This window comes from Aedes aegypti, unplaced genomic scaffold (assembly GCF_002204515.2).
Source record: "Aedes aegypti strain LVP_AGWG unplaced genomic scaffold, AaegL5.0 Primary Assembly AGWG_AaegL5_hic_scaff_33_PBJ_arrow, whole genome shotgun sequence".
Lineage (NCBI taxonomy): Eukaryota > Metazoa > Arthropoda > Insecta > Diptera > Culicidae > Aedes > Aedes aegypti.
In genome coordinates, this window is record NW_018736002.1 from 1 (window position 1) to 62,865 (window position 62,865).

The following is a 62,865-nucleotide window of genomic DNA, read 5'->3' on the forward strand; positions in this document are numbered from 1 at the left end:
ATTTGTTACGGAAAAATGGGCAATATGAGTTTAACAAACTCCCATTTGGATATACAAATGCGCCTTCCGTTTTTTTGTCGCTATGTAGCAAAAGTTTTGAATGAGTTCGTCAAGTCCGGTGAGTTAGTTTGTTCATGGATGATTTCATGCTATTCACGAAAACCATAGATGAGCATCTCGATCTCTTACGTCGTGTTTTCTCTGCCTTGAAAGATAACGGAATCGAATTAAATCTGGAGAAATGTCGATTTTTAGTTACACAAGTTGAATTTGTGGATAAGATATTCGATCAAATCAGATCAGTCCATGTGAACGCCATGTAACAGCTGTCCGAGATTTACCGATTCCGCAAAATATCAAATGTCTGCAATGATTCATGGGACTGTTAAGCTATTTTCGGAAGTTTATTAAGGGGTTTTCCAGTATTGCGAGTCCTCTGTACGATCTCCTTAAAAAGGATTCGGTTTATAATTTCGGTCCTGAACATCTAGAAGCGTTTGAAACTTTGAAATCCTTGCTAGTGTCGCGTCCCGTACTAAGCATTTATTCGCCAGTAGCTGAAACGCAGTTGCACACTGACGCATCAGCGCAAGGATTTGGTGGCATTCTTATGCAACGGCAATCGTATGACGGCAAGTTTCATCCTGTGATGTTCTTCAGTCGCAAAACAAATCCGGCCGAGAGTCGACTGCACTCGTTTGAGCTGGAAACCTTGGCTGTTGTGTATTCGCTTCAACGTTTCAGACATTATCTCATAGGAATACCGTTCGAAATTGTAACGGATTGTAAATCACTCAAGCATACGCTAGAGAAACGGGACACCAACAGCAAAATTGCTAGATGGGCGGATTTTATCGCTGAGTTCGATAAACAGATTGTTCACCGTTCGGGAGATCGAATGCAGCATGTTGATGCGCTCTCAAGGATGTATGTTCATGCGGTGGAGGTAGATGAATATGGAAGTCGAAGTTTGTTTGAGGATTCATTGTACGTTGCACAAATTAAAGATGAAAGGCTTTGTCGTCTTAAATCGTCTGTCGAGGAAGGAAAAATTTCTGGTTATGAGATTCGTGATAATTTGTTGTACAAAGCAGAGAACGGTCGCCTTCTTCTGTATATCCCTGAAGAAATGGAGGAGTCGGTTATATATAGGTTCCATGATTCTCTCGGTCATTTTGGTAAAGATAAGGTTCTACATTTGATAAAACGTTCTTTCTGGTTTCCTAAAATGGCCGAAAAGGTTCTTGCACACACGAAAAAATGTATTTCCTGTATCATGTTCAATCCGAAGTCTAGGAAAGCAGATGGAGAACTTCAGAGTATCGATAAAGGTAATCGCCCCTTTTGGATGGTTCATGCAGATCATTTAGGGCCGTTAGAAACTACAAAGGGGAAAAACAAATACGTTTTGGCGGTGGTGGACGGTTTTTCCAAATTTATTAAGCTTTATCCTACCAAGACGACGAACACGCATGAAGTTATGAAGCATTTGAAGTCTTATTTCATCAACTACAGTACTCCTAGGATACTTGTCACAGATCGTGGAGCATGCTTTACTTCTCAGGCGTTTAAAAGTTTTGTTGAGACGCATGGAGTTGTTCATAATCTCGCAGCAACGGCTTGTCCACAAGCCAATGGGCAAGTGGAAAGATATAATCGCACATTAGTACCCTTATTGGCAAAACTAGTTGAGTCCTCCGGTTCTTCTTGGGATAGTGCCTTGATTGACGCCGAATATCTTTTGAATAATACAACAAACCGTGGATCTGGAGCAATACCGTCGAAACTGTTGTTTGGTGTTCTGCAGCTACGCAAAATATCCAATGATGCCGTCCAGTATTTTCAGGATTTGCTAGAATCTCCAGATTGTGTTGACTTGAAGTCTTCTCGGAATGAAGCGGCTATTCATATGCGTAAAATCCAAGATTATAACAAGCGAAACCATGATAGTAAATGCTTGAAACCTGTTTATTTGGAGGGGGACCTAGTCGTGATCCGTAGCGTTCCGGTTGTTGGTGAGAATAAAAAGCTGAGGCCTCGATTCAAAGGCCCCCATCAAGTCAAGAAAGTGTTGGATAGAAACCGTTATGTTGTTACCGATATTGAGGGCTATTAGGTATCAGGGAAACGTTTTGAGGGAATATTCGACCCACAAAATATGCGGTTGTACAAGCGTGATCCCACGAGACCTTCGGATAACGGATCTGAAAGTGAATTGAGTGATAATTAACGCTTAAATTTTGCTGATTTGTACAGGCCGACTGCGATACAATTCGTATCAATCTACATTATATCAACATCACGCTGTCTACTCCATCACAAGTGCATTGATGGCGATAGACAATGGATATCACTGATGGGTTTAGTTTAGCCTTAAATTAAGCAGTTAAAATGACCATTTTCAATACGATATTTTTGACAGTATTGCAGATAGGTTGAAACTACAGTCGCCTCTCCACATCTCGATATCGAAGGGACCATCGAGATAGGGAGAGATCGAGACATAGAACAAAATTTTAACGAATACTAGATTGAAAATCACTCCGTTGCCAGGAAAATCAAAAACAAACAGATGTCATTTCGTCTTCGCAAATTGTTTTGATTCTCTAAAATCTAGTCTAGTAACCTTTGATAATGGGCATATCGACATACGGAGAGAAAATTGGGAACGAAAATCACATCCAGATAGGGAGATATCGAGATAAGGAGGATATCGAGATATGGAGAGGGAAAATGTATGCAGGGTGAAGGGACTGAAAAAATCATCGACATAGGGAGATATCGAGATGTAGAACATCGAGATGTGGAGAGTCGACTGTATTTGTTAATCACTAAAAAACAGTAAGAGCACGGATAATTACCACGTGATCACTCATTCTGCAGTGATTATGATCTAGAGTGCGATGTCGCATCACTGCTGTTGGTTGTCAAATCAAAGTGATATTGATAGCTCGCAAGTGATAGTGATAGTTCTAGACCATCAGCCATCAGCTGATATGATTGATATTAACCCTCTAATACCCAAATTTTTATTTTCGATCTAAATATCATTTTTCGTTATCTAAAATCGTTCTAAACATGTTTTGGGCAAAGATTTATTTTTATTCGCAAATCTATGAATTTTGGTTTTCGATTTTTATAATTTTTATTTTTGAACATCCCTATCCATTTTCATTTTTTCTTGAAACCTCTCCTGAGTACTGATTTTTGGCAATAATAAAAAATCACATTTTTACGGTACTTTTGAAAATATTCATTTTTTAATTTTTTTCTGAAGCATATTTTATTTTCCGTGTAACTAACGGAAAAACAGATTTGAAATTATTTCAATACCATCAGGCTCTTCTTCTGTGATAGGTTGATTGTAGAAAAATATTAGAGATACGATTTTTTATATTACACGTTAAATTAACCCCAGGCATTTGTAGGTTATATAAGAATACAATTTTTCAAACATTTGTCAAAAATACAAAAAAGTTTTAAAAGTCATAAAGAACTTCCTTAATATGCGTGTTATGAGCCAAGGTTTAAGCCAAAAATAAAATCATTTTTATTTTCGAGCTACAAAAAAATACACAAATTTGCAAAGTGTACCCCGTCTAAAGGCGGGGTTGGGTATTAGAGGGTTAAGCAACTCTGCTTGCTACTGAACTAATGAAAAAAAATATTTCATAAGGTTTTTAAAGTTTATCATTAGGGGTCATGCACAAATTACGTCACGAGGGGGGAGGGGGTCAAGCCAAGCGTGACAAGCCTTACACAAATTTCGGAGGACTCATACAAAAAACGTGACAAGGGGGGGGGGTTTCAAAAAAGTTGAAATTTAGCGTGACATAATTTGTGTACCATCCCTTACATAATAGTCGCATTTCTAACTGTAGGTCGCTTTGTTTCTATACTGTTGCGGTTGGAGGAAGTTGCCGGCGAACACCGAGTCTTTCAGCAGAAAGTGAAACATCTGCAATTGCTTCTGATCAGCTACTGTAGCTGTAACCAAGCTAGAAGTATTGCTGTTTGCATTTGAGATGCAAATCTTGACTAATCGTCCTCCAAATGCGGTAACACAAAACAATCAAAGGACACCTAGCAACGATTGTAAAAAACACCGCCGTCCTAGCAAGAAAAATCTATCTTTGACATCGCATTTCTCGTAACAAATCTTACCGCATTTGGTGTTCCCGCATTTGATATTTGCATTTCAAACGCACACAGCAATATATGAATTATATAGAGGATTAAATAAACTTACAAACTCGGTGGTTTTATATGGATAACATTTTTGTTCTTGCACTCCTCACTACAGCTGTTCATTTTTACTTCTAACCGTGTGCCTATTATTATTAGCTGTATGACTGTCGAGTGTGTCTTACATTTTCTAGGGATGCTAAATAATTTTGAATTATCTTATAAAAGGTTCAAATTTTAAAATGCGCTATAATGCGTAGCACATACTCTGGGTAGTCTATATAAGTAAAAATGGAATGGTTTTCTCTCACTGTTGTAATCATAGGGTTCCGACGTGTTCGTGAGAAGAAGAAAATCAGAAAAGTCTCTGAAAAGTCGAAAAAACGGGAGAAAAATTATATGACAATTTGTATGGGAGAGTGCATGCCATTTTTGAACAGCCCACTTGATGGCAACACGAAGTTTGCCGGGACCACTAGAAGGCCGGATCACAGAAGACCGAAACCTTAAAATCAATTTTATTGAAAACCACTCAGAGTAGTAGGTATCTACTGATGTTTGACCATGTAACAGATCTCGAGTTCCATCATTGTTTCGCTTTTATACTAGTCCCTGGAGATTACTAGAAAAAGGGTTCTGCATTCACGTGAGTCCTTGAATTACCAGTCCTAGTTTAGTTAGTACTCATGGTTTTTGTCATGACTTCAAGTGTAGTCTCGGGACCAGTGCTGGGAATGGTACCTAATAGCAGTAGGCTTGAATTTCGAGAAACTCACGTGGCTCTTCCCAGTACATTAGTTCGTAAAACGTGAATCTCATCAAGAAACCTATGTTAAGTACATGAATTTTCTAAATCATTAGTGTCATTGAAGGCTCTAAATGCGGGAAATGCAGAGGGAAACAGAACATTTTTCTATAGTCATTTTGGATTGCCCTTAGCAACGGATGTTTTGCTATTTTCAAGACTTTTTGCCTACAGCAGCGATGGGCGTCAGTTTCACTTGCTCCTTCTTCTTCTTCTTCTTCTTTCTGGCGTTACGTCCCAACTGGGACAAAGCCTGCTTCTCAGATTAGTGTTCTTATGAGCACTTCCACAGTTATTAACTGAGAGCTTTCGTTGCCGATTGACCATTTTTGCATGTGTATATCGTGTGGCAGGTACGAAGATACTCTATGCACTGGGAATCGAGAAAATTTCCTTTACGAAAAGATCCTCGACCAGCGGGATTTGAACCCACGACCCTCAGCATGGTCATGCTGAATAGCTGCGCGTTTACCGCTACGGCTATCTGGGCCCGCTGCTTGCTCCGCTGACTGTGATTTGCTTTGCTTGGCTACTGTAGAATGAATATCAAGATTTTTCCTAACCCTGCTCGGGACTGACAAACTCCGAGTCTTTAACCATCTGCTAGGAAAAAAATAGACCCAATTTCAGAAACTATGGTCAATAACGGGGACTTTTGTAGCGATTCCTTCAATTAACAGAACATATTACCCTAGCCCAAAAAACAAGATTAGACTAGGATTCAGATAGGTGGATCTTACACCATAACGCACCAAGAAAAGGTGATCTAGGTACTCGTGTTACGGTACGGGTAGCCTGTTATGGCATTATGGCACATGAAAATTATACTCACCGTTTTCAATGACATTCGCTGATATGACGGATCAACTTGTGGCAACGCCCCAAGACTAGCGATCTTTTCGGTGCACTCCTCTATTTTCTGATGTAGCAAATTTTCCTTGGCAGCCCATTTTTCCATTCGCTTTGAATCCTCCTCCATCTTATCTTGAGCTTCCTTTTCTTTCTGCATCCAGAGCTCCAGCTCTTTTTGCAAAGCTTTCTGTTGTTTAACTGCTTCACTCACTCTAAAATACAAAAAATACAATTTCCATTATAGTAAATACATACATTGTTAACAACTAGACTCACTTTTTATCGATATCATCTACATCGCTCAAAACTTTCTTGATTCGCTTTTCTGTTGACGTAAGCTCAGTGCGGCAGTTTGTTAGCTGACGTTTACGATCTTCTACTGAAATTTCCTGCAGCGCCTGCACCAACTCATCCTTACGACGAAACAGATTGTTGGTCAGCAAATTCTCCAACTTGTTCTTTGTGACCTCCAAACTCATACGAGCAGTGAAAGCTTCCTTATTTTCCTGATTTAATTTACGAATTTCATCGTTCAGCTGATCAACCTCATGCTGATCCTGAACCGAAAGCTGCGACATCAATTCCTGATGCAACTCGTTCTCCAACCCATCCTTGGTGCTGTTCATCGCTTCCAGATTGGCTTTACATTGCGCTAAGGACCGTTCCTTCGGGTTCCGGAAGCGTTCAATCCGCGTCAGCTCATCCTTCATCAAACGAATATCTGCTTGGATTTTCTCGAATGCATCTTTTGATTTCCCTTGCTTAGTTTCGGTTTTTTGCATTTCGGAAACAACGCTATTTATGCTCGATTCTGTCTGTTTGAGCTCAGTTCGGAATTCGCTCAACTCTTTTTCCAAATCTTCAATCATTTGTAAATACTCAGATCGCTTTTTCTGCATTTCCAATCTTGATCGAGAAGTATTGAAGTAACCTGAAGGTAAAAAGTTTAAAGTTTCTTATCAAATGGCACAAAGATTTCAAATTTAATTCAAGCAGTGTTTAATTAGAAAAATGATAGAAAGAGACAAGATTTGAGGTTAGAAGGTATTTTTTTATAAGCTGCCCATACTCGAGACCAAACAAGAACGTATTCCGGTGTTGGCTACGTTGTCAGAATGTATGGCAAACAAACATTGATTTTCCTTTAAACTATACCATCAGACCTCTATTCGTTGAATTTAATAAGCTGTACAATGAGCATTATGCCTGGTGATATAATGAGTAGAAAAATATGTTTATTTGTAGATAAAATTTCAGTTTTCAACCAGATAATACAATATATTTTACAACATACAATTGCCTTAAAACTGATTTAATTATCATATTGAAATCGCAGATTCAATATCAAAAATGTATTTAAATGCTATTTGATTGTTACAGGAAAATAACATGTAATTCATTGGAATTTCACGTAATATCGTCTGACAAATTGAATGGATTGATGTCTGACTGTTTTTGCGGTATGTGACTGTCACACGTGAAAAAATAGCGTTGAAAAAAATCTATTTGTCTTTACACGTAAACCTAAGCAAAAATAAAGTGAATATTTTTTTGGCTGTAGATTATACAAGAATTAGGGTTTCCTGGAAAAATCCCAAATTTTTAAAAACCCCTATATAGATTATATTAGAATAACTCCAGTGGAAATCTATAGAAGATCTTCAAGAGTAACAACTGGAGAAATTGACGGGAAAAGTTAGTAAATAAATCTTTAAAGGAGATCTTGAGAAAAAAATTAAAGTAGTCCCAGTGAAAATTACTCAACGTTGGAAGTGCTCAAGGATTTCCAAGAGCGACTTCAGAAGAAATTCCTTTAAGAATTCATTAGAAAAACGCTAAAGGTTTTTCACTGGAAGAATTGGTGAAGTCTCCGAAAAAATTTCAGGAGTGATCCGTGAAACAATTATTGTAAGTATTTCAGAAGAATCTGTAGAGAAATCACTCAAAGAATTCCTGTAGCTTTTCCTCGAGGAATCTGAGAAGAAATCCAGAAAAAAAACTGTGGATTCACTGCAAGAAAAAGAAAATAAGGGACCATTTTAATTAAAAAAAAACTTTAGAGACCATCCATTGAATATAACCACTTTTTAGTACCTTAATTCAAGCGGCCAAGTCTCTAAAACATGTCCGTAGCCTTGAGGTTACGCTTTCGCTTCATAAGCGGAAGGTCATGGATTCAATTCCCAGCCCCTCCAAAAAAAAATAACCCGTCCAGCCACCAGAAGACGCCGCACGGAGGACCGTGCTTAGAAGGGGAGCACATCCATCCTCCGTCAGTTTCAGATGGTGACTGAGACAAACTGACCCACTTCGCAGGCAGCTAGCCTCAAAACGACTCAGGAACACGGCAAAACGAACCACCGCGAGAGCAATGGACTATGGCTTATGGAAATCGATTGGACCAACAGCAGAGCACTCTCCTACCTGCTCGGTGTGAGAGCAAAAGAGCAGGAGAGAGTGAAAGCAGATGTAAATATAGATTAGTTAAAAAGAACTGTATCGGTAAGGAAGATGCAGATAAACTGATTCTGACTGAAAAAAAAAAAAAAAAAAAAAAAAAAAAAGTCTCTATAACATACTTGCTATCAGTGTCGTAAAAATTCAGCCGAATGATTCCCGATCAGTGCGAAAACGAACGAAAACCACGGTAGACACAACAAGGTAGGCTATTCCCACGTGTAAACAAACGATCTTCCATCAAAACAGGTGTCGTCATTCCTATCGTCAAGCATGAGGCCTTGAGGATAGTAAAGAGGAGCAGCCTTGCTTCTTTTGCACTCGTTCGAGTTTGCGATAGGAATGACGTCACTGCCAAATGTCATTTTTCGGAGTATAATACCTTGCTTCTTTTTACCGTGAACGAAAACAAACTCCGCTAGCACGAGGTCAATCTGACTATGAAAGCGAATGTGACGAGAAAGAGAGTGGGTGCAGCACACGCACACCCACACGTTCAGTGTCGCCCACTGTTGGTGTCATTCCAATTTTCAATTTCAACTGACATTGAGAATTGAATATAAAAAATGGAAATGAATTTTATATCATTGGTGCAAGAAAACGACAATGTGATGCCTCCAGTTGATAAATAATAACATTTGCAATTTGCGGATGTTTTTGTAGGGTATTTACTGCCGTGAATCGCAGTTCTCATCTACATTTTCGTCAGTTTTCAACATATCTTCCAATGCTCTTTCAGGAAAGTAGGAAAAAACAGCAAGTCAAAATTGTCCCCATAATGAAAAGTAACCGCATATCAGTACCACTACAGATTTCCGAACCGTGTAAAACAAAAATTAACCGTGTTTTGATCATCCTTTATGTTTTTCTCAGAAAGATACCATACACACTTAAATTATTTACGGGATTCCTGTAAAATCTCAACAGCTGAACAGTTCGGTAAAATAAATTAACGGAGTACGGTAAATTTTTACAGTATTCGGTAAAAATCACCGGGAATCCGTTAAATTCCGACGAAGGTTACGGTGTTTATTTCACCGAACTGTTCAGCTGTTGAGATTACGGTGAATTCACCGTAAGAGCTTAGTGTGTAGTGAAAAGCAAACTGTGGAAAGTTTCATTAACATTTGAAATAGAACATTGTTTTAAAAACCATTTTCGTATGGAAAACGATTGTGGAAACTTCAAACCCCATTTTCTCAATGCCTTACTTTTTACAGGTGGGGCTGACTTGCGATTCACGGCAGTTTAGATGAAATGATTTTTTTACTACCACCGAATATCAGTAGGTGGATGAGAATCAGTGTAGAAACAGTAATTGATAAACTGAATGTACGCTATATCAGATCCGTGCATATAACAACAGGCCCCTAGTCCATTAATGACATTTGACAATCTGGCGATTTTTTCGAACCTCCCCTCTCCCTAATGGGTATGATTTTTGTATGAAAATAAAAAATAATTTGTATGGCACATAAGATATCTCTATCTATTCCCCAGCCCTCAACCCATAACTCCTTACGCGATCCTTACGATTCCATATATTTTCAGTTCTTTTTTTAAGGGATGCACTTGGAATGAACTCATGAATCGAGCTTATTTTATTGTTATAAGATTGTCGACCCCGTCACAGAATGGCTTAAGAACGGGGTAATAGACTTATATGATTATTTCACTGTTGCATTGATCAAGTGTTCCGACGTGTTGAGTGAAGGAAATGATTTGGAAAATTCTCTGGAATAACTGGAAAAACAATTGAAAACTAATCTGTTGTGATAATAAATCTTCGAGCTGTTTAGTGGAATACCTATAAGTAGATGAAAAACCGAATTTATAATATACATTTAATTCCACTAGAGTTTGTATCTTTGACAGATACGCGTATTTCGACCTCAACTGTAAGGCCGTCTTCAGTGTCGTGTACTAACACTCGACTCACTAGTACACGACACTGAAGACTGCCTTACAGTTGAGTCGAAATAACGCGTATCTGTCGCGTATACTGTAAGGTACAAACTCTAGTGGATCGAAATACGCGTAATCTGTAAAGATACAAACTCTAGTGGAATTAAATGGTATAGTACTTAATTCAGTTTTTCATCTACTTAATCTGTCGTCTTGTATGGGAGATTGCCATGCCATTTTTTCAGCAGCTTACTTGATGACAAAACGAAGTTTAAACGGGACCACTAGTCATTTAACATTGTTTTTACTTAACAAAAAAATTAGAAACTTTAGCACAGACAAACAGACGTTACACTCTCACCACATTGTCCATCGACCACCTTTTAACGGTCTATTCGAATTATTGTAGGTGGTCAATCCACCACCCGCAGCGCTTTCATCGTCTTTTGTTCGCCATTTGACGTTACACACAACCGCCATCTGTTGGCGATCATTTTGATCGTGGTTTGTTTTAAGTGTTACGTCTGTTTTGTCTGTGACTGAAAGAGTAAAGTTTGAAATACAGTCCACATTTCTTTCCGTGTAAGTTTCTCTTTTGCATTACCTGAAAAATAAACAAACTTTTGTATCTTTGTTCAGTTATGAAATAAACGCTGTACCGATTAAACGCGTTCGTGTTTTGCCTTTTCGTAAAAACAATAGAGGTAATAAACTATAGAGGAAGAATGTCGCTGGCGTCGCTGCAGGAACCATCTTTTGCTGGCGGGAGATAGGCGGGGCTATAAATGTCAACGCGAAAATAAGTATGCAGTTTGACACTTATGTACCCGACATGTTTCTGAGCGAGAACAAAGGGAACAGCAGCGACATTCGTCCTCTATAGTTTTTCTATCTCTATTGTAAAACCGAAGAAATCGCTGTCCAGACCACGCAAAAGTTAATTCCCGGAAACATTTTTTGGTCCTATCGGAACCGGATGTGGACAGCTCGCGATTTCCCGGTGATTTAACCCGGATTCGTTACTGATCGGGAGTGAATTTAGTGGATTTGCACCGCGTGCAAAATGGCGTAGCCAATGATTGCAGTATACCGAGGTGGTGTGCGTGCAAAGATGCGATCGCAAATGCTCGATGCTTTGTGAATCGATTTTTGGTAGTGATGAAGTGATTGGATCTGCTTGAAATGCGGAAAGCTTGAATTGTTTAGTGAAAATCCATGATTTGGGTTTTAATTACGAAAATCAGCATCAGTGTGTGATTTATGCGCAGACAGTGCTCTGCCACCGGTGAAAAAGCTCAAAGCTAGCAGAAAGAAGAATTAGGTTATGTTTGATTGTGGGCTTGCCAGAGCGAGTCCGCAAATGCAAAAGCTTGAAAGCTTTCAGGAGTGTGTTTGTCGCGATGCTTACCGAATGAAAGGAAATGTGTTTTTGGTGGTTGTCAATACAACAACCGAAGAAAACTTGTCAACATTGGGTTGACAACTATAGTGAAGTGAAAAACGAAATGTAACCACATAACCGAAAAATGACCGGAAAAAAGAAGAATCCAAAATTGAAGAGTGCTACTCAAAATGAAAATGAAAGTGATACACCAAAAGTGAAAAAGAGTCAAATCTCGAAGAAGAGTCTTCAGTTCGATCTCTCGAAAAACAAAAGTGACGAAAATAGAACAGAACAATTTCCATCGGTCGCTCCTGCTTCGACAGTGAATCAGCAGGTTGTTTCTGTTACTGTTGACGCTGCAGTTCACAAGGAACAGGATCCAACGCTCAGTGTTGCTTACCAAAAGCAACTTGACCGCGACAAGAAAGAGAAAGCAGGAATGGATCGTGCTTTGGAAAATTTGATGGATCGTCAGGATCTGATTATCGAAAAGCTGTTTCGGATTCAACAATCGATCAAAACGGAGGCAGCAAACAACATTCATTACCTGAACCTTCAGTTGCAAACGATTCAACGAGCTTATGATGAATTTGACGTAGTCCACACGGATCTTCTGGCACTACTCCCAAGGGACAAACGAGGTGAGTCAACCCAGAAATATCTAAACTTTGAAGTCTTGCACGGTCAGCTGTACGTTGAAGTGCAGACAATGATTGCCAATAAATTGAAAGCTGATACGAACGTAGCGTTGCCGCTAAATGCCAATGCATCTTCTCTTCAAACCAGACCTCAGGTGGTAAACAATGTTCCACACCTGCAGGTACCACTCCCAACGTTCGATGGGAAGTTGGAGAACTGGTACGCTTTCAAAAGCATGTTCCGCACCGTGATGGATCGCTATCCACACGAATCACCGGCAATCAAATTGTTTCACCTCAAAAACTCGTTGATTGGAGAAGCGTCAGGTAAAATAGACCAGGATATAATCAATAATAATGATTATGAATCAGCTTGGCGAATGTTAGAAGATGCCTACGAGGATCAACGTTTGATCATCGATACGCATATCGACGCACTGTTCAACCTTCCAAGAATTACAAAGGAGAATGGAGAAGAGTTGCGGAAATTGGTAGAATCATGCACAAAGCACGTGGATGCATTGAAAAACCATGATCTTCCTGTGGAAGGATTATCAGAAATGATGCTCATCAACATCATTAGCAAGCGGCTGGATAGAGAGACTAGGAAACACTGGGAATCGTCATTGTCTCATGATGATCAACCTAGTTATGATGACTTGTTAGAATTCTTGAAGGATCGTTGTCGTATTCTTCAGAAACTGTCAAATCATGGCCAAGCAGTCAACCTCAGACAGTAACCAAGCCCAAGCAACAGAAGGTTTTCGTTCAGACCAGTAAAGAAACATGCCCATGCTGCTCAGGTTCTCGCAATATTCTACAAAGTGAAACCTTCAAGAAACTACAAATCCGAACGTTTCGAGAAGGTGAAAAGGGCAGGACTGTGCTTCAACTGTCTTCGCACCGGACATCGTACAGTGGAATGCAAGACAGATAAGCAATGCAAAACGTGTGGCAAAACGCACCACAGTTATTTGCATTATGAACGTGCTTGAAATCCTAAGAAGCCGAGCGACAACAATCAACCGAAGAACCCTGTGCCCGAAGCCCAGATTGAACCCGAACCGGAACCATCTAGCGGGAAAACGTACGATGACGTAACGTCCGTGACGAAGCAGATTTTCCTGTCAACTGCGAAGGTGATTAGTGAGTGGATCTGGTAGTGTGACTACTACATGTAAGAGCCTTGCTCGGATTGTTGCTCGGAGTCGATCTGATTTCGGAAAAATTGCTACGAAATTGAACATCAAACCATCGGTTATTGACCCGCCGATTTTGATCTGCGGTTTAAACGGAATGACGACGAGTAGCAACAAGATTATCCAGACAAGAGTTTCGTCTAGGGATGGCAAATACTTTGCTGTTCTCGACTTCCTGGTCACCCCTGCCATCACCGAACTTCCTTCAGGTAAGATAGACACCCATTTGTGGCCTCTCCCTGCCGGCGTAGAGTTGGCGGTCCCCTCGTTCAATGTTCCTGAAGAAGTCGACATGATTATTGGCGCCGAGGTGTTCTATGACGTTCTGAAACAGGGGCGTCTGAAGATAGGTGGCGATTTTTCCCACACTGGCTGAGACTACGTTTGGTTGGGGTTGTCAGTGGACCTGTCAACAACAACGGGAAGGCAAGCTCCCCGCACGAGAAAAACATTGTCATAATGAACAAGACTCAAGAGGACATCAACCAAACTCTTTTGAGATTCTGGGAGCTGGAAGCAGGATACGTTACCACCAAGATGACTGCAACTGAACGCGCTGTAGAACAACATTTCGAGGGAAACACACTCTCGAAATAGCGAAGGGAGGTACGTTGTAAGGTTACCTTTCATGATCTTCAAAATCGCTGGCGATTCGTACGAAAAATGCAGCGTCGTTGTAAATAGATTGATCAGTAGTCTCCTCCAAGAATCCGTTCGAAACAAAAGGCGTATACAGACTTTATGAATGAGTATCGTCTACTATGGACATATGCAGAGATAGGCAACGATCCCGCTGGTGGTTACTTCTCCACATCATGCGGTGTTAAGGAGAGTAGTTCAACTACCAAAACTAGAGTTGTTTTTGATGCCTCGGCGACACGACAACGGGCATATCGTTAAAACCGATACGCAATTGGTGGTCCAACTGTACAAAGTCGATTTAATCACACTCATCCTGAGTTTTGTACGCACCAAGTCGTATTGACAGCTGATGTTCCTAAAATGTAACCGTCAGTACAGGTAACATCCAGAGGACGACGATACCAGCGATCGTTTGGTTGAACGACAAAGGAGAGATGGTTACATTTGAGCTGACACCGTCACTTATGGATGCTCCAGCGCTCCCTACCTTGCCACGAGGAGTTTGATACAGCTAGCCAAGGACGAGGCAAACGAATTTCCACTGGCATCGCGAGTAGTGAAAAAGGATAGCTACATAGATGATTTTATTACCGGAGGACGAACGGCTGCTGAAGTTGTTGAGACATACGAGCAGTTGCAAGCGATGCTGAAGCGGGGTGGTTTTGGAGCACACAAGTTCTGCTCTAACAGTTCAGAGGTGCTACGGCCATACCGGCTGAGCTACAAGAGAAGCAGGTGGATTTCGAGTCATCGGAGTGAACACACCTATCAAAAACTTTAGGCTTGATCTGGAATCCTACTGATGATTATTTCGCGTTCAATGTGACGAACTTGATCAACCAAAGCAACACCTACAAAACGAATCGTTCTGTCCAGAGATAGGTCGACTTTATGATCCGCGCTAGGTTTCCTAGGACCGGTAGGAACCATTGCGAAAATTAACTATGCAGGAACTATGGCGATTGAAACTTGATTGGGACGACGAGCTCCTGAAGAGCAGATGGATACATGGACGACTTTTCGTGAGCAATTGCTGTCCATACGAAACATTCGAAAGAAAGAGATGTGTCATTCCAGCCGGTGCGCAACGTATCGAACTACATGGCTAACTGCGACGCCTCGAACGAGCTTATGGTGCCTGCCTGTATGTGCGGTGTATTCTAGCAGATGGTAAGATCAACGTTCAACTTCTCTGCAGTAATCTCGTGTTGCGCCTTTGAAACCGGTCACCATACCACGCCTTGAATTATGTGCTGGACTGGTTCTAGCACAAACTGACGCGAAAAATCAATGGAAGCGTTGGAAGTCAATTTCGACAGTGTCACACTCTGGTCAGATTCCCAAATCGTTTTGAGCTGGCTAAAGAAATCTCCGTTGGTACTGAATGAATTCGTTTGCAATAGAGTTGTTTCCATCATCGAGCTCACACCAAAACTTCCAGTGGCGCTACGTGAGATCCGAGTGTAATCCGGCAGATGCGTTGTCACGTGGAATGCTTCCAGAGCATCTAATAGAAAACCGGCTATGGTGGGGAGGTTCACCCGAACTTCGACATTCGCGATATTTGGAAGAAGAAGAGATGCCTCCCATTGACGATGAAGGCCTGCCGGAACTACGAAAACGTGTTTTGATCAACATCAATAAGGAGCCCGCTTTTATTTCGCGCGAGTCAGCAAGTTCACACGTCTGCAGCGTGCATGGGCATATGTTCGGAGGTTCATCGACAACTGCCGAGCGACGAAGAAGAACTGTGGGCATCTAACTGCATCAGAGCTATCCAGAGCAACTCAAACAATCGTGAAGCTGGTTCAGGAGGAAATGTTCCCGGATCTGCTCAAGGATCTGAAAATGGAGAAAATGAAGCGAAATAATTATTCTGGGCTAGCACCATATTTGGACCAAGCTGGCATAATAAGGGTCGGTGGACGGTTGAAATATTCGCAAATTCCGTACGAGGGTAAACACCAGATCCTCCTTCCAGAGAAACACCATGTTACCCCAGATCCTTGTTCGTCAATTGCATGAAAACAATCTTCATGTAGGGCAAAATGGATTAGTGTCCATTATCCCGCCAACAGTACTGGCCTGTTAAGGTGAAGTCCGTCGTGAAACAGATAGCTGGTCGCTGCTTATACCTGCTACAAACACAATCCGCAACAATTGAAGCAGTTCATGGGCGACCTGCTAGTTATCGTGTCACCCCATCTCCAGTGTTTTCCAAAACCGGAATCGACTTTGCAGGCCCATTCGTGCTGAAGGAAAGCCGGTCGCAAGCCAAGGTTCTTCAAGGCGTACGTCTGTGTATTTGTGTGTATGTCCGTAAAAGCCGTGCACCTGGAGCTGTGCAGCTGATCTTCGTTCCGAGACATTCCTCGCTGCACTACAACGATTTGTAAGCCGACGTGGCCTCCCTAGTGACCTTTTTTCTGACAACGGTACGACATTTGTTGGCGCCAACCACGAATTGGCTAGCTTGCGAAAGTTATTTGAAGATCAGGCTCACACTGAGAAACTGGCTGAGTTCTGCAGTGCGAAAGGAATCATCTGGCACTTCATCCCTCCAGAAGTCCACACTTTGGTGGGATCTGGGAGGCTGGAGTTAAATCAATGAAGCACCTACTCAAACGAGTTGTTGGCGAAACTAGACTGACCTATGAGGAAATGGCGACATTCCTGACAGAAGCTGAAAGCTGTTTTGAATTCGCGTCCGTTGTGTCCCCTCTCGGATGATCCGAATGATTTGGAAGCACTGGACGCCATCGCATTTCCTTATCGGACGTCCCGGTCTAGCAATTGTTGAACCGTCGTATGGTGAACAGAAGATCAACAGGCTGTCAAGGTGGCAGCACGTGCAGAGTATGAGGGAGCATTTCTGGAACCGGGTGGTCTACGGACTACCTCCACACGTTACAAACCCGGCAAAAATGGAAAGGATGGCGTACTAGATATCAAGATAGGATCTTTGGTATTACTTCGTGACGAGAACGTGCCACCACAGTTGTGGAAAATGGGTCGCATCGTGGCCTTGCACCCCGGCAAGGACGGCGTAGTCAGGGTGATTACCATCAAGTCTTCGAGTGGTGAATACCGACGAGCAGTAGCGAAGGTGTGTTTGCTACCAGATGTTGAATCGGACGATCCAAGGGGGGGTGTATGAAGAGTAAAGTTTGAAATACAGTCCACATTTCTTTCCGTGTAAGTTTCTCTTTTGCATTACCTGAAAAATAAACAAACTTTGTATCTTTGTTCAGTTATGAAATAAACGCTGTACCGATTAAACGCGTTCGTGTTTGCCTTTTTCGTAAAAACCGAAGAAATCGCTGTCCAGACCACGCAAAAGTTAATTCCCGGAACAGTGTCTTTAGGTTAGTTTATTACCAGTCTATTCGTGCTCTAACGTAAAGCTAAAAGGCTATGGTGGAGCTGTTCTAGATTGACGATAAGTGCATCCCTGTCGATATTGGTAGTAATAACTTTAGGGTCAATTCACAAATTTTATAACGCTGAAGGGGGTGGGTGGGTGTCCTCACGATGTTACGGCTCATACAAAATTTGTAGAATGTTCATACAAAAAGCGTTACGAAGGGGTGGGTGGGTGTCAAAAATGGTCGTTTTCGGCGTTATGAAATAAATGAATGAACCCTTAGAAGAAAGATCTGCTTAATCATGTAATTGATATGATTTTGGCAATTCAAAGCACAGGAAACCGTAAATATTCGTTTCAGTTTGCAAAACTTCCGTAACATAACTCCACATTTAAAGTGTTTATAAGAACACTAAGCTGACAAGAAAACTCTTTGGATGTAATGCCATAAAGAAGAAGAATAAGAAGAAGAAGAAGAAGAAGCAGAAGAATGAGGATGAACAGTAGAAAAATAAGTTGTTTCTTATTTAATCTTTCTTGTAAAAAAAAGATCAACTTTCTTGTAGTTATTTTTACAAATATGACGCATCTTGTGGTGGCAAAGGACATTTATGTGATCATCATTTTAATACTTCGTATTTCATTTATTGAAAATTTAACCAATAAATCTAAAACTATTTTGGTTTATTACAAAATCATATTGATTGATAGGAATCTGCAATCAACTTACATTACGAACCTATAAGAATGAACAATCTAAATGCTCCTCATATATGATGAAAATGGTGTATTATCCTTACAAAAACTGCAGTTTTCTTTAAAACTTGTAATATTTTGCCCAAGAAAATTATTCCGTTTTTGTCACGGTTCCGTTTTTGTCAACTGAAAAATTTCCGATCGTGTTGATAAAAACGAAACATACCTGTATATTGAAATATGCAGATACTGCCTGCTAGTAGCCATTATTGAATTATTTTATGTTTACAAGCGCCTCCTGTTTTACTAATTCAGCGCATAGCTCTTGGCGCATTAAACAATTTTACCGAAAAAGCTAGTCTTTAAACTTAGCTCCTTCTTAAGATAACACGAGATCGGAATAATTTCCTATGTTTCCGTAATTAGGGTGCAGAGCGAAACACTTTTCGTAATTAGGGTGCAGAGCTACTTGGGCACATCCATGATTCACTTTGGCATGCATGGGGAGTTTTCTCGGCCGAATTGTCTGAAACTTTGCAATAAGAAGCGCTTAAATACGACGCATGTTGTGGACAAATATGAGCCACTGCCGAAGTGAATCAAGTGCCATGAATAGGATCCGGCTCCCCTACTTCAACATGCAACCGAGATAAGCGAAAATAACAAGCGGCTGTTAATCGATTACGTAAAAGGTGGGAAAGGGTTTGAGATTTCTTACACAACAAACAATTTTACACAAAAAATGTGTCTATGCCAAGAGGCGAGTTGGAAAAATCGTCAATATTTTCGTGGGTAATTAATAGCTCAGAATTTAAAAAAAAATCTTACCTCCAGTGAGACATCCCTTCGACGAAACCTGATCTCCCTCTAATGTGACGCAATCAAGTCCGGTGCTCTTGGCCAGTTCCGTAGCACGTTCCAAAGTTACGACAGATTAGTGTCTTGCCGAAAATGTACCGCAGCGCTTTGTCGTACTGTTCTTCGTACTTCAGTTTGGAAATCATCGGAATGGAATCGGGATCTTCTGGGTAATCGTGAATACGAACTTGTAGTCGATTTAGGGGCATGAATGTTACTTCTCCTGGAAGCTTTTGCTTGTTCATCTCCTTGAGAATCTGAGTGCCGACGCGGTCTGATTCTACGATATGGTGGAATAATCTATTACCAGCTGTCACTTCTACGGCCGTGTAAATCGACTTATCGCAATTAAAGTTTTCAATTACTGGACCGTAGTACGATCTGGCAATATCCGCAAATTGTCCTCCTCTTTGACTGAAACTTTCCAAAACCTTACGAACAGAATCACGTCCGTTTAAAATTGGTTTACCTGCCATCGATCGCAAAGCTTGATCAGCTTTGGCCAGTTCTTCCTTGTTACCGGATAGGGTCTGCGTAACTTGAGTTTCCTTTTTCCAAATGTCGTTGCGAATAGTTTGGAAGTGATCTTTCTTCTTCTTCAGTTCGTAATAATGCTTATTGTGCTCGTCAATCTGAATCCGCAACTGTTCGAATGACTCCGTATGCTCTTCAATTTTCTTCTCAAGATCTTTTTGCTTCGCAGCATCCCGCTTCAAGTCCTCTTGTAACTTATTCTGATGAGCGATTTTATCCTTGATTTGTTTATTCAGTGACTTTAGTTCACCCTGGATCCATTTGTCTCGTTCCTCTCGAGATGAAAACTGCGATCCTCTACCTTGCTTGGCATATAGTTTCTTTGCGTTTTTGTTCCTTCAAATTGAGCTCTCTTGAGCACTCCTCCTCTTTTCTACGCATAGCTTCATATCGGGGTCGTACTTCTTCCAGTTCCTTCTCCTTTTCAGCAATCGTAAGTTTTAAACGATTCAATTCTTGCTCGGCCCGCTCCTTAGACTTATTATCTCCTTGCACTTCATCGGTCAAATCTGAAATCGTCAAATCCAACTTTGTTTTCTCGCGAAGCAACTGTTGGTGTTCTGTTGTTAGAACCGATTTTTCATCCTTCGTTGTGGTCACCTCTTTCTTTGCATCTTTGAGTGCCTTTTGGGCATTTTTTATCTTGTCTTGTGCGGTTTGAATTTCTTGAGCGAACATCTTCTGCTTGTCGCCCGAACTCTTTCGCTGATGCTCCAACTCATCCAGATGCTTTTTGTTTTCCTTGAGCTCTGTCTCGTGAATAATATATTCCAGGGTCCGACGTGCCTTATCCCATTTCTGGTACTCTTTCAGTTCTTCCTTTTCCTCTTCTAGAGTCTTCAATCTATCTTCAATCGTTTTCAAAAATTCTGTAATTTTTTCAACTTTGCCGTCCGTTTCTTTAAGAATATTCATAGACTCTTCCTTTCGTTCATCGTAAACACGTGTTCCGGCCACTTCTCGCAATAGCTTCAGACGATGGGGAATCAGGAGCAGTTGCCATTTGGTTAATCTTACCCTGTTTGACGATGTAGTATGGATTCGAGTTTGAAAATCCAGCTGATTCAAGTAGATTCACAACTTCTGATCGAGGAACCACCTTCTTGTTAAGGAAATACTGATCCTTTTTGGCACCAATAACTCGACGCAGGAAAATCTCCTCTTTATCAATCTGCGAAGGGATACAGAATGTCATTATAGTACTACAAATTATGAAATGAAATCTTTGAAACTATATATGCATTACCGGTACGCGATTATCTGAGTTATCAAAAATGATTTCTACATAAGCAGACATCGCTCGAGCTCCAGTTCCTTCATGGAGGAGTGCTTGCCGCTGTTCCGGCCGGAGGTGAGTAAACTCATCGCTGAGCACAAACTGGATGGCTGTAAATAGGAAGAAAAAGAAGTTAAATTAAACAAACATCTTTGAAATTATAGGTAAATGAACACGCCTGGTTTCGTTAAAAAGAGAAGTGAATAATATAGTGAATGCTCCCTTAGTGAAGGTAGTCACTTTATGTGATATTTTTCAATGATGTACGATGGGAAAATTATACAAGCAATCAAATAATATCCATAAACAACTATGTACCGAAAAACTAAACATTACATATTGACAAATTGATGTGAACTGATTCCTTGCTGTGCGCTTGAACAAGCCAGTTCAGTTTTTGGCAGTCGGTAGTTTTTTTGGTTTTTTCTTCCACCGCCCGTGTGGTTTTTACCAGTGCAGTATTGTACCGTAGTGCTTTAAACCGCGCATCGTGAAGGAAGCGAACCAGATTGACAAGGGTCAACTGGTATCGTGCCACAATAAAACATTGTCACCTTCATCCCCCGGTGATTGGTTCCCCCGTATAAATCAGCAGTAAGAACGGCGATACGTTTTTTCTGCCTACCTACAGTGTAGAAGACCAGCTGCTGTGCGGTTATCGAACGGGAACGGATAAGTATCTATTGTATACATCTATAGAATTGCTTTCGCATCTCCGAACAAATAGCGTTGAGTTCAAGGTTGTTTTTCGCTTCACTTCTGTCTCTCTCCCGGTGCAAGTTTTGCTCGTATAGGGGAGGCGTGTACAAAATAGCCCACTAATTGGTTAAGTTTTTTTTTCTCGTTTTTTTTTTTTTTTTTTTAGTATTTAGTATTTTTGTTTTTGCCCGTACAGGGGAAGTGTGTACAAAATAGTTCCACTGATAGGTTATTTTTTTTTCTGCATATATTTTTTTTTTTGTTTTTTTTTCTTATTTGGTTGCGGTTGATTTTTATCCCGCATGGACGAATCGGATGGAGGATACCCTCCTAAGATCTCGTTGCTCGAACGCGGTTTTATCAACCGTCTTCGGCTGGGCCCTTGGGTTGTCTATTTCCGGCGCAAAAACAAGATTTTGAATGTGCTCTCGATTTCTAGAGAGCTGACGCGTAAATATCCTGGGACCGTTATTCACCAAGTGAAGCAATCCAAGCTGCGTGTAACTGCACCTAGTTACAAAGCAGCGAATGAGATTGCTCAGCATGAGGCTTTTACTGTGGAATATTATGTGTATATTTTGGCCAGAGAGGTTGAGGTGGAAGGGAAAATTATCGACGCGAGTCTGACCTGTGAAGACATTAAGACAGGCAAAGGCGTTTTTGAGAACCGGTCCATTCCTGATGTGGCTATACTGGATTGTAAACAATTACAATCAGCTTCCATGGAAGGAAATAAGAAAGTGTTTTCACCGTCAGCCTCGTTTCGAGTGACTTTCCCTGGTTCCGTCCTCCCAAAATTTGTTTGCATCGATAGTGTTTTTTACCCAGTGCGTCTTTACGTGCCGAAGGTTTTCAATTGTACCAACTGCAAGCAGCTTGGTCATAGTGCTAGCTTTTGTGACAACAAGCCCCGTTGTGGCAAATGCAACCAAGCTCACTTGGAAGATGATTGCACACAGGAAGCTGAAAAATGCAGCTACTGTCGTGAGGATCTTCATGACTTGCAGAAATGCCCGGCATACAAAAGGCGCATTCGAAATGAGAGTCGCTCCATTGTGAAGCGCTCCAAGAAGACGTATGCGGAAATGGTGAAAGCTTTAAATCCGCCTGCAAAAGAGTCTTCATCAGCCATCCCAGTTGGTAACTCTTTTCAAGAGTTGTCTTCCGATGAAGCGAACGACGACGAAACCGATGGGGGAGATTCTTCGGAGGTACACGCACCCGGAAAAAGGAAGTCTCCATCTTCTCCGGGACTGCGCCGTAAGGTATTGAAATCTTCCCTTAGAAGTTTGCCTAATTCCAAAGGAGGTGGGGCAAATTTGAAAATCCCGAAGAAACAGGTCTTTGATGCTTCCGTTCCGTGTTGCAGCAAAGATCTGCCGCCCCCGCCTCCACAGATAAAATACACTTCGAAAAGAAGCTCTAGACAAGAAAGCAAAAGAAATGCTACTGAAGTCCCTCGCTCTTCCTCGAAAACCCCCCGGGCTAAGCGAGGACTGATAACTTTTACGGCCCTTGTGGATCGCATATGTAATGCTCTCGGAGTTTCAGACTCATTCAGAGGCATACTCGACCTTTTTCTCCCCGCAATAGAAGAATATCTCAGGGAATTGACTATCTCGTGGCCCCTCCTTGCTTCGATCATATCTTTCGATGGCTAATTCATCAAGTGAGGTACAAGATATGATCACTGTGCTACAGTGGAACTGTCATAGTCTAAAACCTAAATTAGACACATTTAAATTTTTGCTTCACAATTCCGATTGTGATATATTTGCACTCTGTGAAACATGGCTTTCTTCTGAAGATGATCTTAACTTCTACGATTTTAACATTATACGCCAGGATCGAGATGATAATTACGGGGGTGTGCTTTTAGGGATCAAAAAGTGCCATTCATTCTACAGAATCCCCATCCCGACTCATTCAGGCATAGAAATCGTTGCTTGCCAAATAAACGTAAAGGGTAAAGATCTTTGCGTAGCTTCTGTTTATATTCCTCCAAGAGTTTCAATAAACCGCCGTCATCTTTGGAATGCAGTCTCCATGCTTTCATCTCCAGTTTTAATACTGGGTGATATGAACTCACATGGTACTGGATGGGGCGAATCTTATGACGATTATAGAGCGGCTATTTTCTATGACTTATGCGACGATTTCAACTTGAACATTTTGAACACAGGTGAAGTGACACGTATTTCATCCGACGGCAAAGAAAGCCGTCTTGACCTGTCTTTGGGATCAAGTTCACTATCATTCGATTGCATGTGGAAGGTGATCGATGACCCCCATGGTAGTGATCACTTGCCCATAATAACTTCTATCAGAAATAATTTTGAAAGGTCAGAACAGTCAATTCAGGTTCCTTTTGACCTCACTAGGAATATCGATTGGCAAAAATTTGCATCAGCGGTAACTTTTGGTATCGAATCATTCAACACTCTCCCACCGTTGGATGAGTATCGATTCCTAACAGAATTGATTTATAAAAGTGCATTAGAATCCCAAAAGCAACGAGTTCCAAGTGCATCCTTCAAAAGACGACCAGCCACACCTGGTTGGGATGATGAATGCACTCAGTTGTATCGAGAAAAATCTAATGCCTTTAAAGCTTTTCGTAGATATGGTACCTCAGAACTTTATTTAGAGTACTCGAAGCTCGAAAAAAGACTGAAGAATCTTATTAAAGCGAAGAAGCGTAGCTATTGGCGACGTTTCATCGATGGCCTCTCACGAGAAACTTCAATGACGACGCTTTGGAGAGTGGCTCGCAACATGCGAAACCGCTCATCCTCAAATGAGAGTGACGAATACTCCAATCGTTGGATATTCAACTTCGCAAAAAAGGTCTGTCCAGATTCAGTTCCAGCTCAACCGCCAATCTGGGAAACCCAGAGAGACGATGCGTTGGACAGACCATTCACTATGCTGGAATTTTCTATGGCTCTTCTTTCATCAAACAACTCCTCTCCGGGACGCGATATGATTAAGTTCAATATTCTTAAAAATCTCCCTGATATCGCTAAAAGACGGTTGCTTGACCTGTTCAACTCATTCATGGAGCACAACATTGTTCCACCTGAATGGAGACAGGTCAAAGTAATAGCTATTCAAAAGCCTGGGAAACCAGCGTCTGATCATAATTCGTACCGCCCGATCGCTATGTTATCATGTTTAAGGAAATTGTTAGAAAAAATGATCCTATCCCGACTCGATCACTGGGTCGAATCAAACAACATGCTTTCCAGTACACAATTTGGCTTTCGCAAGGGCAAAGGAACAAACGATTGTCTAGCGTTGCTTTCATCAGATATTCAACTAGCCTTTGCTGACAAGGAGCAATTGGCTTCGGTTTTCTTGGACATTAAGGGCGCTTTTGATTCAGTTTCCATAGAAATATTGTCAGAAAGCCTGCACAATAGTGGACTACCTGGAATGTTGAATAATTTCTTGTACAATTTGTTGTCAGAAAAACACATGAGCTTCACTCTCGGTCAACTGACAACTTCCAGAATTAGCTATATGGGTCTTCCCCAAGGCTCATGTCTAAGTCCCTTGCTTTATAATTTTTATGTTAAAGATATTGACAACTGTTTGGAAGAACCATGCACGCTTAGACAACTTGCAGATGATGCTGTGGTCTCTATGAAGGGGCCCACGAGCAGAAATTCTGCAAAGACCATTGCAAAATTCCCTTGATAATCTATCCACTTGGGCTAGAAGCTTAGGGATCGAGTTTGCTCCGCAAAAAACTCAACTGGTTGTATTTTCTAGGAAGCGGAATCCTGCCCAACTAAAGCTTAAGCTTTTGGGAACAGACATCGACCAGTCTTTGACTTCAAAATACCTTGGGGTCTGGTTTGATTCAAAAGGCACTTGGCGAACTCATATTAGGCATTTAACGGAAAAATGCCAACAAAGGATCAATTTTCTACGAACAATTACCGGAACATGGTGGGGTGCTCACCCGGAAGACCTCATAAAACTCTATAAAACAACTATTTTATCTGTTCTAGAGTATGGCTCTTTCTGTTTTCTCTCAGCAGCAAACTGCCACCTGATTAAATTGGAACGAATTCAATATCGTTGTTTGCGTATCGCCTTAGGGTGTATGCACTCAACGCATAATGCGAGCCTAGAGGTTCTGGCAGGGGTTTTACCGCTACAGAACCGATTCTGGGAGCTCTCGCTAAGAATACTTATTAAGTGTGGAGTGAGCAACACACTCGTTATCGAAAATTTCGAAGAATTGCTCAAACTGAATGCTCAGTCAAAATTCATGAGAGTTTATCTCTACTACATGTCATCTGACATTAGCCTTCCATGTTATAACCCCCCACGTGTACGCTTCACCAATGACAGTTCCTCTGTTGAATATGATCTGTCCATGAAACAAGCTATTCATGGAATTCCAGATCAACTTCGATGTATTACTATCCCACGTATTTTTAACGCAAAGTACCAGAATGTCGATTCCTACAGGAGATATTTCACTGACGGGTCCCGTATAAATGGATCCACTGGCTTCGGTGTCTTCAATGAAAACTCTTCCGCCTTCCGAAAACTTCAGGAACCTTGCACGGTTTATGTTGCTGAGCTGGCAGCAATCAACTTCGCTTTGGGGATGATCTCAAACATGCCCGCAGACCACTTCTTCATCTTCTCGGATAGCCTCAGTTCTATTGAGGCACTCCGATCGATGAAACCTGTAAAGCATGCATCTTACTTTCTTACAAAAATAAGAGAGCAGATGTGTGCACTGGTCGAAAGATCATATAAGATTACCTTTGTATGGGTCCCCTCACATTGCCTAATTTATGGCAATGAGAAGGCGGACTCTCTCGCAAAGGTGGGCGCTGAGGAAGGTGAGATTTATGATAGACGAATTTCACACGATGATTTTTTTCATTTAGTACGTCAAAGTTCTCTTCACGGTTGGCAAAGCGATTGGCTAAATGGCCAACTGGGACGGTGGTTACATTCCATAATTCCTAGAGTTTCCTTGCGAGCCTGGTGGAAAGGTTTGGACGTAAGTCGAGATTTCATTCGCGTGATGTCAAGACTTATGTCCAACCATTACTCGCTAGATGCACATCTACACAGGATTAACCTCGCGCTGAGCAATATTTGTAATAGGTGTGGTTCCGGTTATGACGACATCGATCACGTAGTTTGGCAGTGCCCGGATATGGACGCCTCCAGAGCGCAACTTTTGGATACCCTTGCGGCCCGAGGTAGACAACCCTATGTTCCAGTTAGAGATGTGTTGGGCACCCGCGATTTCATTTATATGGTCGCAATTTACGATTTCCTTCGCTTGTCTTGTATAAAAGTTTAATTCTCTTGTGTTCTCTTCTCCAGTTTTTTTTTTCTTCTGTGTTGTCCCTTTTGTGTTGGATTGAGGATCCTGGCCATCCGGCAGACGAATACCGGCAAGAAATTGGTACCAACGCCATGACACGATAATAGAGCTACCACGCTATACCTCCCGGATGAGCTGCAGAGAACCCTAAACCCAATCCTTACCATGTCCTTCCCTTTCAAAATTGTGACCATTAACCTCGAGTTGCCACGAGTACCCTGGCTCCATCCCATACTAACTTTGGCAATGAAAAAGTAAACAAATTGTAAATAGTACAAAAATGAATTTCGGCTCCGTAAAGCGTTACACGCATTTGAGCCCCAAATAACGAACTAGTTAAAAAAAAAAATTGATGTGAAATTCGCTAAAAAGTTACACGTCTTCTCGGTGAGAATCGAACTCACGACTCCCTGTTACCCCTACACCACGGACCCAGAAGTTTGTCTGAATTCGATTTCAGCTCAATAAGCACGTGGTCCTCTTTCGCAAAGCGCACCTTTTTCGGAAGAATTAGATGCCCATCCAAAACAATGCTCTATGTTGTATATACAATGCCTAGCCGAGAGCGTATTATTTATTAGGTATTGAAAGACCACGCACTACTCGCCAACGACGTGATGGCTGAGATTTGAATAGTGCGGGCTCCCAATGGGTCGCGACGTTCTCAAAGGACCGGTTACTTCGTCCCTGAGTCCTCTCGTGGTGTAGGGGTAACGCGCCCTATCTGTCTAGTGAACAGGGAGCTGTGAGTTCGATTCCCACCGAGAAGACGGGTAACTTTTTGGCAAATTTCACAACAATTTGTCCATTTAATCCTATTGCAAAGTAGGGTGCAGAGTAGGCCGTCCCTTATTTTTCGAAAATGCGAAATGTTAGAAGTTCGTCATTGTAAAGTGCTCGTTTTGGTAAGAAGAAAAACAGATAAAAATTTGAAGTCCGTACGTGGACTCTAAGTGGTCCCCCAACGGCCCTGAAGGTATTATGTATCCGGTAGAAATCAAGACCAACATTTATTTATAATTATTGTTTTCTCGGGCCCAGTGCGTCGCAGCTAATATGTGAATAGTGCGCTGTGTTCATAAAAATCGTAAGAATGCAGCGCCACACTAAAAAACTGATTTCAAAATCGCGCGAGTTGAGGCGCGTCGCGAGTCTCACTGGCGCGATCCGGTTTGGTGGCGGTGCGACAATATTAGGAGTAGATGACCCCGTGCGCAAAATCGAGCTCGCTACTCTAGTGCACGCAGCATGAGTACGAAATGCCACCAGTAATAAATTGTTCTGCGCGCGTTGATAATCAATATAGAAGTTTGTTTTCTTTGGGATGATTAAAATATTACGTAATGCAAAATTTGGCAATTTTAGACCCCCACCCTCTCCCACAAAACAACTTTTGTATGAAAAAATTACAATTTTTGTGTGGACCGTAACACTACGGAAGACCTCCTCAATCCTCCTGTTGCGTTACGTAATATTTAAACAATCCCTTTGAAGTTATGAATTTTTTGTCAGCATGAAGTGTTATGAAGATATCCACAGTATAAAATATAGTTTTACTTAAAATTCTATGCTGATTATCAATTTGTTACTAGTGGCTTTTCGTACTCATGTTGCGTACACTAGAGCAGCGAGCTCGATTTGGCGCACGGGGTCATCTACACCCAATACCTTTAGGGTCGTTGGGGGACCACTTAACGTACGGACTTCAAATTTTTATCTGATTTTTTTCTTACCAAAACGAGCACTTTACAATGACGAACTTCTAACATTTCGCATTTTCGAAAAATAAGGGACGGCCTAGTGCAGAGCTATTTGGACACTTCCATGGTTCACTTTGGCATGGGGGGTTTTTCTCGGCCGAATTGTCTGAAACTTTGCAACAAGAAGCACTTCAATGCTACGCATATTGTGGCCAAATTATTAGCTAAACAAATATACGTAATGTAAGGGTAAGTGATCCATTAGTTGTGGGTGTTCCTATAGTTATGGTTGTCACATTTATACTGATTCCATTGAATTAGCCGCAGAACCGATACTGCCGTATCGTATTGCCTTGTTGAAACACGAAGTAGTTGAAAACATCATTTAAATTGCTTCGAAATTCAATCAATACCACCAAAATTGCCAAAACTTATCTCACTTGTACCAATGGACCAATCCACGTGATCATTTATTTGACGAGCCGTGTTATTTACGTGACCATGGAAACCAGTGAATTCGGCACAGCTCAAACGTCAAATTAGTGAACTCATGTATCGGTCCATAGTTGCGGTAAAGTGTTCCTATAATGGAGGATCCCATAAGAAAACAATGGATACCGCAACTATAGGAACACAAATTAAAAATATACCGCAACTAAAGGAACAGTGTACCAATAGTTGAGATATGCTGTTCTTGACCAACATACACAGTTCCGTTACCGAAACAGAGATCGATTGTATGGTTCGCCGATCAGTTGGAATTGGGAAAGAAGAAGAAATTGACATTCTGAAGTTGGTACCCAGGTGGAAAAAAGATAGTTTGCTCGATTACGCATCTTTCACGGTAGTTCTGGATATGAAATGGAAGAAAGTTGCTATGAATCCTGAGACATGGCCCTCAGGAATTAAATTCAGAGAATTCTTGAGTATGAGTGGAAAAACATGTAGCCTAAATAGATAAGACACTAAACGACATTTTAAAGCTTGAGTTATAATCGACATGAAAATTGTTTTGTATTTTGATATGGTAACGTTAAATTGTGTACTTTTACGTTGATGATTCTCTGTTTTGTATCGTTGACTTTTTAATAAGTTTGTGTATTGTTGAAGATGTGAATTGTTTTAATTAAGAGGTATTTAGACATTAGGTAACAGTCTGTACAGTATTTATACTGAAGATGGTGGTAATAAATAAATAAATAATTTTTCACTGACATGCCGTTGGTAACTACGATGAAATTATTTTTCTCATTTAGTAAATGATCGTTACTTCCCGTTACTTCCCGTTACAACCATAGTACCTATGGACCTGTGCACGGGTTCACTGTTTGACTTTTTAGCGGTGCCGTATTATTTATGTAACCATGGAAACCAGTGAATTCGGCACCGCTAAAACGTTAAATTAGTGAACTCGTGCATCGGTCCATTATCAATGTTCATTCTGAAATTTTACACTCAAAATAATCCAAACGTCATTGTTACGTGAAAACATATTGTGCTCTGCAAGGTAAATCCACGTAATGCGATTATCTGGAAATGTCGATATACCGTCGCAGTGATAATGAAAATCACCAAATGTTTCAGATTGAGCAAATTTGAAACATTTGTGTCCTTGAAGTACGAAAAAATCCAAGCCTACTTGAATTTTGACGTTGCGTTTGAATTGCGCGCATATCTGCTGCGCGTTACCGCCGCCGCTGGATGTGGATTTAATATGAGCGCCGCAATACGTGATTTTTTTCTCTTACGTGAATCATAGGTAGCCCAGAATGAACGCATGAACTTCGTCCATTCCACCAGCGCTACACGTAAGAGCTACGTGGATTGTCCGGTAGCCTTTACGAAGCGTTTCAATAGGATCTAGATGATTTTACATTAAATTTAACTGTAATAAAGACCAATCTTATTTTTAAATAGGCTTTGGAAGAAAACTAATTCCCAATAGACCATTCCCGTGAAATATTTTTATTGGCTTATATGCTTTCTGTCAATTTACTGAACAAACTTTCCTAAGGAACCGATATGTTTTGGAGCCTTTAGCTATTAGAAAACAATGAAAAACTTGCGGCACTTTAGTTCACCCCTCGGTCCCCTACAATTTGTTTCACCTCGAAAAAGTGCAGACCCCTTTTTTCCCTATGGTTTCGTGGTGAATTTACACGGCAACGCGGATCTACTCAAATCTGAGTTGTTTCAACGCAAAACCGTAGTTGAGCCCAATAACCCAAATTTGGCTAAATTTCCAAGGCCTCCATTAGGTACTTTGCCTTTAAAGCCATAAGAAAAATTTACTTAAATTTAGTTTGATTTAACGCAAAATTAAGTTCATTTAACCCAAGCTTGAGAATAATGCATTTTACCTAAATTTGACTTATTGGGCCAAACTACCCCCATTGAGTAGGTGCAGCTCTCTTTGTTTTTGACAACATTGGTGGGGAAGAGAGAGAATACCGAGAGATTTTGGGTTGAGAGAATAATCGATATACTTAATTTTGGGTAAAGTCAACTAAAAAAATAGGTAAACTGATTTTTCCGTGAACGATCAGCTAGCATGACCAGATGATTTTTGTTTTTTTTTTTCGGGAAGGTTTGCATTCAATCGATTGATATTTATCACCACACGGTACGTACACACAGATGAGGGAGATTACAATTCCTCATTCCGTGACCAAAACGTTGACAACAATGTATCGTATACAGTATCTGTGGGTCTTCTTTCATAGTAGCGCCATTTCACGTCGGTGTTGAAAACTGCTTTTTTGCAATTTCGTAATAGGCTGATTTCCATCACGCCAATCTGTCATGAAACGGCCTACTTTCCTGCACTGAAGTATGCAGTGCGAGAATAGTCATTACGCAACTGAAACCAGTGCTGTAATGGTTCATTACGCAACGCTCTCTCATTACGCAACTGTTTTGAGTTGCGTAATAAATCATTACAAAACCGTTTTTCAGAAATTGTAAAATGATGATGAATGCATTCCGATATTATTTCTGATACCCTTAAGTGGTCTTCTACGAATTGCAAAAAATGTTGTACGTAACTCGTTGCAGAACTCGATTTTTACAGCACTCGTCGTAATTATCCTACTCGGCAAGCCTCGTGGGATAAATTTACGACTCGTGCTGTACAAATCATCATTCTGCAACTTGTTCCGTAAACTACTATTACCTTTTGCAGATCTACTAGTTTAGCACTTCCTTTCACAAAGTAGAGAAGGCACAAAGCAGTTTCTTGTTGCCCAATAACTTTGAGAAAAAGTAGCTTTACTTCAGTAGCTACTAGGGTAGGTTTACCAGTTATGGACATAGTGGTTCCCTATTTCGCCATACGGGATTACTGGAATGTTTTCACATTTTGAAAGATTTTTTTGTAATATAGTAGTAAGGTTTAAGATATATCTTGATGTTTACACATTCAAAAAGATTTAAAATGTGAAAGTTATCGAAATTTCCCGTATGGCCAAATAGGGAACCACTATGGCCATAACTGGTACACTTTCCCTACATCGAGCAAGTTCTGTTTCCAACTCAGCGATGTCGTATGACGAATGACGTTAGTCCTGAACATACAAATTTGTATGTTTATTTTTGACGATAACCTATTAGTTTTAAACTGGAAGGAAGCTGATTTTAGGAAGTCATGCAGTATACAATTCATTACTAGTTTGTATGTTCTATTTGCAAATCTTACATGTAAATTTGAAAATCAGCTTCCTTGACCTTGTAAAATCTTTAAAACTAATAGGTTGTCGTCAAAAATAAACATACAAAAATAATCTATAGATAAATAAAATATTGCCCACAACTTTTGTGTAGTCATAAAAATTATGGGTAGGACTATTCTATTTATATAGTATTTTGGTGCGTAGGACATGTCCGGCCAACCTCTCGCGCCACTGCGTATAATATACACGAATTAAAATAACAAAATCTCTGCCAATACATACCGTAGAAGAAATTGCTCTTCCCCGATCCATTGCGGCCAACCACAACATTATGCCGTTTGTCAAATGGCTCCACCACTGTTTGCTCACGGTAACTTTTGAAGCCTTGTATGATCACCTGCAATTGCACATTAAATCGATATGATTTCGCTAGCTTTGGTCAACACTGATTGAGACGTACCTGTTTTATATGCATTTCTCGCTGTAACACTCGTTTTCATCACACAATTATGAAAAATAGGATATGCAAAAGCATCCGACGCCCAATTTTTTCCAGCAAAATATTTTTCATCAAGAAAATACCGAGAAAGGTGACGCGACGCTGCCCTGAAAATTTCAGGCTGAAATACACTGTAAACGAAAACTTGTCAAAAGAATTGATTTTCATGCACACACATTTGGATCGCGTTCACGGTATTACTTATACACTGAGCTAACTCTTATAGTAAACACTATATGTTACGCATATATTTTTGCACTATTGGATTTTCATATAGTATTAACTTGAGGGCGGAAGAGGTAACTTCAAGTTATATGCAACGCATATGATGAGGTGCTGGAAGGAGCATGATAGTATTATATGCCAATCATTTAATATCTGCAGAAGAAAGGTGTGTACAGGTTTTATATGAAACCGCAATATATTCAAATGAAGCCTGGCGGATTGATTATATGCAAATGCAATTTGTTTTATTAATGTAACAAATAATTCAAATGTATGTTTCGAACATTAATAACAAGGTGTTTTTACTACATATTCAAGTTTTATTATTTTTATTCCAATATTCACACCAATTTATATACATATATAATTATATACACGGTCGTTTGCGAATACCCTTTAATGGGTAAAAATTTACCCATTTCCGCTAGAAGTGCCTCTCCACATTTAAAGAGTAAACACGGTTTACTCTTTAACGGGTAAAAGCGATTTCTGTCAATGAATGGGTATTTTTTTACCCTTTTTGTAAAACTACACGGAGAAATATTTTTACCTAATTTTTGAGTTTACTTTACCCAAAATTAAGTATATCGATTATAGTTTCAACCCAAAATCTCTCGGTTTCTCTTTCTCTCACACGAATGTTGTCAAAATAAAGAGAGCTGCATCTACCCAATGGGGGTACTTTGGCCCAATAAGCCAAATTTGGGTAAATGCAACTTTTCTTATGTTTGGGTGGAAAGAACTCAATTTTGCGTTAAATCAACCCAAAATTGAGTATATTTTTCTAATGGAATTAAAGCCAAACTACCTAGTGGGGACCTTGGAAATTTAGCCAAAATTGAGTTATTGGGCTCAACTACGGAATTGCGTTGGAACAACCCAAAATTGAGTTGAAATTCCGTCTCCGTGTAGCTCACGGCATAAAAAGGGTAAAAATTTACCCTTTTTGTCAAAAAAAAGGGTAAAAATTTACCCTTTTTGCGATTAATAGATATAAATAATTATAACCTCAAATCATAACTCATGAAATAAATAAATATATGAATCGAAATATTAGTTTTTAATAACACAATTAATTGCATTAATACAATACGCTTGATAAATGTATTAATATATAAAGATATTTTGTTTCTGCACCAACAGCTACTTCCTTTCGACCAGCGACATGTCAGCTACAGGCAAGGCGGCAGAAACAACGAGACAACCTGAAAATTATGCGTGTTTCAAGATTTTCATCTGTTAATCTGTATAAAGCTGGTTAAGTTCACAACTTACTAGTGAAGTGCTTTCATCGGTAAACACGTTGTATACTAAAAGTAAAACCTACAAACAATAAACTACCATTTTCAATTCGTATACTGCGTCGCACAGCTGCTTCAAATTACTGTACATGATTTCCAACTATTTTTCACCCATAAATGGGTTTTTAAAACACCCATTTTTAAACTACAGTTGCTTTACTGTAATGGGTATATATTTACCCTTTTTACATTTCTGAATTTACCCGCTTTCTGACAGATATGGGTGCTATTCCAAAATGAGTATTTTTTTACCCATTAAAGGGTATTCGCAAACGACCGTGTAATAAAAAGCATGTTTTGCCATGGGACCTTCCTTAGCCGAGTGGTTAGAGTCCGCGGCTACAAAGCAAAGCAATGCGATTCCCGGTCAGTCCAGGATCTCTTCGTAATGGAAATTTCCTTGACGTCCCTGGGGCATAGAGTATCATCGTTCCTGCTACACGATATACTCTCAGTTATTAACTATGAATGTACTCATTAGAACACTAAGCTGAGAAGCAGGTTCTGTCCTAGTGAGGACGCAATGCCAAGGAGAAGAAGATGTTTTACCATAGCTTGACATGGGAGACACTTTCGCTGATATGGTAAATCTTTTCCAAGGAAACCAGTGTGATGTTCAATTGGCTTTGCCGACCGGAAGAAAAATCTCGAATCTATCGTGGAGGAATAAAATGTGTTTTCTTAGAATAGGGTCCTAAAGCCCTGTCTCAATTTTATTACCAAACGCTTAAGTTTAGAACAGAAACACATGTTTACTCAATTTTTAAATGATTTTCATTGGTTTAAGTACAAAAAACATTTTTTTTATGATTTTTGAGATTTTGTCACACCCCTTGGTTTAAACTCGAATTTTGGGTATATTTTGTTTTCCGTGTCTCTTCCGAAATGTCAGATAGGAACAACCCCAGTGTTAAAACTATATACCCTGTGGCATTTTTGTCGAAAAAGTGAATGTCAAACAAGATCACAAGTGTCAAGGTTGATATTTGGAACCATTTTTAAAATTGAAGTTAAAAAATGATATAGCCGTTATTTGAGCGGGAAAACTTGCTAAAGTAGTTGCAAGAACATGCTCTTTCGTATTATTGAATAAAAACGAGAATTCATTAAACATTTCAGGACCCAATTCCGTCTATATTACTGATAAAATATTTACCTTTGAAAATACTTCTACTGGATTTGATGTTCTATGTCGTTTGTACCAGTTTAGAAAAAGGTACGAATCTAGAAAATAGATTTCTAAATATTAATTGTCTCAAGAATGTATGACACAACTTCACGTACAAACTTTGTACAAACGCTCCATTTTTCCTACTGACATTTCGATCATATTTTTGACAGCGCATACCAGCATATAACATTTAACGAGGCAGTCTGTTTGGAAAATTTAAATGCGAAGCATATACCAGGTAAATGCTTGCAGCATATGATACATATATCAACCCAGCATCTTCAATGTTTATTTGACCCTTGTTGTATTCTAATAGCTTAACGAGTGATGAGTATAGGAGTGTTTTTGGAATGTGCGTGTAGCGCAGAAACTATAGCTTATATGAAATTTCTGATAGAATAACCTGTTCAATTTATTTCAGTGATGTTCGGAATCGGTACAGAAATACTATTTTTCTCGTAGCAGCCTTTAATGGTCAGCTCAAACTAAAAAGATATATTCCATTGATTAAAGGTTTTAACAAATTTTCCTTACACTTACAAGAAATAGTTTCCTGCTCCTCTTGCGATATATTTTAACTATTCGTGGCGATAACAAAACGCTAATCCTGCTTATCGAATAAACTAATGAAATATGAGAAATTCTCACTTCGCTAAGTCGTTTTACTTACGGTTGACTCGAATTTTACTTCCAGATTATCGCTTTGTTTTTCTCCTTCCAACAATCGTGTATATGTAGCCTATGCGGATCAAATCATATAGATTGCATGATAATTTTATAATGTTTCATGTATTTGACTTACTAGGTCACTAGTTCAGGCTCTCCACCACTTGTTGACACCTAATTAAGTGATTTTCTGCTACGGGATCACAATTTAAATCGATTTGTTTCTGGATAATTTATCACCTACTATTTGCAGAATGCACATTGGTTTGTTTTTGTTTTTATTTACATTGATTCAAATTGATGCATTCATACTCCTCTACAGAGATGAACTGGCGCGCATATTGCCTACTCGGTTTCTCACTTCTCGCTTCTCATTTCATTGTGAATGCATGGTTGAGTACAGTGATGCCCCGATGTAATCAACACTCCCCAGCCCGTAAATCCGGTAGCCGTTTACTGGATACTCCGGAATTACTAACAATTATCTCTCACCTCCAGTACGGCTAGATTGATCGCTGCTCGCCGGAACACACCTCTACTGGTTCGCACCTCCACCTGTCGTATCTTGCCATCTTCTGCTACTATCACTCTTTCAACAATTCCTCTGATCCAGCTCTTCCTATTCTGCCCATCCACTACAAACACGAGGTCGCCGACATTCAACGGCCTCCGCTCTTCGCACCATTTCGTTCGTCGGTTGATCCCCGGCAGGTATTCTTTATACCACCGTTGCCACATTTTGTCCGCCAAATACTGTGAACGACGGTAAACATCCCGCAACGCTTCTCCCAGCTGGAATGGTCCATCCACCTTCAGGTCTTCGGCGACGACCGCCCCACGCAAAAAATGATTCGGGGTAATCGCTTCCTGCTCATCCGACTCCTGCGACATGTAGGTAAGAGGACGGGTGTTAATCATGTCCTCCGCCTCGGCAAGAGTCGTTTGCAGCACTTCGTCCGTCAACTTCCGCCCATCGTCGAACGCCTTCAACGCCTCCTTCACTGACCTCACCATCCGTTCCCAGATACCGCCCATATGGGGGGTCCCGGGTGGGTTGAAATTCCACTTCGTCGTGGAACACATGACGGCTTCAGCACACTCCTCGTCTACCTGCTTCACGCTCCTACCAATTTCTTTACTGGCTCCTACGAAGTTTGTCCCGTTATCCGAGAAGAACTCCTGCGGCATTCCACGTTTGCACACAAACCGACGAATCGCCATCAGGCACGACTGCGTCGACAGGCTGTGTACTACTTCGAGGTGGACTGCTCGAACTGCTAAGCAGGTAAACAGCGCCACCCACCGTTTCTCGCTTCGGCGGCCGACTGTTACCGTCACTGGTCCGAGGTAATCTACCCCAACCGCACTGAAAGGGCGCAGACTCGGTGTTATCCGCTGCACTGGTAACGAGGCCATCAGCGGGACTTGCGGTAAACAACGATGGACTTTGCACCACACACACTCGATTACCACCTTTCGGATCACCGCTCGCAGTTTTGGGATGTGGAACTTCTGCCTCAACTCGTTGAAAACGGTCTCCCTATTCGCATGTCCGAACGCTTCATGGTAACATTGGATGACCAACTCCGTTATCCTGTGATTCCTCGGCAAAATAATCGGGAACCGCTTGTCGTACGGCATGTACTCGGCTCGCTGCAGCCTCCCATCGACTCGCAGTACCCCATCTTCATCTAACATCGGCTTCAGCTGATACAGCACGCTCTTCCGCTTCAGTAAATGTACCTGCATTCCCTTATTGCGCTCCGTCTTCAATGCATGCAGCTCGTCCGGGAATCCTTCGCTCTGCGCTTGCTTCCACAGCACCACCTCCGCCTTCTGGAACTCACTCTGCTGAAACGGTTGCTGAACTACCTTCATCCCCGCTTTTATCTTCTTCACTAGCGCCTCCGATGCTTTGATCGTCCAAATTGGCTCTCCTCCAGCTTTTCGCCGACAGTTTCCAACGAACCGTAGCACTGCAGCTGTGATTCGCACCAACTTTTTCCACCGATTGGTAACTTCCACATCAATCACCGGACCACCGCGAATTGCATCGTGGAAAAGGAAACGCGCCTTCATCTCCTCGACCGTGTTTGCCGTTGGTATGTTTGGAACAGGCCATCCTTCCTCCGCTCCGTACAGAAATTCTGGTCCCCTGAACCACTGGCTGTCCGACACCAGGGGAGGACCATCACCCCACTTCGTCAACACGTCCGCAATATTACATCGGGTCGCCCAATCCGCTACGCTGGTACTTTCCAGAATCTCGCCTATCTTGAACGCTACTGCCTGTTTATACTTGTGCTGATCCGATCTAATCCAGCTGAGAACGGTTTGCGAGTCCGTCCACAGGTACTGCCGATGAACAGTAAGCGAATGATTTGTTTTTACTGTTGTCAACAGCTTCGCACCTAGTACCGCCGCCATCAGCTCCAATCTTGGAATGGATTGCTGTTTCAGAGGTGCCACCTTGGATCTGGCCATCACCAGAGAACACCGGACGTGATCACCCACAGCCACTCGAAAATATGCCACAGCTCCGTATGCGCACTCGCTTGCGTCAGTGAAGATGTGCAGCTCTATCGATCGGAGAGAAGAAGAGTAGAGATCTCCGAAGTACCTTCTGGGTATACGCAGCGCTTCCACAGCAGACAGCAGGCTCATCCACCGCTTCCAGCTTTCTAAGCATTCGCCTTCTATTTTTTCGTCCCAGTCACAACCGGTCCGCCACAACTCCTGCACTAATATCTTCCCGTGGACGGTGAATGGGGCTAATAACCCAAGCGGATCGAAGAATCCCATCACGCAGCTTAGAACGATTCGCTTTGTGGGGATCTTGTCACCTCGCAAATACTCTTTTACACCATCACGGTGCTCAGTGGAAAACGAAAACGTGTCTTGCTTCGAGTTCCAAATAATTCCGAGCACTCTTTCGCTACCTGACTCCTTGTCCTGGTTGAAATGAACCGCTTGGTCTACTTTCTGCTCTCCGAGGCTTCGGAGCACTTGTGCCGAATTCGAAACCCAGTTCCTGATTTCGAACCCACCTTTCGAATGAACCAGCTTCACCTCACTGGCTCGGCGAATAGCCTCCTCCTCCGTATCGACGCTATCGTAGTAATCATCCACATAGTGCTTTTTCACGATCGCTTCTGCCGCTTCTGGATACTCCACCGCGTACTCCATCGCATTCTTATTTTTGACAAACTGCGCTGAGCACGGCGAACACGTTGAGCCAAACGTGGCTACGTCCATCACGTAGACTTTTGGTGGCTCGCTCTCCGCCGCTCGAAACAGGAAACGCTGAGCTTGCTTGTCCTTCTCTCTTATCCTAATTTGATGGTACATTTCCTTGATGTCCCCACCAAATCCGATTCACCGTTCTCGGAACCGGTTTATCACCGCGGGCAGCGATGCCAGCATGTCAGGCCCCTTCATAAGCTGCGAATTCAGCGACACTCCATTCGCAGAAGCACGGCCGTCCCACACTAAGCGAACCTTCCCTTTCAATGGATTCACCACGACGTCCAACGGTATGTACCACACTTTGTTGGGATTGGCGTTGGCGAGTTCCTCTGGTGTCGCCAGATGTGCATACCCTTTGCGCTGGTACTCCTCGATCTGCTTATGCACGCTCTCTCTGAGTGCCGGATTTTTACCAAGCTTAATCTCCAACTGCTTGCTCCGACGCAGGGCCATCGGATAGCTGTCTGGAAACTGTGGATCATCGGCCTTCCATAACAATCCGGTTTCAAACCGATCTCCAACTCTAACGGTCGTCGTCTCCAGGATTTCTCGGGCTCTTTTGTCTTCTTCGGACTCCTTCACCTTACAAATTACCGATTCCTCCAACGCATACTGACTCTTGATGAGGTCGTGAATCTGTTCGTTGGTGACTTCACCGTGGTAACCGACAACATGAGCATTAGTCGATTCTGCTCCACGGTTTGGACCGTATATGGTCCATCCCAACGGTGATTTGACTGCTATCGGTTCTCCAGGTCCGCCTAACCTTGCATCGATCGGCGCCATCGTATGCAGATTATTCAACCCGATCAGAATTCTCGGACGATTTCTCTTATACGGTGTAACCGGTAAATCCCGGAGGTGTTCGTAACGCTGAGACATCGCTCGAGCATCTAACGACTGTTCCGGCAGTGCCAATTCTCCTACGGTACACACTTCATTCATCAGCAGCTGATTCGGACTTCCTACAGCCGATATCTTCAGGCTGATTCGCTTCGAGTCCTTCTCGACGCGGGCTACGTCTCCGGTCCACCTAATCTCGAGCTTCTGCCGGATGCCCTCTGCACCCAACTGATCTGCCAGTGCCTTCTCCACCATAGTAACAGACGCTCCCTCGTCCAAAAACGCCAATGTGGTTAGGGATTTCTCTCGGAAGTACAACGTAACGGGAATCATCCGGAACATTATGCTGCTGTTCAGCCGGATGTGCGCGTTCATCACTACCATTCCGGACCCAACATGCAGCAACGGATTATGCCTTTCCGTACAACCACCAATCGTGCAGCGCATCCTGAATTTACACTCCGCATTACCGTGATCATTCAGGCACACGTCACAAAGCCTCCACTTCCGCACGAAGTTAACGCGATCAGCCGGCGTCATGCTCCTGAAATCCTGGCAGAATCTCAAGCGATGATCCGTGCGTTTGCACACTTTGCACGCCTTCTTGTTGGGCACCATTGTCGCCGGCTCCTTTACGACCGACTCTGTGGCGCTGTGGTTGTAGACAGCACCTCTCTCCTTGCCTCTCCCTTTTCCGAAGCCGGAGCTACCTTGCTTCACCTCCGTCTTGAACTCGACGGACACGTTAGCCTCACATGCCTCGGTGACGATACCCGACAGAAAGTTGGTGAAGGTACGAAGGGTGACGGTCTTCTTCCTCTTCTTGTATCGTACCCATTCACGCTTATCGCCGGCCGGTAGCTTATCCACGAGGTCCTGCACCAACAATGGATTCACCAGGTGTTGCTTTAAGCCCGCTGCCTCCAAATGCTCGCAGAGCTGCTCCACCGCTGTCCCGAAAGGAATGAAGGTCGCCAACTTGTCAGCTTTCGGTGGCTCTAGCTTGCGCACTTTCTCCAGATGACATTGAAGTAGTTGCTCTGGACGACCATACAGCTGCCGAAGTTTGCTAATAACTTTCGGAACGCTTTTCGGAAAAAGTAGCTGCCCTCGAACACTTTCCAACGCTGGTCCTTTCAAGCTTTCCTGAAGACGCACTAGATTTTCGATGTCCGTAAATCCGCACGCCTCGGTGGATGCCTCGTACGAACCGATAAACAGCGGCCACTCCTCCGGTCTGCCGGTGAACACCGGTAGCTTCTTCGTCACTCCATTTCTCGCTGCCATCTGCATTTTTGTCGGCACGCTGCGCTGCTGCCCCAGCCCGTTTGCGACCACTTTCTTCGCTTTCGGCTTCGCGTTCTTGCCTTTCTTCATCAGCACTTCTTCTTCTTCTTCTTCTTCTGAACTATCTTCCTCACTTTCTTCTTCTAATTCTTCTTCTTCCGAGTTGGAGTCTTCTTCTTCTTCGTCATCGGAGTCGTCCTCACTGTCGTCCAATTCTTCCTCGCAACGATACGAACGCGCCAGCTCTTCTTCCTTCTTCTTATTCTCCAACTGCTTCGGTACCGTTACTTCCGGGTTCCTGAGAGGCGTTCCCAGAACCTTTTCCTTCTTCTCACTTCCTTCTCGCTTCGTTTGCAACTGCTTCATTTCTCTCTGCACACTACTCATTTTCACTTCGAACGAGTCATGCATCTTCTTCAACTCCGCCAAGTGATTCTTCTCATCCGCTAAAGCCCTCTCCATAAGCTTATTTTCCTCCTCCCGCTGCTTTGCCCGGATAGCGTTCTCCAACATCATCTTCTTCTCCTTCAAGGCCCTTTCCATCTCCATTCGCTTCTCTAACAGGATCATTTCGATCTCCATTTCCCTCTCTTTAGCCTGCTGTTCCTCTTCTAACTCTTTCAAACGTTTTTCCAACTCGGAACCGGGAATATTGACTGACCTAGCTGACTTAATACTAGATCTATCGGAATCATCCCCTAACGCTTTATTTTTCTTATTCTTCTTCTTCCTTTCCTCCTTCTCTACTTTCTTCAAGTACTCACTGTACTGCTGCTGACACTCGGTGGCCGGACAGAACCACTTGCTCTCCTTCTCCGCTGCAGCCGTAACGCCAACACACCGCGTATGGTACCAGCGGTCGCAGTTGTCGCAGCCAATCATCCGCTCGTCCACTTCGGAAGTCGTTCCGCAAGCACCGCAGGCCGTCATCGTCATCTCTCCAACATCCGACATCGCTTTCGAGGTTACGTCCGATATTTCTTTTTGAGAATGTTCGGAATCGGTACAGAAATACTATTTTTCTCGTAGCAGCCTTTAATGGTCAGCTCAAACTAAAAAGATATATTCCATTGATTAAAGGTTTTAACAAATTTTCCTTACACTTACAAGAAATAGTTTCCTGCTCCTCTTGCGATATATTTTAACTATTCGTGGCGATAACAAAAACGCTAATCCTGCTTATCGAATAAACTAATGAAATATGAGAAATTCTCACTTCGCTAAGTCGTTTTACTTAAGCCAAGTACGGACCTGAAACGTAAATCACTCAAGTAAAATTTCTCCTTTTTACCGAAGTAATTTTGACAGCTGATTCAGTATGAGCGTAATGTCACTTTTACTTGCGGAATAATTGAGCGGCACATTTTTCCGTTCGGAAAAGTGACAGCTCCCTTTGATTTGTACGGCAGGCGTTACCGACGTTATGAAATCAGCTCTACTTCGCAGCAGCGTACAGCTCAAGTAATTTCGGTAGCGGAATCATTCCTTGACCGTTTCTTGTCCTATCCTTTTGCACAGTACTTATGATCAGCGTACCGGCCATTACGGTTGACTCGAATTTTACTTCCAGATTATCGCTTTGTTTTTCTCCTTCCAACAATCGTGTATATGTAGCCTATGCGGATCAAATCATATAGATTGCATGATAATTTTATAATGTTTCATGTATTTGACTTACTAGGTCACTAGTTCAGGCTCTCCACCACTTGTTGACACCTAATTAAGTGATTTTCTGCTACGGGATCACAATTTAAATCGATTTGTTTCTGGATAATTTATCACCTACTATTTGCAGAATGCACATTGGTTTGTTTTTGTTTTTATTTACATTGATTCAAATTGATGCATTCATACTCCTCTACAGAGATGAACTGGCGCGCATATTGCCTACTCGGTTTCTCACTTCTCGCTTCTCATTTCATTGTGAATGCATGGTTGAGTACAGTGATGCCCCGATGTAATCAACAAGTGATATAAGGCAAGCACACTTCGGCAGTCAAAAATTCGGTGAACTTCAGCGTCAGCATTCTAATTTAGTGCTTCGCCGATGCATAAGGAATGGCTTTGTCGGCGTAGCACTTCGGTAGAATGCCGACGCCGAACTTCGGCGAAATTTGTTGGTGATATTTCATTTATTTTATGAAGTTCGGTCCAACGTTAATCTGAATGCACCTTTTAAGCCTGGTATCCACATCCTAAGTAGAGCGGTCAAGTACAATTTGTTGCTAATTACCAAAGTAATTTTGACAGCTGATCCAGAATGAGCGAAGTGTCACTTTTACTTGCGAAATAATTGAGCGGCACATTTTTCCGTACGGAATAGTGACAGCTCCATTTGATTTGTACAGCAGGCGTTACTAATGTTACGAAATCAACTCTACTTGTCAACTGGATACAGCTCAAGTAATTTGGACAGCTGAAGTATTTCTTGGCCATTACTTGTCCCATCCTTTTGCACAGTACTTAGGAAGTGGATACTACCCATTGTGGTGTACACATTTAGAGTGTAAGCGAATGGGCGAATTACCGAGCAAAAACCGTTTAACGGAATACGATGTATTCGGCAGTCGATCGGTTGATCTGCCATAGATATATTAATCGAAAATACAACCATGAGTCAGTCTTGGCTAAAACCTCAACCTATCAACACCTTTATTTAAAACCCTTACCACAAGTGACCATTCCTCGAAGTTCTGGTGTGTCCTCATCGGCAAACTCAAAAAGTGGCGACGAGCGATAAAAATTCACATAGTGATATCAAGATTTCGGCCTGAAAGTGCAGTGGTTGGTGAAAATATCTCTACATTGAGTAGGACGAGTTGGAGAAGACCGCACGAGTGAAGGTCACGTGCTGCTAAAAGTGCGAAAAGCTGTAGAAAGACGCAGTTTTTGGTTGGCGTTTCATTGCATCGGTAAAGCTTCAGTACAAATTCTGCGAGGTTGTTCATCGTGATTCGTTAAAATTATTGGCTTATATTTAGCACTTACTGCTGATTAACGATCACGCCAATCGGCAGAAATATTGCGCATCATACATTTTGTCTGGCGCCATTTTGGACGCTGCAAGATTTTATTGTACGTGATTTCTTTTCTCTAGATGAAATAATAGGACAAGAAACTAAAAAGAAAGACGAAGGAGAATTGAAACAATTTCTATACAATTGATTAAGAGAGTTCCTTTCTTTTTCCCAAGGTGGTTTTCGACTGTAGACATTGTGTCATTGCTAGACGGATTAGTTTTGCTGCTTGACCGGGGATTGCCGGATATTCCGTATCCACATCTGGTTAGTTCGATAGCGCAAGTCGTGAGGTTGCCAACGGGCATAGCTGCGAGTATTAACAGAGGTCGGCAAAGGCTGAAAGGACGGTTCTGGTGAGTTTGCATTTTCATTTTCTTTTGGGACGTGATTGTGAGCATAAGTTGAAATTTTCAGTGAACACTACTGAGTATTGTGCAATCAAGAAACTTCTTGTTTTAATTTCATACAAAATGGCCCAATCAAATTTCACGACTACTTTGGAGCCCTATCGTAGGGGTAGTTCGTTTACGGATTGGGTTGATAGACTTCGATTTTTCTTCCATATGAATAAAGTTGCGGATGATGCTAAAAGGGACCATTTCATTACATTGAGTGGACCAGTTATTTTCAAAGAATTGAAATTGTTGTACCCTAATACTGACTTAGAAAAAGTTTTGTTCCGTTTCCCGACGGAAGCGCAAATCATGCACCACCCTATTTTCCATGCACACCCATCACCACCCTATGGACCGATGCACGAGTTCACTAATTTGACGTTTGAGCGGTGCTAGTGAATGTTGCCATGGTCACATAAATAACACGGCACCGCTCAAACGTCAAATAATGAACTCGTGCACTGGTCCATTTTCAAACCCAGCTCAAGCCAACTGCAGTCTCATCTCAACGGCTGCATCAGTTCATTACCAACCGACGCCGAGAACGCATCGTTTGCATAACAACAGTAAAACTTTCAAACTTAATGTAGAGAAATAAAAGTAAAAGTAGTTCTAGCGTAGCCGTGCGTGTTCGATTCCTTCGCATCCCAAGAAAAGTTGGCCATTGCCAATCATCCCCGCGAAAGTGATCCTTCCGCCGCGAAGTGGGTTGTTCCATCGTGTTTCCCCCGATAAAGTGTTTTACAGTCCGCTGCCTTTCGACCCACCCTGCTGGGCTCGAACATCTGGTCCGTTCCGAACCGGATCACTAGTGCCGTGTAGTGATTTCCCGTGAAGATTCGGCCGGATTTGACCGCCGGCCGAGTGGTGGATCCGGAGAAGAAAACACCCAGAAAATCCCTCCTGCATTGTGCCGCCGCCTGAGTGGCGCAAGCGAAGAAAAAGTTTGTGACGATCCAGCCGGATCGAGCCGTCGACCGCCCGCGTCGTCGGCGTGAAAAAGTGGAAAAAGTTTGCACACGCTGTGCGTGTCCGAACGTGTTTGTTCGAGACGAGCTACGCTAGTGTGGAACAAAGTGGAAAGCGAACCAAAACAAGTTTGCTCCCGCTGCTGTGAGTGCCCGAGCAAAAACTTTGACCGAAAAATTGCATCGCGAGTTTCGAACGAAAAGTTTTCGCGCGTTCGAGAAAAAGTGCGCACAAATTGGTGCGCTGCGTAAAAGTGTTTTCGCGACGAGTTAAATTTCGAAACGCGTCCGAAAGTGTTGGAACTGTGCGTGATCCTGAATAAGAAGAGCGGGAAGAAAAACAGTGCTAAATGCCGCCTGTGACGCGGTCGAAGCAAGCTGTAAATAAGAACGCCAACCAAGAAGTGGAGAACCACGATTCGGTATCCGCTGCCGATACTTCCGGATCGTTTTACGGATTCGCCGAGTGGGAAGCAGAAATAGATCCAGAAACCAAGAAGGAATTTGAGAAGGCCGTAAGGCAGCGCAACCAAGTGAGAATGAAGCTGGTGAGGATTAACCGGACGCTGGCCAGCAATCAAGAAATTGGATTGGCGCAACTGAATGTGCTATCCAAAGGACTTTCCGCAATCTACGCCGAGTTCAGTCAACTCCATACCAACATAGTGGGGCTGGTGCCGGACGAAGCGATGGAGGAGCAAGAACAGGAATACGCGGATTACGAGGAGATGCACTATGCCGCGTCCAACGTCGTCGAAGCGCTGATTTTGGCAGCAAAGCCAGCTGCTATCCCTCCAGCCAGCGCAACACCTCAAGTGGTCATCCAACAGCAACCATTGAAGGCACCGATTCCGACGTTCGATGGGAGCTATGCCGCCTGGCCTAAGTTCAAGGCCATCTTCCAAGACTTGATGGAGAACTCGGGGGATAGTGACGCAATCAAACTCTATCACCTTGACAAGGCGCTCATCGGCGAGGCAGCAGGTGTCCTGGATACCAAGGTCCTCAGTGAAGGTGATTACGACCAAGCTTGGGACATTTTGACGGACCGCTTCGAGAATGAACGCGTGATTGTGGAAACTCACATCCGTGGGTTGTTGTCCCTCAAAAAGATGACCTCGGAGACCCACAAAGAGCTTCGAGCGCTCCTGAATGAAGCCACCCGTCATGTCGAAAGCCTCCGCTATCTCGAGCAGGAAATGACTGGAATATCGGAACACATAATCGTGTACCTGATCATCTCAGCACTGGACAAGTCAACCCGGAAGGCCTGGGAAAGTACCCAGAAGAAAGGACAGCTTCCCAAGTACTCGCAGACCATCGATTTCCTGAAGTCCAGGTGTCAGATCCTAGAAAACTGCGATGCAGCGTTTCCAACGACGAACCCCACAGTGAAGCCGAGGCAATTCCAGCAACTTCCGAAGCAACCCCAGAAGAGCCATGCAGTTTCCACTACTATTTCGCAAGCGTGCGAGATTTGTGGTGGCGATCATCGAAACATCCAGTGCACCGCATTGGACAAGCTGAGTGCCTCCCAGAAGCAAGAAAAGGTTCGAGCTGCAGGAGTTTGTTTCAACTGCCTGCGTAAAGGGCACCGCTCCCGAGAGTGTCCATCCGATAAGTCGTGCCGCAAGTGCCAACGCCGGCACCACACGCTGCTCCATGATGATGGGGCACCCATCCAAATGACGAAGTCGAACGTTTCCCTTCCTGCGGAGTCCGTGGTAAACCTACCACCGGTTCCGGCTGCTCCGGTTCAACCGAAGTCGGGGCAGATGAATCCTCCTGTGGACCAGCCTGTGTCCATTACCTGTTCGTCGAACTTCGCCCAGTCGTCCAAGACGGTACTGCTGCTTACCGCAGTGGTGCAGGTGTTTGACAAGCGAAATCATCCGTTCCCATGCCGTGTCCTACTGGACAGCGGCTCTCAGGTAAATTTTGTGACCGAAGAGTTTGCAAATCGCCTAGGTTTGCCAAAGAAGCCAGCAAACGTCCCGATAACTGGTATCAACGCCTTGCGCACCCTCGCTCGCGACAAGGTAACCCTGAGAATTCAATCCCGAGTGTCCAGCTTTCAAGCCATCTTGGAGTGCCTAGTGACACCGAAAGTGACGGGCACGATTCCATCGTCCAAGATCAACATCAACCACTGGGACATTCCTGACGGAGTGGTTCTGGCCGATCCTGAGTTCCACACACCCAACAAGGTGGATCTACTAATCGGCGCGGAACTATTCTTCGACATTTTGAAACCGAGTCAGCTCAATCTAGCGGACAACCTTCCGATGTTGCGAGACACTCACTTTGGGTGGATCGTTTCCGGCGTCATTGTCGAGCCACAAGTCACCAACGTTTCCGTCCAGCAATCCAACCACGCAACCGTTGAAGATGTCGAGCGAATGATGCAGCAGTTCTGGCAAATCGAGGAAGTGCCAGACGTTCCCAAGCTTTCGTCCGAGGAGTTCGCTTGCGAAGCCCACTTCTTGTCCACCTATCAGCGAGATGAAGATGGACGATTCATCGTGAAGCTACCGTTCAAGCAGAACATCAACCAGCTAGACGACTGCCGCGCTCTAGCACTCAAGAGGTTCCTGATGCTGGAGAAGAGACTCGTCCGCAACCCTGAACTGCAGGCGCAGTACGTGGAGTTCCTCCGGGAGTACGAAGCTCTTGGACACTGCCACGAAATCCGAGAAACCGACGACCCTCCAAATCAGCTAGCGTACTACATGCCGCATCACGCGGTGTTACGACCTTCCAGCTCGAGCACGAAATGTCGTGTCGTGTTCGACGCCAGCGCCAAGTCTTCACCATCCGAGCTGTCCCTGAACGAAGTGCTGCAGGTAGGACCTGTAGTTCAAAACGATCTGCATTTCATCGTCCTGCGCTTCCGGAAGTTCAAGATAGCGTTCTCCGGAGACGTATCCAAAATGTATCGCCAGGTACTGCATGCGAAGCAAGACCATCGTTTCCTGCGAATCTTTTGGAGACCTCACCCGTCGCATCCGCTGCGGGTCCTGGAGTTGTCTACCGTTACCTACGGCACCGCATCGGCACCATTCCTAGCTACTACCCGGATAAAAACGTATCATTCAGTGAATGGAATAAACCATTAATGTACAATATAACGTATTGGATACAATACAGCGTATTGTAATTGAATGTCGAAGCAATATTATTCATGTTTGGATATACAATTCAAAAACAATATAATATATTGTAACAGAACATTGTATTGTTTTTAATTGGTTTTATACCTTACAATTTTGGTCAAATTCCTATTTTTGCGTAAAACAACTGTTGCTTTTTTCTATGTAGCTTTGCTGAAAGAAATAAACAAAACAAGTTCAAAAAGCAAGAAATGTTGGGTGGAAAATATTCAAAAAGTAAAAATAAATAGTTTTTTAGAAGTCACTTGACATTAGCTGTAACGACGAATGCAACCATGATACAGTTTGTTGAATTGTTTTTGTATTGTACAACAATACACGAATTGCTTATCAAGACAATACATGCACAATATATCGTATTGTATTTTCAAAATGTTTGTATGAGAAAATATCTATATTTGTATTGTTACGATACTTAACCACCCATACATTATATTGCAAAAATCTCATATACCATACAGTGAACTGTTCAAAACAATATATTGTACTGTAATTGTATTGTCATTTTATAATATACTGTATTGTATTTCCAATATATTGAATGGTACTGTTTCAATACGTTATATTGTTTTTGTATTGTATTTTTTATCCGGGTAGGTGCTAGGTGCAGCTGGTGGAAGAAGACGGCGATGCCTTCCCAATCGCTTCTCGAATCGTGAAGGAAGAAACATATATGGACGATGTGCTATCCGGCGCAGACTCGGTGGAAGAGGCCATCGAGGCCCAACGACAACTGAAGCAACTCCTGGAGCAAGGAGGATTCCCCATCCACAAGGGGTGCTCGAACTCCGAAGAGTTTCTCGAGCACATCCCCGAAGAAGATCGTGAGCGAAAAATGCCATTGGAAGAACGAGGAGTGAACGAAGCCATCAAGGTGCTCGGTTTGCTCTGGGACCCGAGTGCTGATACCTTGTTCATCGCCAACCATCCGAAGGCCACAACAGCGGCCGACCAGCAACGCGTGACGAAGAGAATGATGTATTCGGAGATCGCCAAATTCTTCGATCCCCTGGGCCTGGTGGCACCGGTCATAGTATTGGCGCAGCTCCTGGCTCAGCGACTGTGGCAGCTCAAGATCGGCTGGGACGATCCAGTCGACGAAGCAACGGCGCAAGAGTGGCAAGAATTGCAAACATCGTTGTCAAATTTGCACCAAATCGATATCCCGAGATGCGTAACCTTCAATGAAGTGATTGCATATGAGCTGCACGGGTTCTCCGATGCCTCAGCCGTGGCGTACAGGGCCTGTGTCTACCTGCGAAGCTTGTTTGCCGACGGTTCGGCGAAACTACGACTCCTCACCAGTAAGTCCAAGTTGGCTCCTCTGCATGACCTTTCCATTCCTCGGAAAGAGTTGTGCGCCGCGCTCCTGCTCACCCGGTTGGTACAGAAGGTTTTACCAGCCCTGGACATGACGCACAGTGCTGCGTCCCTTGGACAAAAGTGGAAAAATCAACTATTTTATTGCACTAAACCAAGTATGCTACTTTGTTTACATATATTTGATATGTGTTAAATGAGTAGCAAAACATCATGTGCTTAATTATTTATGAGACCAGGCCAACCCAAGTTGTTGAACAATTTGATTGAATGGCGTAGATTTTGTAAATTTGCGCGAAGTACAATTTATCTTCTATAACGATTTATGTTGTTCTATGATAATTTCTTAAGTGACAATCGAAATGGTAAGCATCAAACTAAATAAGTTCTGTATATAACGCTGTAAATAATTATGATTTTTTTCATACAGGAGTTCTGTGAGATCTAAAGCTCCCATATAGTTTATATTTCACATAGAACAAAATAACTAGCAAAACTTCAAACAGCTAAAACAAAAAATCACCTCAAAACACCTCTCTGATTTTTGCATCAGTTCTTATTTAGGATGCCTTCCAAACACTGAGAATGATTCCAGCTGCTCCCGTCTGCTCTTTCGATTGCTATCTTAGATTTTGTGGATGATGGTCTTGCGATAAATAACCGGGATTTTTTAACACATGTGCAATGCTGATCTATTGAAACACAATAATCATCAGCTTAGCTTTCTATGCAGTTTGAACAAGGGCGGAGGAAGCACTTTTTATTATAGATGCAGTGAACGCCTTCTTTTTGGCGTTACGCCCCAACTGGAACAGAGCCTGTTTTCCAACAGTGTTCTAATAAGCATTTCTATTGTTATTAATTGAGAGTTTTTGTGCCAATTGATCATTTCTGCATTAGAAGCACTTTTCATTACAAATACTTCTGAATTTCTTCCTTTTAGCGTTACGTTCAAATTGGAACAAAGCCTTTTTCTCATCTTAGTGTTCTTATACCTATTTCCACTTTAATAAATTGAGAGCTTTTTTGCCAATTAATCATCTTTGCATTTGCATTCATGCATTTTTGAAGGAAATTTTCAACTCGGAAAGGCCCTCAATTGGTGAGATTAGAACCCACGACCCTAAGCATGGTATAACTGAATAGTTTCGTTAAAATGGTTAAATATTTTGATTTGTTTACAATAACCTTCATTGCTCTGCTTTGAATTTGTCCGGGAAAATTTACTTTCTTGTCATTTGATTCATTTACATAATTCATAACGCTGAAAATGGTATCTTTGGCACTCACGCACTTCATTGCGAGATCGACTGCTTTTATTGTTTGATTAACATCTCTCATAGGTTGAAAGAGTTTGCATTTTGATTGATATAGACATAACTATTTGGTTTCAAAAGTCACAAGGATTTGACAGAATATATGCCGCACACTTTGATTCTATAATTTCTTGAAAACAAAAAAAAATGTGACGAAATATCATCAAATGCAATGTCAAGATTATTGCTATTCGCTAAAAAATACCTCCTCATAAACTTGATATAACAGATTTTTTACGAAAGTGATTTTTTTTATTTTATTTGTGATAGTTTGGAAAATAAACTTTGATCGTTTGGCGTTTGGGCCACTCATGGCATCAATTAATTGCAAGTAATTTTTGCTGATATAAAATTTAGCAATCCCCAACAATTTCTAGAAGAGATCACATTTTTATGAAACCAAACATAAGAAATTGGCGCTTATGTCACTTATGCGGTTACGTTTATCACATAAGTCATTTATGTCAATTAAAGCCCTAATGATTCCTGACAATATTCCTATAAACATCATTGAGCTAAAACGCCTATAACGGAAGTTATGATTTTTGTCCCGAGGTCCCATACATTCGAAGCACTGTGTGACGTTCCGGGAAATTGTGCTGTGGTGCGACAGTACTATTGTCCTGGCCTGGATACGAAAGCCGCTCAACCAACTACAGTTGTTCGTACGAAATCGAATCGCTGTAATCCAAGAGAATACCGGAGACTACAGATGGGAGTACGTCCGGTCCCTGCGAAACCCCGCTGACATCGTTTCCCGAGGCCAACTACCAGAAGCACTGAAGAACAACCAGCTTTGGTGGAATGTGTTGGAATAGAGGTAGTGTCGCACCTCAGGTAGAAGAAACGTCGGTTGAGAAGCATGCGTCGTCGTAGGTAAAAGTGTGGAAGATTTGTTGTGAGGTATAATATTTGTGTAGGATGTTGAATTGTAAAAATAGATACCTGGTTTGAATAAAGAGAGTTGCAGCTGCTGGTTGAGGCATCAGTCAGTTAGCTGCCCAGTTGAAGGAGACATCTACTGTATTGTATTTCTTTATGATTTGCAATCGGATGTGGACGGGCTAGCCTCGCTAGGATCTGCGTGGTCTTAGCGGACTAGCCTTTCAACAGGTTATGGGCCCAGGAACGTGTTCTTACAGCATGTATCGTTCTGGAGGAGGATTGGCCGCATAAGTCGCGTGGCGCAGGACGGGATCCTCAGGAAAGATGGATTGGCCACAACGGAGGACGGAATCTATCGGGAACGTAGGCGATACAGGCCACTGGATGGCAGCTGGCTGGTCAAAGGAGCTCGTGTGACAGGATCGAAGTCAGGAGGAGCTAGGATGAAGGACGGAGCATGTACGAAGTTCGGAACGAGGAGGAGTTTCGAGACAAGAGGAGACGATCGGGAGTCGAGGTTGCGACCCTAAGGAGGAGTGTTGGAATAGAGGTAGTGTCGCACCTCAGGTAGAAGAAACGTCGGTTGAGAAGCATGCGTCGTCGTAGGTAAAAGTGTGGAAGATTTGTTGTGAGGTATAATATTTGTGTAGGATGTTGAATTGTAAAAATAGATACCTGGTTTGAATAAAGAGAGTTGCAGCTGCTGGTTGAGGCATCAGTCAGTTAGCTGCCCAGTTGAAGGAGACATCTACTGTATTGTATTTCTTTATTATTTGCAATCGGATGTGGACGGGCTAGCCTCGCTAGGATCTGCGTGGTCTTAGCGGACTAGCCTTTCAACAGGTTATGGGCCCAGGAACGTGTTCTTACAGCATGTATCGTTCTGGAGGAGGATTGGCCGCATAAGTCGCGTGGCGCAGGACGGGATCCTCAGGAAAGATGGATTGGCCACAACGGAGGACGGAATCTATCGGGAACGTAGGCGATACAGGCCACTGGATGGCAGCTGGCTGGTCAAAGGAGCTCGTGTGACAGGATCGAAGTCAGGAGGAGCTAGGATGAAGGACGGAGCATGTACGAAGTTCGGAACGAGGAGGAGTTTCGAGACAAGAGGAGACGATCGGGAGTCGAGGTTGCGACCCTAAGGAGGAGTGTTGGAATAGAGGTAGTGTCGCACCTCAGGTAGAAGAAACGTCGGTTGAGAAGCATGCGTCGTCGTAGGTAAAAGTGTGGAAGATTTGTTGTGAGGTATAATATTTGTGTAGGATGTTGAATTGTAAAAATAGATACCTGGTTTGAATAAAGAGAGTTGCAGCTGCTGGTTGAGGCATCAGTCAGTTAGCTGCCCAGTTGAAGGAGACATCTACTGTATTGTATTTCTTTATGATTTGCAATCGGATGTGGACGGGCTAGCCTCGCTAGGATCTGCGTGGTCTTAGCGGACTAGCCTTTCAACAGAATGGCCCGGATTTCCTCCAAAAGGTGGAATACGACATCGACTTGCCCCAGTCCGTTCCAGACGATCAGTTGCCCGAACTCAAAGGAGTGATAGCCAGTCCGGCTGTAAGTATCGAACCGTTTCCATTTTTCTCCAGGTTCAGTAGCTTCCGAACTATTCAACGTATCATGGGGTACGTGCTGCGATTCGTCAACAACTGCCGAAACTCTCGCAATCAGCGCGTATCAAGCCGGCATCTGACCGTTGGTGAACTTCGTCGGTCAACTGAAGCCATCCTCCACGTAATCCAACTCGTTCATTTGGCGGACGAGATTAAGCGAGTGAATGCCAACGAACCCTGTAAGAGACTCGCCAACCTTCGTCCGATTTACTCTGATGGCCTATTGAGAGTGGGCGGCCGTTTGGATCGCTCGCTGCTACCCTTCGAGAATCGTCATCCCATCATCTTGCCGGATAAGGATCCGGTTGTACGCCTGTTGGTGCAACAGATGCACATCGAACTGCTTCACGTCGGGCAGACCGGCCTGATGAACGCCCTGCGCCAACGTTACTGGCTCCTGAATGCTCGTTCCACCATTCGTTCGATCACCCGTACATGCGTGAAATGCTTCCGAGTCAACCCAAGCAACACCAGCCAGCTAATGGGCAACTTGCCGGCTGCCAGAGTTGTACCATCACCTCCATTCGCCGTCACCGGCGTGGATTACGCCGGCCCGTTCATCATCAAACAAGGAGCGCGTCGGCCAGCATTGATCAAGGCATACGTCTCCGTCTACGTGTGCATGACTACCAAGGCCATCCACCTGGAAGCAGTGTCGGACTTGAGCACCGATGCTTTTCTGGCGTCTCTGAAGCGTTTCATTGGACGACGAGGCATGGTTCAGCAGCTCCACTCGGATAACGCCACCAATTTCCGAGGAGCCCATCATGAGCTGAACGAGCTCTACCGACAGTTTCAAGACCAACAGTCAGTGACGACCATCGAAGACTTCTGTCGCTCCCGTGAGATTGAGTGGCATTTCATCCCGCCGGATGCACCGGAGTTCGGCGGTCTCTGGGAGGCCGCAGTAAAATCTGCGAAGACCCATCTCAAGCGCATCGTCGGCAACGTCAAGCTAACGTTTGAGGAGCTAACTACCGTCTTGGTTGAGATCGAGGCGGTACTCAACTCTCGACCACTGTTCACCATCTCTAACGACCCTGCGGACCCGCTGATGATTACACCGGCCCACTATCTTATCGGCCGTCCGCTCACCGCCATGGCCGAGCCTTCCCTAGAGAATGTCAACGCAACCCGCTTGACTCGATGGCAGCATCTCCAGCTAATGCGAGAACATTTCTGGCGCGCATGGAGCCGGGAATACCTTAAGGCCCAAGTAAAAACGGAGCAAATGTCAAAAATGAAAAAGCAGTTTTCGCCGTTAAAATCGACAAATCGGAAAAAATAAAAACACACAGCTGTTTTATTTGCAAAATAAAAAGGCTATGTGTTTTTATTTTTTCCGATTTGTTGATTTTAACGGCGAAAACTGCTTTTTCATTTTTGACATTTGCTTCATTCTTTCTTGCACCTTAACACGCTACAGCCAAGGAAGAAGAATCTCCGAACTGTGCCCAACATCAGAAAGGGCATGGTAGTTCTTCTCCACGATCGAAATCAACCTCCGCTCTACTGGAAAATGGGCCGTGTTACAGCGGTCTACCCTGGTGACGATGGCTTAGTCCGAGCTGTCGACGTCTACAGCGGTGGGTCTACCTTCCGCCGTCCAATCAACAAGCTGTCGGTGCTACCCATCGAGGACAACCAGCCTGGTTCCGACCAACCGATTCGTGAGGATTGTTGAGTACCCTCAACGGGGGGTGTATGTTCCGTCTCCCGACGGAAGCGCAAATCATGCACCACCCTATTTTCCATGCACACCCATCACCACCCTATTTTCAAACCCAGCTCAAGCCAACTGCAGTCTCAACGGCTGCATCAGTTCATTACCAACCGACGCCGAGAACGCATCGTTTGCATAACAACAGTAAAACTTTCAAACTTAATGTAGAGAAATAAAAGTAAAAGTAGTTCTAGCGTAGCCGTGCGTGTTCGATTCCTTCGCATCCCAAGAAAAGTTGGCCATTGCCAATCATCCCCGCGAAAGTGATCCTTCCGCCGCGAAGTGGGTTGTTCCATCGTGTTTCCCCCGATAAAGTGTTTTACAGTCCGCTGCCTTTCGACCCACCCTGCTGGGCTCGAACAAGTTTCATATGATGAAATGGTAAAAAAGTTGAAAGCACGCCTAGATAAGACGGAGTCTGATCTGGTGCAACGTTTGAAATTCAATATTAGGGTGCAACAGCCAGACGAATCTTTGGAAGATTTTGTACTTTCGGTTAAACTTCAAGCCGAATTTTGTAATTTTGAGACATTTAAAGAAATGGCTATAAGAGATCGGATTGTAGCGGGAATCCGTGACAAAGTTCTTCAATAAAGACTTTTGAACGAGGAGAAATGAACTTTAGATGGCGCTGAAAAAATGATTGCGACATGGGAAATTGCTAGAAATAATGCAAAAAATATGGATTGCGCTGGGGGTAGCTGTTTGGAGCATATCTCAGCATTGAAAAGTATGGGGGGCTCATCTAGTTCAAGATTTAAGAAATTAGCAACCAAGGGGTATCCAGTTTCCACATTTGAAATGGCGGATAAGTTAAATGGAGGAATGGAGCGCGATAGAGGACCAGTAAAGAACAGATTGGGGTACTCTCCATACCAGAAAGAGCAATGGCGTAATCGACAATGGCAAAGTAAATCAACTCAAGTAAAGCAATGGCAGAATCAAGGACGAGGCAATGAGGAAGCGAACCGTTCCTGGAATCGTCCTGATTATTCCCAAATGACGTGTAATTTTTGCGGATTGAAGGGTCATATTAAACGAAAGTGCTTCAAACTTAAAAACATGCAGAGGGATGCAGTGAACATGGTGGAAGCTAGCGGATCGAACCAAAACCAGGAGGACGAGTACTTAAGCGATTTGGTCAACAGGATGCGGACGGAATCGGATAGCGAGAACGAAGTTGAGGGTGAGACAATTCTTCTTGAGTGTATGCACATTGCTTCCATTGGGAAGATAAGTGAACCATGTCTGGTTAATGTGGAAATTGACAATGTATCGTTTAATATGGAGGTGGATTGTGGGCCGTCTGTGAGTGTTATAAGTAAAAATCAATATTTTGAACATTTTTCGAAGCAGTTGACGAGATCTCAAAAGAGATTAATTGTTGTAAATGGATCTAGTCTTGCTGTCGAGGGAGAAGTAGAAGTTTTGGTCGAATTTAAGGGAACTAAACGAAGGTTAACACTTCTTGTAATTGATTGCAATAATAAATTTATACCTCTATTAGGAAGAACATGGACTGACGTATTTTTTCCAGATTGGAGAATTTTTTTTTATTAATTCTGTTTCAGCTAACATGATGACTAATCAGGAAACAGTTGATGAAATTAAATTTAAATACAAAAATGTTTTCATAAAAGATTTTTCATCACCAATTCGTGGCTTTGAAGCAGATTTAGTGCTGAAATCAGACGTGCCCATATTTAAAAAGGCGTATGGAGTTCCGTATCGTTTAAAGGACAAAGTTTTAGATTATTTGACGAAATTGGAAAATGAAAAAGTTATAACTCCTATAAAGACATGTGAGTGGGCGTCTCCAGTGATTGTGATCATGAAAAAGAATAACGAAATCAGATTAGTAATAGATTGCAAGGTGTCTTTGAACAAATTTATCATTCCCAATACATATCCATTACCGACTGTACAGGACGTTTTTGCTGGTTTGGCCAATTTGTTACCGATCTATAAAAAAAATCGGAACAAAAAGCATTCCTTTGACCTTAAATTTGCTACCTTATCCTATTTAAATTATAAAGATTATTTGCATGAAGTAATTGAAATTAAAACCAAATGTATTAAAAAAATATTATCCAAAAAAATCTGCGAGTAGTTTATTACATTCCAACTGTTAGAATTGTTAAAATTAATCCGTGAATTGAAACACCGTTGTACTAAAATTATTTATGGAGGGGAGACGGTAAATTCACCACTAAATGAGGATTTTTTGGATATTGCTACAACACTGGATCCGGGAAAGAGGAGGATGGAAATATAGCGGAGAAAAAGGGAGCTTTTTTGAGGAGGTTGAGGTGGATGTCGAGAGAAAGCCAGGGATCATTATCGCTTGAACCAGTAAGCAACTCACAAGTCCTATAAAACCGTATCTTTGCTACGAAGTCATTAGAGAACCGTGTGGAAAGCGCGTGGACGCGATCGGGTAGTGCCACCAAAAAGTGAAGTGCCTCAGACTCGCAAGCCAAAGCCAATTAGTTGAGGTCGAGGATTCAATCGGCTACCCTAAGGATCGTATAGAGACCCTCGTCACGCTGTCAATCGGATTACGACCGGTGACACTGTAGCAGAACACCGGTGGGTAGAATCCCTCTCGAGACGGCGCACATCCCCGTTTCGCCTGTTACGTCATTTGTCGTCACCGCCCCTTCGTCGCTTGAACATCACCTCGAGCATCACAGAACCCACGGCAGGGTTGCTGCAGGTACGTTCCATCCTCCTCTCCCACCTCCGCACCAGGGCCCCAACGTCATCGAACAGCGCTGCACCGAATACCGTACCCTCCAGAAATTCAAATAAAAGAAGACCTTGCAATTCAATTCTCTCAGCTCTCTTTAATGCTTGTTCTAGGAAAGAGTCATTGGATGTAGCCTGTTCCGAGTCGTTGATCAGTCCACTTTGTACTATCGGTAAGTGCACGTTGTTGGGAGTCCTCCCGAGGTCGGTGGCCGACCCTGAGATTTAATAGCCAAGAGGTAAGCTAGCCGGTCTGCGACGTGCCTACGTCAAGGACACTTTCAATTGGCGATCCTCCGTAAAACAAAATATTCCAGTCTTCTATTGGAATATTTTTTTCCTACCTCGGAAGACTTGTCTCGATTCAGTTGTTTGCTATTGTAGCACCACATGACCTTGGAAAATTGGATGACTGTTAGAACTTGCTCATATATGTCGTTGGCCGGTTGAGAATAGAACAAAAAAGTTCTTCGGGGAATTATTGTCTGACCAAAGCTTCAAGAAGGCAGCGTAAGGGGTTGAAGAAAGGGAATTCATCGTCGTTGACCGTGTTACCACGTTTTCGGCTCCATCTTGAATATCATCCCATCAGAGATTAGCAGGAACCATACACGTGTAGTGGCAGTAACAATGGCCGACGAAATCAAATTCACGGCTGAAAATTTAGCCAACCAGTGTTTAGGCATTCGCGTAGACTTTTTAGATGAAGATGAACTTGATCAGGAGCTGTTTATGCGTAATATGTTTCTAACAGGCGAACAGACCATGAGTCGACGTAGGCGCGCTTTACGTGAGGCATTAAAACAAGAAAAAGAAGAGGGTGTTTCTGTGAAACATTTACCCAATTCCGTTGAAAATGAACTCGCTATCTGTGAGGCGAAGCTCCATAGATTAGAAGCTTCATCATTTACAGCACATCGGATTGCACCAAAGTGCAAAATCGACGTTGCTACACTTACGTCAACGGTTGCTAGTGTTGATACAGTTCTCTGGAGGAAACTACCAGGACAGCGCTCGCGATCTCTTACTAAGAGTTATTTCTCATCTCAACCATTTTTATGGCGGAGAAGACTCCATTTCGTCCTCCGATGAAAATCAGAATAGAGAGGAAGTCGATTTGACTGGTCAGGATACGCGAATTGATCAGGAGATAGAGCAGGAGGAAGCGATAGGTCCCCTCCCACCATCAAACGAAGCGGGAAGTCTGTCATCACCTATAATAAGTTTAGGACAGTCGTTAGACAACTCTCCACAGGCTCGAACAGTGGAACTTGAATTGCTTATTTTTTTCAAGCGCTTAGGATTATCAGACAACTCGGTAACAGATATAGGTTCGATTAGAAGGGCGTTAAATGGATTCGAAGTCGAGCTGAAAAGCCCATGATGCTTCGGAGGAGGGATCTTCCCAGAGGACCTCCAATGACTCGATTCATACAGTTGTCCCAGGTGTTGTGCCAGTGTCGTTAGGTAGCGATACTCAGAATTTTTCGAATCCACCAGTTATTTCCACACTGGCAACAATTACCTGCACCGGCACGATTCCAAAGTCGACTATGATTCAGTCGAATTTTCAAACGACTAGCCTGTACACACGACCAATCCCCTCAGTTGGCGTTGCCTCGTCAACAGTGTTTTATTCGAATGTATCTCATTTGAATTTGACGCCGACGACAACGTTAGGCTGGCCAGCTAGTACCACTACAAGCGTTTCAAATTCACCATACCAAACCACAGAAGCACAAAATGGTCTCACACCTTCTTATTTCAACGAGAGAAGAACTCACAACCGGTTAGGTTCAGGAACACCCTGGGCTATCCCTCCAATATCACCACAATCGTGTTTTGCTGGATTCCCATCGCGTACCCATCCCTAATACAACCACGGGTGGGTCACCGATGTAGGACCAGTACCACACACCACTATTGCTTATCCACTACCGCAGCCTAGCTCAAACTTGGTGGCCTATCGATCGACCCCTTCTCATCGAACTCTACCTGTCTCTCAGTGGAGCATCGAAAAATATTCGGGTACAGATCAAGGCACGAAGCTGAACGAATTCTTAGCTTTAATCGATCAGTTGTCGCTCTCTGAGAAAGTCTCGGCAGACGAACTCTTCGATTCAGCGTTCCATTTGTTCTCTGGCCCTGCAGCTAATTGGTATATGTCGATGCGCTCTAGTGGTCGGTTACAGAACTGGAATCATCTGATACATGAACTTCGGAAAGCATTTGTTCATCCGGAGCTCGATACGCTTATTCGTTCTCGTATCTACCAGAGACGCCAACAACGAAATGAGACTTTTCAAGAGTATTATTTCGATATGGACAAAATGTTCCGTTCAATGATTTGTCCGATGAATGACCAAGAACAACTAGACATTCTAAGGCGTAATCTTAGAGCCGATTATAAAAAGGCTCTGTTATGGAAGCCGGTCCATGATCTCACCCAGCTTCTAGAAGCAGGTCATCTGATCGATGCCTCAAATTTCTCTATGTACCAAAAAGTCTTCGGTACCGAGAAAACCGTTAACTTTGTATCTCAAAAGAATCCACCCCCTCAAAACCAAAATTCTCGTCAACTTCGGCCAAATCCAAATCTACCGGAATGGAAAAAATCAAAAACCCAAAACCAACTTCGGCACAACTCGAGAAGTCTAACATACCTCGCGAAAATACTCAGAATAAAACCCTTGCACCACCCAAAACTTCGAGTTCCCAGAATATGCAGGCAGGGCCTTCAAAGCCCCGCAGAACGCTGGACTATCTTGTTGAGGGTTTTAAACCACCCTCACCCGATGTCTGTCTAAATTGTCCGTCAGCCTGATCATCAAATTGATCAGTGCAGATCGATTAAGGGGCTTATATGTTTCGTTTGTGGTTTCAAGGGATTCGACTTTCAAAATTGCCCATATTGCCCGAAAAAACGGACTGCAGACGGCCGAAAGTCGCCGGCCGTCGAGAAGTCCGCATAAGTGCTCCCATTGTAGTACCCTGCTCGGAGTACTGGAAACCGGACAACGATGCGTACCGCACTGAAAATCAGTCCCACGTACTCCAAATTATCCTTCCCAATTTAGACGATAACCGCCCATACGCATGGGTGAAATCCACAACATACGCATCAAAGGTTTATTAGACTCCGGTAGTAACCGAACGTTAATAAGCCTCAAGCTTATAACTACCTGAGAGGAGCTAACTTACGAGCTCCTAGTGAGCAAATTGTCTTACGATCTGCTAATGGAGGGCAGCTTAAAATTGCAGGTGAAATATATGCCCCTTCAATTTCGACGGAAAAATCAGGATAATCCCTACACTCGTTGGCGAAGGACTGCTGGTTGATTGCCTGCTGGGTATGACCTTTTGGTCCCGCTTCAATATTTATCCTAAGGTTGAAGAGTGTGCTCTCACTTTAGAAGAAGAAACGGAGGATACGCCCCAATCAATACTATCTGCTCAAGAAATTCAACGGCTAGAGGAAGTCAAAGCAATGTTTTTGGTGGCAGTACCCAATCAAGTTACAACCACCCATCTCATAACTCATAAAATTGAAATCCAAGATGATGGAAAACGCGGCCTCCTATCAGACAGTATCCATACACGATGTCTCCTAAAGTTAGAGAAAAAGTATCAGACGAGCTGGACCGAATGTTGGGAAGCGGGGATTATTGAGCGTTGCCATTCAGATTGGTCACTGAACGTGGTACCAGTAATCAAACCAACGGGCAAAGTAAGACTCTGTTTAGACGCTCGAAAGATAAATGAGCGTACCATAAAAGCATGCCTATCCTTTACATCATCCAGGGAGAATACTGGGACAATTGCCTAGGGCAAAGTACTTAAGTACCTTGGATTTGTCCGAAGCATTTCTTCAAATTCCCCTGGATCGAGAATCCCGGCGCTATACTGCGTTTAGGCATTCCAAGGAAAAGGAATGTTCCAATTCACCCGGTTGCCGTTCGGGCTAGTAAACAGCCCAGCAACCTTGGCCCGGCTAATGGACCAAGTGCTAGGTCATGGTGAAATTAGAACCCTTCGTATTCGTTTATCTGGACGACGTCGTCCTAGTAAGCGAAACCTTTGAAGAGCATCTACGGTTGCTCCAAGAGGTTGCTCGTCGTTTGGCAGGAGCCAATCTAGCCATTAACCTTGAAAAGTCACGATTTGGGGTGGATGAGTTGCCATTCCTAGGATACCTGCTTTCGACGGAGGGCCTTCGACTAACCCAGAAAAAGTCCGGGC

At 42.9% G+C, this 62,865-nt stretch overlaps 1 protein-coding gene and 1 long non-coding RNA gene across 2 annotated transcripts; both read right to left on the minus strand.

Moving 5' to 3' along the window:
* Positions 1 to 5,741: 5,741 nt before the first annotated feature.
* Positions 5,742 to 32,786, minus strand: LOC110681072 (structural maintenance of chromosomes protein 3-like). The gene is given in 9 exon segments (XM_021856846.1): positions 5,742 to 6,054; positions 6,119 to 6,773; positions 18,956 to 19,049; positions 19,051 to 19,836; positions 19,838 to 20,500; positions 20,502 to 20,690; positions 20,766 to 20,905; positions 32,507 to 32,621; positions 32,685 to 32,786. Coding segments are annotated over 9 exon segments (2,955 nt in total). The 5' UTR covers positions 32,700 to 32,786; the 3' UTR covers positions 5,742 to 5,756.
* A 9,713-nt stretch (positions 32,787 to 42,499) lies between these two features.
* LOC110681073 lies at positions 42,500 to 43,550 on the minus strand. The gene is made up of 3 exons (XR_002503086.1): positions 43,141 to 43,550; positions 43,009 to 43,077; positions 42,500 to 42,637 (listed from the first exon to the last, which is right to left on the minus strand). It is a non-coding gene; the product is annotated as an uncharacterized LOC110681073 (long non-coding RNA).
* Positions 43,551 to 62,865: the final 19,315 nt, after the last annotated feature.